At 41.8% G+C, this 72089-nt stretch overlaps 4 protein-coding genes and 1 pseudogene across 4 annotated transcripts in view; all 5 read left to right on the forward strand.

Moving 5' to 3' along the window:
* The first annotated feature begins 1164 nt into the window (after positions 1–1164).
* LOC131353877 (uncharacterized) lies at positions 1165–13181 on the forward strand. Its single transcript, XM_058390948.1, has 13 exons — positions 1165–1818; positions 2209–2304; positions 2473–2700; positions 2839–3010; positions 3258–3317; positions 3489–4034; positions 6148–6242; positions 8702–9514; positions 10792–10887; positions 11126–11359; positions 11492–11663; positions 11902–11961; positions 12218–13181. Exons 1-13 carry the CDS (start codon positions 1219–1221, stop codon positions 12748–12750), a joined length of 3705 nt encoding a protein of 1234 aa, XP_058246931.1. The 5' UTR covers positions 1165–1218; the 3' UTR covers positions 12751–13181.
* A 5239-nt stretch (positions 13182–18420) lies between these two features.
* Positions 18421–21514, forward strand: LOC131353878 (E3 ubiquitin-protein ligase TRIM16-like; annotated as a pseudogene).
* Positions 21515–40390: 18876 nt separating this feature from the next.
* On the forward strand, positions 40391–52608 carry LOC131354201 (E3 ubiquitin-protein ligase TRIM16-like). Its single transcript, XM_058391569.1, has 6 exons — positions 40391–41136; positions 42653–42748; positions 42907–43140; positions 44701–44872; positions 45111–45170; positions 45460–52608. The coding sequence occupies exons 1-6, from the start codon at positions 40546–40548 to the stop codon at positions 45990–45992; spliced, it is 1686 nt and encodes a 561-aa protein (XP_058247552.1). The 5' UTR covers positions 40391–40545; the 3' UTR covers positions 45993–52608.
* Positions 52609–63016: 10408 nt separating this feature from the next.
* Positions 63017–64253, forward strand: LOC131353879 (cytolytic toxin-alpha-like; the record flags this gene model as incomplete). The annotated part of the gene is made up of 1 exon (XM_058390949.1): positions 63017–64253. A coding segment is annotated over one exon (552 nt), but the record flags the coding sequence as incomplete, so codon positions are not given.
* Positions 64254–71241: 6988 nt separating this feature from the next.
* The window catches only part of LOC131354202 (E3 ubiquitin/ISG15 ligase TRIM25-like), a 6455-nt gene continuing 5607 nt past the window's right edge, over positions 71242–72089 (forward strand). Inside the window, exon 1 of the mRNA XM_058391570.1 lies at positions 71242–71879. Within this exon, the coding sequence (XP_058247553.1) occupies positions 71289–71879 (591 nt within the window). The 5' untranslated portion in view covers positions 71242–71288. The remainder of the gene's footprint in view (positions 71880–72089) is intronic.

Below are 72089 nucleotides of genomic sequence, written 5' to 3' on the forward strand. Positions count from 1 at the left end.
TCCAATTTTGCTAATGTGACACACTCTTGTCGGTTTCTTCGGTACAACATCAGAAGGATTAGACCATTCCTATCCACAAAGGCTACTCAGGTGCTTGTTCAGTCTTTGGTCATTTCGAGACTGGACTTCTGCAACTCATTACTGGCAGGTCTTCCTCTGAATGCAATTCGTCCACTGCAAATGATCCAAAATGCTGCTGCATGACTTGTGTTCAACCTGCCTCACACACCACCCCACTGCTGCGTTCCCTCCACTGGCTTCTGGTAGCTGCACGCATCAGATTAAAAGCACTGATGCTTGCCTTCAAAGCCAAGAATGGACCAGCACCATCTTACCTCAAAGATCTTATTACTCTTCACACTGCACCTCGGGGCAGAAGCTAGGTATTCATCTAGAATCTTCTCTGTTCTGGCACCGAGGTGGAATGAACTTCTCCTAGATGTTCTCCTAGACTGAAGACCTAACTTCTCCTAGATCTTCTCCTAGACTGAAGACCTATCTCTTCCTGAAGCACTTAAACTAGCTCTTATTTTTTCCCCTGTTTTATGTATTGTTATTTAAAAACAAACAAACAAAAAAAACACCTCAGTTTTTTAGGCTAATAGTATCCTAAGTCTGTGACCTTTTAAAACAGTGTTAATGTATTCACTAATAGAGACTAAGCACTTTTGAATGTCGCTCTGGATAAAAGCATTTGCCAAATGCCAGAAATCTAAATGTAAATGTGATGTAAAAAGTTTACACACCCCTGTTAAAATGCAGGTTTTTGGGATGTAAAAAATGCAACCAAGAAAAATCACGTAATAATTTTTCCAGCTTTATTGTGAAATTACAATGTATGAAACTGATCAATGATCATTTGATTACAGATGCCTGGCAGGTTACAATCACTGAGTTTTCAGAACATTTTAAAAATAATTTGAAAGAAATCACATGGAATAAAGTGTACAATTGAAATCATTGGAATTTATCAATGAGGCTAAAAGTTTTGCTGGAGGAGCAGCTACGTGGTTATATTTATGCATTGAAGGGAGATGAAATGGTTAACAGAGGAGTGTTCAAAACTTCTCTGTGTTTGTGCTCCTCCTCCTCTCTCTCTCTCTCTCTCTCTCTCTCTCACACACACACACACACACACACACGCGCCACACACACACAGAAAAAGGAAGTTAATAGAAAACGAAACTGATCTCTCTCTCCGCATGTGAGTTCAGGAAAATGGCTGAAGCCAGTATTTCAGTAGATCAGCTTTCAGTGGATCAGTTCAGCTGTCCAGTGTGTCTGGATCTCCTGAAGGATCCAGTGACTATCCCCTGTGGTCACAGTTTCTGTAAGGTGTGTATTAACAGTCACTGGGGTCAGGAGGATCAGAAGGCCATCTACAGCTGTCCTCAGTGCAGAGACACTTTCACTCCAAGGCCTGTTCTACGCAGAAACAACATGCTGGCTGAAGTGGTGGAGAAACTGAAGAAGATTGAAGTCCAAGCTGCTTCTCCTGCTCACTGTTACGCTGGACCTGGAGATGTGGAGTGTGATTTCTGCACCGGGAGAAAACACAAAGCCGTCAAGTCCTGTCTGATGTGTCTGGCTTCTTACTGTGACACTCATCTGAAACCTCATCTTGAACGTCCTGCTTTAAAAAAACACACATTAACTGATGCCTCTGGAAATCTACAAGAGAAGATCTGCTCTGAACATGATGAAGTGTTGAAGATCTACTGTCGTACTGATCAAAGGTGTATTTGCCCTTTGTGCATTTTGGATAAACATAAAGGCCATGACGCTGTATCAGTTACAGCAGGAAGAGCTGAGAAACAGGTGAGAACTCATCCCAATGATATTTCTCATTTAGATTTAGCAGCTTTGGTCAGTTACAAGATTGAACTTGTGATTGAAGAGTTAAGTAAAGTAAATGTATTAAGTAAACGTATCTTTCAGTATTTAACATGAGTTTGAATGGGATTGGTTGATTCTGAACACTGACATATTCCTAATTATAAAATGGTGTGCACAATTATCCAAAAAATGATTCTAGTTTGTTTCCACTTTAATATATTGGTTGCAGTTTCACATAAAAGTTGGAAAAGACTCTGACAGGATTTATCTTGGTTTCATTTTTTTACACAACAAAAACCTGCCATTTTAACAGGGGTGTAGACTTTTTATATCCACTGTATAACCTTATGGATATAACTGATGTGTCCTCAGAGAGAGTTAAAGGAGGAGCAGATGAAATTCCAGCAGAGAATCCAGGAGAAGCAGAAGAAGGTGCAGGAGCTGAAACAGACTGTGAACACTATAAAGGTGAGCAGTGAGCAGAGACAGAGCTGCTCCTAGAAACACACACAACATGGACAACCAGTCATTTAGAGTCCCAGTAAGAGAGGGAATGATAGATGAGATTTATATCTTCTGTGTGTGTGTGTGTGTGTGTGTGTTTGTGTGTGTGTGTGTGTGTGTGTGTCCTAACAGCTCAGTGCACAGACAGCAGTAGATGACAGTGAGAGGATCTTTACTGAGATGATCAGCTCCATGGAGAAAAAGCGCTCGGAGGTGACGGAGCTGATCAGAGCTCAGGAGAAGGCTGAACTGAGTCCAGCTGAACGACTCCTGGAGCAACTGGAGCAGGAGATTGCTGATCTTCAGAGGAGAGTCACTGAGCTGGAGCAGCTTTCACACACACATGATCACATCCATTTCCTCCAGGTAACACTCACTATCTGATCTACAGAGCCAGCTGTTCCTCACACACTCTCTAAAACACCTCTCATTAAAGCAGCAATAAATGTCCCTGTCTGACATCACAAGTGTGTCTTTCATTTCATTTGTTCTCTGTAGGCTTTAGCTTCTGGACATCAGTCTCCTACATTATTCAGAACAGAGTTTGACACGTCCAGCATCACTGTCCCTCAACATCTGTCATTTGATGGAGTGAGGAATTCTCTCTCAGATCTGAAGAAGAGACTGGAGGAATTCTGTGAGGAGGAATTCAACAAAATCCCTCCACATGGTAAGAGGAGCTGCTCCTGCTGGAGAAACACAATGATGGACGTCTTTACTCGCTCTGTGAAGTGTTATTTCTTAGCCATGCTCCTGCTTACTTTTCTGCAGCCAGTTTGTTCACCTGACACTTTGAAGTAAAATACTGATTTCAAATGAATAAACTGACTGTATCACTTTCAACTGTTTCCATCTTTTACACAACCTGATGATGCTTTTTGATGATGCTTTTTTCATTTCCATTTTTCTCTCCACAGCTGCAGCAGTTCAGATCATTTCACCACCAGAGCCACAGAGCAGAGAAGAGTTTCTGAAATGTATGTCTAACACACACACACACACACAGACAAACACACACACAGACACACACACACACAGAAGTGTAAATCACACACACACACACACACTCTTCACATGAATATACAGTATTGTGTGAATTAATCCCAACATGTTCACATTGTTCAGTTTGTTTTTCTCTTTTATTTTAGATTTCTGTTATCTGTCTCTGGATCCCAACACGACACATCGTAACCTCATTCTGTCTGAGAAGAACAGAGTGGTGAGATACAGTAAGAGAGAGCAGAAGTACTCTGATCATCCAGAGAGATTTGACTCCTGGCCTCAGATGTTGTGTAAGGAGAGTGTGTGTGGACGCTGTTACTGGGAGGTGGAGTGGAGTGGTGATGTTGGTGTGTCCATATCAGTCTCATATAAAGACATCAGCAGGAAAAGACTGAGTTATGAGTGTGTGTTTGGACGCAACAATCAGTCCTGGAGTCTGCAATGTTTTTCTTCTTCTCTCTCTTTCTATCACAACAACATTAAGACTGATCTCAGAGTTCCATCACCATCCAGAATAGGAGTTCATGTGGATCACAGTGCAGGAACTCTGTCCTTCTACAGCGTCTCTGACACCATGAAGCTCCTCCACAGAGTCCACACCACATTCACTCAGCCTCTATATGCTGGGTTTGGGTTTAGGTTTGGCCTCTTTGTTGATTCAAGATCAGAAGCGAGGTTGTGTGATCCAGAATAAGATGTATCTGGTGTTTTATGGTCAGTAACAAGTAGAAATTGTATCACAAATGATCTTATAGAAAAGTGTTTCATTTCAACAAGATTCCACATTATAGAGAGATCGTTCCTGAGCACCAAAGCACTAAAATGTAAATCTAAAACACACACACAGAATATTCATTCTTTGTAATGTGGTAATCATTTTATTATCCACAGACACTTACAGAAGTGAGGTTTATAGGTTTTTAACAATTAAGAAACTTATTTTAATGAAACATTTATAAAATTTACAATAGCTTGGATGTGTAAGTATGTACAGCTTTATAATTGGGGGTGTGTCTGTGTTCAGAATAAACCAATCACATTCAATCTCATGTACAAAAGTAATTATCATCAGCTGCATCAATGAAATGATTCTGATTAACTCCAAGTAAAGAAGATTCTGTGGGATTTTCTTCAAATCTTCTTGTCTTCATCTGACCAACTAAAATAACAGAATCAGCTTTGATTTACTGATATATTTAACTTTATAAACTCCTGACACAAATATGATATGAAACACAGAGAGAGAGAGAGAGAGAGAGAGAGAGAAAACAGCACATGGTTCAAACTGTGAAGGGTATTGAATTATTAATACTGTGAATTATTCCTGAAAAGATGATACACCAGAAGCTGACCACATGGTTTAAAATGTTAAAACTTTACTCCTGATAGTGATAACACCACACACCCTTCTGGTCACCCTGTGCTTAGTGTGACGGTCTTAGATGTTTTTCTACTGGCTGTAACATTTTGTGGTCTCTCTGATAAGAAGTCCAGCACCCAGTTACAGAGAGCTGAGTTGAGTCCCAGATATCTGTGTTTGTTTATTAGCTGCTGGGGGATGCCCATGTTAAACACTGAGCTAAAATCCAGAAAAAGTATTCACACGAAGGAAGTTTTTGGAGTCCAGGTGTTTAAGGACTGGATGGAGAGCAGCTGAGATGGCATCTTCTGTGGGCCTGCTGGTATTGTATGCAAACTGGAACTGGTCATGGAAGGAAGAAAGAATGGATTTTATGACTAGTTGCTTGGAGCACTTCATAATGAAGGGGGTCAGTGCAATGGTCCTGCAGTCATTGTAGCTGGATGGGTGCGGCTTCTTTGGGACTGGAATTCTGGTGGTGGACTTGAAATACTTGGGGATGACTGCCTGACTCAGCGAGATGTTTAAGATGTCAGTTAGTACATCCTTGAGTTCTTCAGCACAGTTCGTTAGAACCCGACCAGGTACGTTGTCTGGTCTGGCTGCCTTGCGTGGGTTGATCCTCAGGTGGGTCTTTTTCACTCTGACTGGGGTCAAATACACAACCTGCTTGTGTGGGAAAAGCAGGATCATCTGTGCCTGTATGTTGGTATGGGTCTCAAATCGGCCAAAGTATTTCTTGAGGCTGTAAAGCAGAGATATGTCACTGTCACAGGCCCATAGTAGGGGTTTATAGTTTGTTAGAGTTTGGATGCCTCGCTAGTGTGTCTCTAGTGTTGCTGAAATGTCCAGATATTTTATTGCTGTATTGTTGTTTTGTTTCCCTGTATTCACGGGACAAGTTGGCTCTTGCTGTTGTTAGGCCTGCAGTGTCACTGGCTCTAAAAGCTGCATCCCATGCCCTCAGAAGATTGTGCACTTCTCCTGTCAGCCATGGTCCTGGTTAGCCCAAATAGTGATGGTTTTGCTGTGTGTGACATCGTCGGTGCACTTTGAGATCTAAGCAGTAACAGCCTCGGTATATTCCTCTATGTTGGTGTGGTTGTTGTAAGTTACTGCTTCTTAGAAGATGTCCCAGTCTGTTGTGTCAAAGCAGTCTTTAAGGGCTGACTGAGCCCTCTCTGGCCACACACATACCTCCTTCTTGGTTGGTCTGATGACTTTCACCTTCTGTCTGCAGGTCTAAGCATAATGGTGATGCGGTCAGAGAGTCTAAGGTGGTGGAGGGGGGATGCTTTGTATGCTCCTTTGCTGTTTGTGTATGCTAAGTCCAATGTATTATTGCCCTTTGTGGAAAAGTCTCATCTTCTCTGTTTCTTGTGGAATGTGTGGAGGAAACATGGTACTGAGGAGAAACACTTCTGTGTGTCTGTCTATTTGTGCAGGTTTCAAGAGTAAAGTCTTTATTAGCCGTTTTGTTTCCCTGTGTGTGCTGGAGCTCCCCAATACATTGCTCATAGAGACGATGCAAGATGAACTGGTGTGGTTGAAAATACTTCAGCTTGCTGGATGAGTCTCGTTATCTCTCTGCTCCAGTTACACCTTTCACAACAGTCCACACAGACTAGCGTTAGCATTTCTGAATGACTTTGTGCTGGATCCTGTAGCTAGTGAGCTCACAGCCATCAGAGGAGATCTACATGCATAGAATATTATATCAGCAGAAAGGGACTTAAGATGTGCAAATACCTTACCTCTCTTAATCTGGTGTCCCATACCTCTAATGTTCCATGTAACAAATGTGACATGATTCCCCCCAACAGAACTATATGCATCAACCTTTGTCATTGATGTTGAATGCTAGCTTTTATGGATCAAAGAAGGCAAAAAAACGGTAATGTAAATAGGCTGGCACACCCCATTGAATGCCACCCCCCCACCCACGGCCATTCCCCCAACTTAAACAGGAAAACTCACCCATCAAAAGGAAAGTAGCAAAGCAAGGGAAATAAAAACAAAAAGAATCTCTCAACAGACTGAGGAAAAAAACAAGTCTCAGTTACGCTCCCTGCTGACACTATACAAAACATACAGAAATACCGTCAAACTGTCTAACTCTCAGTCTTGCAGGAAAGAGAAGAGAGCAAGGCACCCCCGCCTCCCTCAAAACTTTCACCACTGATCCGAATGCACGTTGTTTAATAGCCACTTCTGCTGTATAATCCGGGAAGATATGCACCTGCTTCCCCATGTAGTATAACGGGGCATTATCGCAACTCAGCCGGAGGATAAGGTCCTTGTCACGGTCATGATGCATCTTCACAATAATCGGACACGGTCTCTCACTCTCTGTAGGCCTCGTTTGCAGTGACCTATGGGCACGGTCCACTTTGACGGGTTTAGAAAACTTGTCTCTGCCGAACAGCGTAGAGATGAGCCCACTAACAAACTCCGTAGGCTGACCCTGCTCTGCACCATCTTTTATCCCTATGAGTTTCAGATTAAGCCTACGCGAACGGCCCTCCAGGTCATTTACTTTAGTGCAAAGAAATTTGTTTTCAGAGCGCAGCTCCTCACAAACTCTCTCCACTTCGTTTAGGCGTGTCACAACCAGTCATAGCTAATTCCAAATCCTCCACTTTTTTCTTTACACCTGACTGTTCGGACTGAACATTTGCCAGCACAGCATCCAGTGCATCAAGGTGATTTTTAATAGACAACTTAATGCCCTCAATCAGTTGTTTCAAATCATTACCTTGTGTCTCGATTGCATTAAGTATAGTACTGGCAGTAGATGGGGAGAGGGAAGCACTCTTAGCGTTGCCATCTTTACTCTGCTGCGCGGCCTTCAATGGCTTCTTAGAAGTCATTTTTATGTCAAATGTAAAGAAAGTAAGAACTTAGTACCGACTACTGAAATCAGCATCAATTAATAAACACTGACATCAAACTTGGGCGAACTCATATATTGACGGTAATATTAAACAAAAATCTGAGCCAATTTAGAGGAGACTTAAAAAGTGCATCTACCCATTAGCCCCCCCTACCCCATGGTGAGGTGTAATTGGTGTTAATGATTATTTTAAACCAGTGTGTCGGGCACTTTATAAACCACCATTAACCAAAAAAGCTGCCGACCTCCAGTGGAGGATTTCATCCCTGTGAGCTCTTTTATCTCTATTTTCAACCCTTATATTTTGCATGATTGTCCATTTTCTTAACAAAAAGGAACAGTTTATTATGCTTTTATTCACTGCTCCATACTGCAGTCATTGTTTGTTTGACTTGAATATGTTTGAATCTGAATGGTGTTGTAAGGATGCTCTGTGCTCTGGTACAGATGAAAAAGCTTTGCACCAGAGATAAATAAATAATCTCTCTTGTTTATCCAAACTTTTTTAAAAATTTTAATATCTACTATTTATTTATTGATAAATAAATTTGATAAATGATTTTTATTATATGTGATTTTATTTATGTGAGACTTGTACAAATAAAGGATTGTAAAAGTCAAAAGGCTGTGTGTGTGTGTGTTCAGCAAAATGGCTGAGGCCGGTATTTTAGAAGATTTGATTTTAATTTAACTTTAATTTCATCCAGAAGGATTTTGTTGAAGCTTATTAAATTAGAAGAATTAAATTTATCCTCAGTTACAGTTGTAATCTGCTCAGAGTAATTAGTGAACATTCCAGTGACAAGGAAAAATGTTGGAACACACACACACACACACACACTCTTCACATAAATGTACTTGTAGTGACCGCTAGAGGTGCGGAAAGTCTTCCACTCATCACCCTTACAGATTCCTGCCAGGTTACCATGACTGTGTTTTTCAGAATTTTCAGAACGTTTTAAAAAAATATTTAAAAGAAATCACATAAAGTGTTAAATTGTAATAAATGGAATTTATCAGGCTAAAAGTTTTCCTGGAGGAGTCAGTATGCAGAAAAGAACAGAAATTCAGACCCATTCTGTATTTCATGAAATGAATCCTAATAGCAGCTACATGGATATATTTCTGTACTGAAGGGAGATGAAATGGTTAACAGAGGAGTGTTCATAACCTGTACGTGTTTGTGCTCCTCCTCCTCCTCTCTCTCTCTCTCTCTCTCACTCATACACACACACACACACACACACACACACACACAGAACCAGGAAGTTTCAGAGAAAACGAAACTGATCTCTCTCTCCGTGTGTGAGTTCAGGAAAATGGCTAAGGCCTGTATTTCAGTAGATCAGCTTTCAGTGGATCAGTTCATCTGTCCAGTGTGTCTGGATCTCCTGAAGGATCCGGTGGCTATCCCCTGTGGTCACAGTTTCTGTAAGGTGTGTATTAATGGCTGCTGGGATCAGGAGGATCAGAAGGGCGTCTACAGCTGTCCTCAGTGCAGAGACACTTTCACTCCAAGGCCTGTTCTACGCAGAAACAACATGCTGGCTGAAGTGGTGGAGAAACTGAAGAAGACTGAAGTCCAAGCTGCTTCTCCTGCTCACTGTTACGCTGGACCTGGAGATGTGGAGTGTGATTTCTGCACCGGGAGAAAACATAAAGCCGTCAAGTCCTGTCTGATGTGTCTGGCCTCCTTTTGTGAAACTCATCTGGAACCTCATCTTGAACGTCCTGCTTTAAAAAAACACACATTAACTGAAGCCTCAGCAAATCTACAAGAGAAGATCTGCTCTGAACATGATAAAGTGCTGGAGATCTACTGTCGTACTGATCAAAGGTGTATTTGCTCTTTGGGTGTGTTGGATAAACATAAAGGCCATGACGCTGTATCAGTTACAGAAGGAAGAGCTGAGAAACAGGTGAGAACTCATCCCAATGATATTTCTCATTTAGATTTAGCAGCTTTGGTCAGTTACAAGATTGAACTTGTGATTGAAGAGTTAAGTAAAATAAATGTATTAAGTAAACGTATCTTTACTCAGCGTTCATCATAATCAGATCAGATGAGTGAACCTTCCCTCGGCAAACAGCCATTTTACAACTTAAACTAGTCCAAACAAGACAGAAAACAGGAGGGAACTTTAACTCTTTATCTGTCTGATATAAAAAGTCTACACACCCTGTTAAAATGACATGTTTCTGTAATTTAAAAAATTAAACCAAGATACATCCCAAAAGGGGGTTGATCAGTTTGGCACATCTAGAGTTCTCAATATTCTGCCATTCATCCCTCCAAAAGCATGTTAACTCTGTACATTAAAGTTTTGCACCACAATTGACTAGTATCTGGAGCTATTCATTATTCCCTCCACCCTGATTAAAGCTCCAGTCCCAGCTGAAGTAAAGCAGCCTGAAAGCTTGATGCTGCCACCTCCATGCTTCACTGTGGGGATGGTGTTCTTTTAATGATCTGCTGTGGTTTTATGGAAAAAACATTCAACTTTGGTTTCATCAGACCACAAAACATGGTTTAGGGAGATTGGATGGACATTAGCCAGACTTGGCAGCCTCCCTGTCCAGTTTTCTCCTGGTCTTCTCATTAATTTTAGGGGGATGTCCTGTTCTTAGTAATCTCACTGTTGTGCCATATTTTCTCCAGGTGTTGATTATTGTCTTTACAGTGTTCCATGATATATTCAATGTCCTGTATGTTTTTTGTAACTCTCTCCTAATTGATATTTTTCTACAGTGAGATCCTGTACTGCTTTGTAAGATCTTTGTGGCTTTTCCAGCCAGATGTTACCAAGAAGATATCAGAAAAATCCTACAGGAACAGCTGTACTTTATTTGTGTTTAATCAGTGACTTTAACTGATAGAATGTTTATACTAATTAGTATTTAACATGAGTTTGAATGGGATTGGTTGATTCTGAACACTGACACATTCCTAATTATAAAATGGAGTGCACAATTATGTAACCAGGTTTTTATTTTTCATTTTTTTTTCTGCTAAAATGATTCTAGTTTGTTTCCACTTTAATATATTGGTTGCAATTTCACATAAAATTTGGAAAAGACTCTGACAGGATTTATCTTGGTTTCATTTTTTTACACATAAAAACCTGCTATTTTAACAGGGGTGTAGACTTTTTATATCCACTGTATAACCTTATGGATATAACTGATGTGTCCTCAGAGTGAGTTAAAGGAGGATCAGATGAAATTCCAGCAGAGAATCCAGGAGAAGCAGAAGAAGGTGCAGGAGCTGAAACAGGCTGTGAACACTATAAAGGTGAGCAGTGAGCAGAGACAGAGCTGCTCCTAGAAACACACACAACATGGACAACCAGTCATTTAGAGTCCCAGTAAGAGAGGGAATGATAGATGAGATTTATATCTTCTGTGTGTGTATGTGTGTATGTGTGTGTGTGTGTGTGTGTGTGTGTGTCTGTGTGTGTGTGTGTGTGTGTATGTGTATGTGTATGTGTATGTGTGTGTGTGTGTGTGTATGTGTGTGTGTGTCCTAACAGCTCAGTGCACAGACAGCAGTAGATGACAGTGAGAGGATCTTTGCTGAGATGATCAGCTCCATGGAGAAAAAGCGCTCGGAGGTGACGGAGCTGATCAGAGCTCAGGAGAAGGCTGAACTGAGTCGAGCTGAACGACTCCTGGAGCAACTGGAGCAGGAGATTGCTGATCTTCAGAGGAGAGTCACTGAGCTGGAGCAGCTTTCACACACACACGATCACATCCATTTCCTCCAGGTAACACTCACTGTCTGATCTACAGAGCCAGCTGTTCCTCACACACTCTCTAAAACACCTCTCATTAAAGCAGCAATAAATGTCCCTGTCTGACATCACAAGTGTGTCTTTCATTTCATTTCTTCTCTGTAGGCTTTAGCTTCTGGACGTCAGTCTCCTACATTAAATAGACCAGATTTTGAGCCGTACAGCATCACTGTCCCTCAATATCTGTCATTTAATGGAGTGAGGAATTCTCTCTCAGATCTGAAGAAGAGACTGGAGGAATTCTGTGAGGAGGAATTCAACAAAATCCCTCCACATGGTAAGAGGAGCTGCTCCTGCTGGAGAAACACAATGATGGACGTCTTTACTCGCTCTGTGAAGTGTTATTTCTTAGCCATGCTCCTGCTTACTTTTCTGCAGCCAGTTTGCTCACCTGACACTTTGAAGTAAAATACTGATTTCAAATGAATAAACTGACTGTATCACTTTCAACTGTTTCCATCTTTTACACAACCTGATGATGCTTTTTGTCTTCATTTCCATTTTTCTCTCCACAGCTGCAGCAGTTCAGATCATTTCACCACCAGAGCCACAGAGCAGAGAAGAGTTTCTGAAATGTACGTCACACACACACACAGACACACACACACACACACAGACAAACACACACACAGACACACACACACGCAGAAGCAAGCAGAAGTGTAAAGTACACACACTTACACACTCATACGCACACATACGCGCACACACACACACACACAGAAGTGTAAATTACACACACACACACACACTCCACATGAATATACAGTATTCTGTGAATTAATCCCAACATGTTCACATTGTTCAGTTTGTTTTTCTCTTTTATTTTAGATTTCTGTTATCTGACTCTGGATCCCAACACGACACATCCTAACCTCATTCTATCTGAGAAGAACAGAGTGGTGAGAGTCAGTGAGAGAGAGCAGCAGTACTCTGATCATCCAGAGAGATTTGACTCCTGGTGTCAGGTGTTGTGTAAGGAGAGTGTGTGTGGACGCTGTTACTGGGAGGTGGAGTGGAGCGGTGGGTTTGGTGGTGTGTCCATTTCAGTCTCATATAAAGACATCAGCAGGAAAGGACGGGGTAATGAGTGTGGGTTTGGATTCAACAATCAATCCTGGAGTCTGTGGTGTTCTTGTTCTTCTCTCTCTTTCTATCACAACAACATTAAGACTGATCTCAGAGTTCCATCACCCTCCAGAATAGGAGTTTATGTGGATCACAGTGCAGGAACTCTGTCCTTCTACAGCGTCTCTGACACCATGAAGCTCCTCCACAGAGTCCACACCACATTCACTCAGCCTCTATATGCTGGGTTTGGATTTGTTTTACTATCATACGTGAGGTTGTGTGATCCAGAATAAGATGTATCTGGTGTTTTGTGGTCAGTAACAAGTAGAAATTGTATCACAAATGATCTTATAGAAAAGTGTTTAATTTCAACAAGATTCCACATTATAGAGAGATCATTCCTGAGCACCAAAGCACTAAAATGTAAATCTAAAACACACACACAGAATATTCATTCTTTGTAATGTGGTAATCATTTTATTATCCACAGACACTTACAGAAGTGAGGTTTATAGGTTTTTAACAATTAAGAACCTTATTTTAATGAAACATTTATAAAGTTTACAATATCCTGGTTGTGTAAGTATGTACAGCTTTATAATTGGGGGTGTGTCTGTGTTCAGAATAAACCAATCACATTCAATCTCATGTACAAAAGTAATTATCATCAGCTGAATCAATGAAATGATTCTGATTAACTCCAAATAAAGAAGATTCTGTGGGATTTTCTTCATATCTTCTTGTCTTCATCTGACCGACTAAAATAACAGAAGCAGCTTTGATTTACTGATATATTTAACTTTATAAACTCCTGACACAAATATGATATGAAACAGAGAGAGAGAGAGAGAGAGAGAGAGAGAGGAAACAGCACATGGTTCAAACTGTGAAGGGATTTCAGTCAGAAGTTTTGGAGATCTGCAGGATGGACAAAATTATTCCTGAAAAGATGATACACCAGAAGCTGACCACATGGTTTAAAATGTTAAAACTTTACTCCTGATTGTGAAACAGAAATGTTTTCAGGTCAGAATGTTAATGTGGGAAGGGATTTTGAGTTTAGTTTGGAGTGTTTATATCAGACAGTCTGTTTATATACAGTCTGTAAATCTACCCTTTCAGACGTCCTTCTCATCTCGGGACAGTTTGATATTTTCTTTTCAAGTTGTATTTATTAGCGTTAAACAGCGGGATTTTATCCTTCATCAGCACTCTCTGTAACAGACATCATGGACATTTCCTCCTCACACCACCAGATGGCACTGTCGCTTAATTATTTTAAAACATCTTTTGTGTTTAGTTGGTATGGTTTCAAATGTGTTGTGCTATATTCTGTTTTCACAGAGAGCAGGCGTTTGTTTTTAAGGTTCTTTATTTGTCAACACCACCATATGTGCAGACCTACAGAGGAATGGAAATACCGTTTCTCTTCTTTCTCATCAAGTGTTTACATTGTCAGTGCAGTCAGTGCAATATAGAACAAATTTGTATGAAGATAACATCCGTGTACTTATAATAAATAGATACACATGAATATATCTTGTAAACATCTGAATGAATTTACATCTAAATTCAAAATTTAAACTAGTAAAAATTTTACTAGTAAAAACGAGTAAAATTTAAACAGTGAATTCTGATAAATGTACAGATATCCTTCCAAAGGTCCATTATATGTAAGGTGCACATATACATCTAATAAAAGTAAACGTTTAGTAGTTTTGAGTATAAAGGCATTTGTAAGGTGCAGGACAGATAGCAGCAGTATGACAGTAGTGCAAAAAAACCTGTAAAGTGTAAAAGTGCAAACAGTGTCAGATTTAAATAATTTGTCCATGTAACCTTTTGAATAGGTGTTCAGGACAAGGTGGGAAAGGAGGGAGATAATAGGCAGAGTTCATCATCCTGACAGCCTGAAAGATGAAGCTGTTGGAAAGCCTTCTGGAGCGAGCTCCAGTACCTTCTCCCTGAAGACAGGAGGCTGAAGTGGAGGTTTGACGAGTGTGAACCATCTGTAGCGATGCTGATGGCTCTGCTAGTGAGGCGGCTGTGGAAGATGTCCACAAGGGAGGGCAGATCTTGTTGGCTGCACATGATAGGAGGTGGGACTTATGCTTTCCTCAGTTTGTGAAGGAACAAGAGGCATGACTGAGCTTTCATGGCCAGCAATGTGGTGTTTGTCGTCCAGTAGAGGTCCTCAGAGATATGCACCCCTAGGAACCTGGTGCTGTTCACCCTCCCCATTTGGCACCGTTGATGGTTAGTAGGGGGTACAGTGGAGGTCCTCTTCTGAAGTTGATGACAATTTCTTTGGTCTTCCCCACGTTGAGGAAGAGATTGTTGTCTTTACACCATTGGACCAGTCAGCTCACCTCGTTCCTGTAGTTGGCCTTGTTGTTGTTGGTGATGAGGCCCACTACAGTCATGTCGTCTACAAACTTGATGATGGGGTTGGTACTGTAACTGGGTACACAATCATGGGTCAACAGGTTGAAGAGCAGCAGGCTGAGCATGCAGACTTGTAGTGACCCTGTGCTTAGTGTGACAGTCTTAGATGTTTTTCCACCGACCTGTACATTTTGTCATCTCTCTGATAAGAAGTCCAGCACCCAGTTACAGAGAGGGGAGTTGAATCCCAGGTTTCTTAGTTTGTTTATTAGCTGCTGGGGGATGATCGTGTTAAACACTGAGCTAAAATCCAGAAAAAGCATTCGCACATAGGAGTCTTTGAAGTGCAGTTGTGTAAAGTGTTTATATCAGACAGTCTGTATATATACAGTCTGTAAATCTACCCTTTCAGACGTCCTTCTCATCTAGGGACAGTTTGATATTTTCTCATCAAGTTGTATTTATTAGCGTTAAACAGCGGGATCTGATCCTTCATCAGCACCTGATCACATCTGTAACGGACATCATGGACATTTCCTCCTCATACCACCAGAGCTCAATTATTTTAAAACATTTTCATTTTGTTTACTTGGTATGGCTTCCAGTGTGTTGTATTATATTAGATTCTCACAGTTAGCAGGATTTTGTTTTTAAGCTTCAAAGTTCTTTATTTGTCAACACCACATATGTGCAGACCTACAGAGGAATCGAAATACAGTTTCTCTTCTCTGTCATCAAGTGTTTACATTATTGTGGCGTGGCAATGTAGCTTACAGCAGGTTATGGTTGCTAAACTGCTGGATGTCCAGGTTGTGCACCGAAAACAATGTGGGCTTCATAGACAATTGGAGCTCTTTTGAGGGCAAGGCTGGCCTGTTAGGACGGGACAGTGTCCATCCCACTTGGGAGGGTGCTGCTCGTCACTCAGGGTTCACAACATTGAGACTGTGTCTGTTCCCCGAGCCAAACAAAAATGTTCAGTTAGCATGGAAGGAAAGCCTTCTGAGATACAAAAATTCTCTTAGAGCTGCTAGATCAGCGTATCTCTCTGCCCTAACTGAAGATAACAAAAACAATCCTAAATTTTTATTTAGTACTGTAGCAAATCTAACTAGGAGTAAAAACACTGTAGAAAAGCGCACACCATCTACATTTAGCAGCAATGACTTCATGAATTATTTCAATGAAAAAAATTCACAATATCAGGCAAAAAATTCAGACAATTAATTTAAAACCAAATTATTTGATAAATAATTCTTTAAATAATATAGCTATTTCTGATCAGAGCTTAGAATGCTTCACTCCACTTCCAGAGAATGATCTAATTTCACTAATTTCATCTTCAAAACCTGCATTCTAGATCCTTTTCCCAGGTCTTTCCTTAAACAGATATTACCAGTAGCTACCGAACCCCTTCTAAAAATCATAAATTTTTCCCTTAGCACTGGCTATGTCCCTAAATCTTTTAAGCTAGCAGTTATCAAACTCTTGATTAAAAAAACGCACCTCGCCCCCTGTCAGCTGTCTAACTATAGACCAATATCAAACCTGCCCTTTATCTCCAAGATCCTAGAAAAGGCTGTAGCACAGCAGTTCTGTTCAGACCTGCATAGAAATAACATTTATGAAATGTATCAGTCAGGATTTAGGCCTCATCATAGCACAGAGACAGCACTGGTTAAAGTGGTCAATGACCTGTTACTGGCTTCTGATCAGGGTTGTGATGTTGCTCGATCCCATGTTTGGGGGGCATCCTCCTTTTTATCGGACCCCGTAGGGAGCGTTGTTCCACCACCTTCCCAGCCAGGAACATTGCCCCACGATGCAGGTTTCCGTAGAGGGGGTCGCTCGACACCATGGGTGGAAGACGCTTCCTTTATGTCTCTGCCAGGACCAGATGTCAACTTTCCACTGGAACCGGGGGCATCGCCACAGACTGCATTCAGGAATTACATCTAGCCTTGCATCAAACCCAGGACCTTCTTGCTGTGAAGCAACAGTGCTAACCACTAAGCCACCGTGCTGCCCTTAGTCAAGTTCATGTTTAGTTAAGTCTTGATTTTGTTTTGGCCAACCATGCTATGTCGCGAGTTAAGTTTTGTCGTTCCCATGTCTTGTGTTCGTGTTTAAATAAAAGCAGCGCTTTGCTGTATCCTGCGTATGGGTCTGTCTGTCTAGAAAATAATAGAGATGAATGAACTTCAACAAGGGCTGAAAATATATATAAATATAACATTATTACAAATGACTTTCCAGTGCATCAGTCAGTGAATATTAGTAAACTTGGTTCCCTAAACATTCACAGAACTAGAGACTGAGATTAGAAGACTGAGGAAAGGATCTGCTGAAGTGTCATATTCAGTAAAGCTGCACTATTTAAACCTTTACTCACAGTGCACAAAGGCGACACCTGCTGGTGAGGAGGATGTCCTGCATGCATCTTTTCAATAAATGATGCACCATAAATAAACCACTGATTTACAGCATGAACAGCTAAAAGAATAATAATGATTAACTATTTGTGTATAAAAATAAATTATTCATCCAATTTAGTAACAGCATTGTTTTTGACTATTTTAAATACAATGTGACTCGCTCATTAGTTACATTCATGTGAAATATAAATAGCAGAGCAGTTTCAGTATGAAAGGTTTGTTCCAGGACACTGCAGGACAGGATGGTCATGAGGAATCTGATAAACATTGTGATACACTCAGGATTCTAATGCTTCTTGTGTGAGAGACTGGAGAGGTAGGTGTTACACTCTGGACTGTTTTAGTGTGACACTGCTAACTATCCTTTGGATTTGTGTGTGTGTGTGTGTAAAAAAAGTTTTTTATGATGTAGATATTCATAAACAACAGTTATATACAGTTGATATAAAATATTTACACATCCCTGTTAAAATGCAGGTTTTTGTGAAAAATGCAACCAAGATAAATCGTCATAATTTTTCCAGCTTTAATGTGAAATTTTAAAGTATAAAAATGATCAATGATAATCATCAATGTATGCCACCGGAAAGACAGCATGTCCCTCAGTATGTAATTTATTAAAGTTACATCGAGGTGGAACTAGAGAGCCCTTATGGCATGATGCAGTACTCGTAGTGACTGCTAGAGGTGCTGAAAGCGGTCTTCCACTCATCACCCTTACAGATTCCTATCAGGTTACAAGCACTGCAGTTTTCAGAACATTTTAAAAAATGATTTTAAAGAAGTCAGTAAAGGAGTAAAGTGTTAAATTGTGACAATTTGGAATTCATTAAGCAGGCTGAAAGTTCTGCTGGAGGAGTCAGTAGGCAAAAAAGAACAGAAAATTAAGACCCATTCTGTATTTCATGAAATGAATCCTAATAAGTGTAGCAGCTACATGGTTATATTTATGCACTGAAGGGAGATTAGTTAACAGAGGAGTGTTCATAACCTGTTTGTGTTTGTGCTCCTCCTCCCTCTCTCTTTCTCTCTCTATCTCTCTCTCTCTCTCTCTCTCTCACATACACACACACACACACACACACAAAACCAGGAAGTTTGATTGAAAACAAAATCAGAAAACTGATCTCTTTCTCCGTGTGTGACTTAAGAAAAATGTCTGAGGCCAATATTACAGTAGATCAGGATCAGTTCATCTGTCCAGTGTGTCTGGATCTCCTGAAGGATCCGGTGACTATCCCCTGTGGTCACAGTTTCTGTAAGGTGTGTATTAATGGCTGCTGGGATCAGGAGGATCAGAAGGGCGTCTACAGCTGTCCTCAGTGCAGAGACACTTTCACTCCAAGGCCTGTTCTATGCAGAAACAACATGCTGGCTGAAGTGGTGGAGAAACTGAAGAAGACTGAAGTCCAAGCTGCTTCTCCTGCTCACTGTTACACTGGACCTGGAGATGTGGAGTGTGATTTCTGCACCGGGAGAAAACACAAAGCCATCAAGTCCTGTCTGATCTGTGTGGCTTCGCTTTGTGAAACTCATCTGTAACCTCACTTAGAAATTCCTGCTTTGAAAAAACACACATTAACTGAAGCCTCTAGAAATCTACAAGAGAAGATCTGCTCTGAACATGATGAAGTGTTGAAGATCTACTGTCGTACTGACCAAAGATGTATTTGCTCTTTGTGCACGTTGGATAAACATAAAGGCCATGATGTTGTATCAGTTGCAGCAGTTAGAGCTGAGAAACAGGTGAGAACTCATCCCAATGATATTTCTCATTTAGATTTAGCAGCTTTGGTCAGTTACAAGATTGAACTTGTGATTGAAGAGTTAAGTAAAGTAAATGTATTAAGTAAACGTATCTTTAATCATAATCAGATTGCCAACAGCCATTTTACAACAGTGAAACTACGTGAAATGAAACACAACTAGTCCAAACAAGACAGGAAACAGGAGGGAACTTTAACTCTTTACCTGTCTGATATAAAAAGTTTACAGACCCCTGTTAAAATGGTCGGTTTCTGTGATGTTAAAAAAATTAAATTAAGACAAATCCTGACAGAAACTTTTCCACATATATTGTGAAATTGCCAGCTGTGTTGTTATTCTTTTGACTACTCCCTGTTTTTGGGGTCACCACAGTGGATCACTTGGTCCACATGTTTGGATTTGGTACAGGTTTTATGCCGCAACCCTCCCATTTAATACAGGCTTAGGACTGGCACAGAGAGTTAGCTCTTCAGTGGCTGTGTTAGTACCCTGCCCAGGAATCGAACCCGGGCCGTGGCAATAGGAGCTAGGGATCCTGCCGCTGGACCACCAGGAGGCAAATTGCAAGCTATATATTAAAGTAAATAACAATAAGAATAATTTTAGGGTGAAAAGGATAATAAGAAAAATGTACAATAAACTGGTGCATAAGTGTGCACACCAGTGGTAATGGTTATTAGCAAGCTAGGGGTAAAAATTATTTCAGGGGTACAAACAAACTTAAAATAAAACTGTTAGTAATGCAGGACTATAAATAGCCATTTATCAGGTGATTATGTATCATTACTGCTAAGATAAAATATTGAAAATGTTACTGTCAAAGTCAACTGTTAAAGCATGCAATAAATCTACTATGAATCACTGTGGGGATGGTGTTCTTTTAATGATCTGCTGTGGTTTTATAGGCAAAACATTCAACTTTGGTTTCATCAGACCACAAAATATTATTCCACATGGTTTTGGGAGATTGAATGGATATTTTATTTTGGCAAACTTTAGCCAGACTTGTCAGCTTGTCATGTCCAGATTTCTCCTGGTCTGAAAAACAAAAAGAGTAATTTTAGGGGGGAAATGATTAAAATAAAATAAAAAGTTACAATAAACTGGTTGCTGTTATTGTCTTTACAGTCTTCCATGGTATATTCAATGTCCTTCATGTTTTTTGTAACTAATTGATATATTTCTACAATGAGATCCCATAGTGCTTTGTAAGCTTTTTGTGGTTTTTCCAGTCATCATCACAAATGTGTCTTTCATTTCATTTGTTCTCTGTAGGCTTTAGCTTCTGGACGTTGGACTCCTCTATTTAAAAGACCAAATTTTGACACATCCAGCATCACTGTCCCTCAACATCTGTCATTTGATGGAGTGAGGAATTCTCTCTCAGATCTGAAGAAGAGACTGGAGGAATTCTGTGAGGAAGAATTCAACAAAATCCCTCCACATGGTAAGAGGAGCTGCTCCTGCTGGAGAAACACAATGATGGACGTCTTTACTCGCTCTGTGAAGTGTTATTTCTTAGCCATGCTCCTGCTTACTTTTCTGCAGCCAGTTTGCTCACCTGACACTTTGAAGTAAAATACTGATTTCAAATGAATAAACTGACTGTATCACTTTCAACTGTTTCCATCTTTTACACAACCTGATGATGCTTTTTGTCTTCATTTCCATTTTTCTCTCCACAGCTGCAGCAGTTCAGATCATTTCACCACCAGAGCCACAGAGCAGAGAAGAATTTCTGAAAAGTACGCCACACACACACACACACACACAAAGAAGACGTGTTAATTACACATACAAACACCCACAAACCAGTACAAGTCTAAATCACACACACACACACACAAACACACACACACTCTTCACATGAATATACAGTATTCTGTGAATTAAACCCAACATGTTCACATTGTTCAGTTTGTTTTTCTCTTTTATTTTAGATTTCTGTGATCTGACTCTGGATCCCAACACGACACATCCTAACCTCATTCTGTCTGAGAAGAACAGAGTGGTGAGATACAGTAAGAGAAAGCAGCAGTACTCTGATCATCCAGAGAGATTTGACTCCTGGCCTCAGGTGTTGTGTAAGGAGAGAGTGTGTGGACGCTGTTACTGGGAGGTGGAGTGGAGCGGTGGTGTGTTCATTTCAGTCTCATATAAAGACATCAGCAGGAAAGGACCGGGCTTTGATTGTGGCTTTGGACGCAATGATCAGTCCTGGAGTCTGAAGTGTTCTTCTTCTTTTCTCTCTTTCTATCACAACCACATTAAGGCTGATCTCAGAGTTCCATCACCGTCCAGAATAGGAGTTTATGTGGATCACAGTACAGGAACTCTGTCCTTCTACAGCGTCTCTGACACCATGAAGCTCCTCCACAGAGTCCACACCACATTCACTCATCCTCTATATGCTGGGTTCGGGTTTTGGCTTGGTTTACGATCAGAAGTGAGGTTGTGTGATCCAGAATAAGATGTATCTGGTGTTTTGTGGTCAGTAACAAGTAGAAATTGTATCACAAATGATCTTATAGAAAAGTATTTAAATTCAACAAGATTCCACATTATAGAGAGATTGTTTCTGAGCACCAAAGCACTAAAATGTAAATCTAAAACACACACACAGAATATTCATTCTTTGTAATGTGGTAATCATTTTATTATCCACAGACACTTACAGAAGTGAATTTTATAGATTTTTAACAATTAAGAACCTTATTTTAATGAAACATTTTAAAAATGTACAATAGCCTGGTTGTGTAAGTATGTACAGCTTTATAATTGGGGGTGTGTCTGTGTTCAGAATAAACCAATCACATGTGGGGTGAGCTGTAAATTTATAGAGTTCAGGAGTAGGTGGGAGAGGGGGGAGATAATGGGCAGAGTTCAGCATCCTGACACCCTGATGGATGAAGCTGTTGGAAAGTCTTGTAGAACGAGCCTGGAGGCTCCAGTACTTTCTCCCTAAAGGCAGGAGGATGAAGTGGAGGTTTGATAAGTGTGAACCATCTGTAGCGATGCTGATTGCTCTGCTAGTGAGGCAGGCATGGAAAATGTCCACAAGGGAGGTCAGAGAGACACCGATGATCTTGCTGGCTGCATTCACTGTGTTGCAGAGTCTTTCGACAGGAGACAGTGCAGCCACCATACCACACAGTGATGCAGCTGTTGAGACTGCTCTCAATGGTGCCCTGGTAGAAGGAGCACATGACAGGAGGTGGGACTCGAGCTTTCCTCAGTTTGCAATGGAAGTAGCAGAAAAGGAAGTAGAGGCATGACTGAGCTTTCTTGGCCAGTGATGTGTTTTTTGTCATACAGGAGAGGTCCTCAGAGATATGCACCCCTAGGAACTTGGTGCTGTTTTCCCTCTCCACTGTGGCACCATTGTTGGTAAAGGGGGTGGGGTTTGGGGCGTTTGTGAAGGTCCTTTTCTGAAGTTGATGACAATTTCTTTGGTCTTTCCCACGTTGAAGAAGAGATTGTTGTCGTTACACCACTGGACCAGTCAGCTCACCTCGCTCCTGTAGTTGGCCTCGTTGTTGTTGGTGATGAGGCCCACTACAGCTGTGTCATCTGCAAACTTGACGATGTGGTTGGTACTGTAACTGGGTACACAATCATGGGTCAACAGGGTAAACAGCAGTGGGCTGAGCATGCACCCTTATGGTGACCCTGTGCCAACCCTTACATTTTGTGGTGTCTCTGATAAGAAGACCAGCACCCAGTTACAGAAAGGGGAGTTGAGTCCCAGGTGTCTTAGTTTGTTTATTTGCTGCTGGGGGATGATCATATTAACGTCTGAGCTAAAATCCAACAAAACCATTCGCACATACGAGTCTTTGTAAGGGCTGGATGGAGAGTGGCTGAGATGGCATCTTCTGTGGACCTGTTGGATTTATATGCAAACTGGAATGGGCTGTGTGAGGGAGGAAGAATGGATTTTATGTGCTGCATGACCAGTCACTCAAAGCAGTTCATAATGATAGGGGATTTTTGCACAATACATGTTGTTAGGCTGCTATACATACATACACTATATATATATATATATGTATGTTACAATCATATGTTATTAGTTACCTGGTTTCTCTACAGTTTCTCAAAGTTGTACATCATTATTTCATTTTACATTTTTATCTTGTCTTTGCTCCGTTTGCACCTAGTTGCACATGTTGGCCTTTATATGGCTAGGACAAACTTCTGTCTTAGCTCCATGTTTTTGTTGTTTTTTTGTGTTTAAACTTTATGTTGTATGTTTATGTAGCACCAGGGTCCTGGAGAAACATTTCACTATGTATTACGTCAGCTATACGTGGTTGAAATAACAATAAAGTCTTCTTAAATCTTGAATCTTGTTTGTGTATGCTAAGTCCAATGTATTATTGCCTCTTATATGAAAGTCTCATCTTTTCTGTTTCCTGTGGAATGTGTGAAGGAAACATGGTACTGAGGAGAAACACTTCAGTCTGTTTGTCTGTCTCAGGGTTTCAAGGTGCTTTATGCCTTCGAGCAATTCGAGCTTGGACATTCTGCTCAGTCACTGCAGTACAGCAAGACCTTAGATGCAGAAGTCTTCCGATGTCCTTTACATGCTGATTCCAACTTGATAAGCATACTCAGGACGGTAAATGAAACCAGGCTTATTTGTGAAATTTGTGCAGCTTTTAGGAGTAAAGTCTTCATCAGCAATTTCCTTTCCCTGTGTGTGCTGCAGCTCGCCAATACCCTGCTCGTGGAGATGATGCAAGATGAACTGGATTGGCTGAGAAAACTTCGGCAGCTGGGTGAGTCTCAGGATTTCGCTCTGCTCCAGTTCCACCTTTCACAACACAATAGGTTACAGTCCACTCAGACTCCCCATTGGTGGTCACTGTTGGTGGACTATAACATAAGCTCAGCTTTCAGCACATCCTCTTCACACACAGGCGTGCTGTGATGTCATCGCTCTCAAACCCACGCCTCATTCACAGTAGACACCATGGGTCCTTTTTCACTTATTTTTATTGAACTGAACTACTGTGTGTGTGTGTGTGTGTGTAACAGGTGAATTTGATTCATGTTACACGACGAAAGAGCTGCTAGGGGAAGGTGGATATGGCGCCTTCTATGCTGGAGTCCATTAAGAAAACGGAAAACTGGTAGATTGTGTGTGTTTGTGTGTGTGTGCGTGTGTAGCTACCCTCTGGAGGTGGTTTTATTGGTAATAATGTCCAAGCCTTGGTTTAAAACGTCCAAGCTCTTCATCCTGGTGATGGTGCGACCTGACCTCAGTAAGGACCATTATAATTTCTGTAAACTGTCCTACGATCAACTATCTGAAGACATGTTTCAGACCATCATGGAGCAGGTGGTTCAGGCTGCCCATCACTGCTGTGATCATGGAGTTCCTTACGGTGACATCAAGCCTGAGAACATTCTCATCAATCAGCAGACTCTGTTGATGGTTATTGGGGGTGCTGTGGATGTCCACTTCTGAAGTCAATGACAATTTCTTTGGTCTTCCTAATGGTTAGTAAGAAATTGTTGTTGTTACACCACTGGACCAGTCAGTTTACCTCACTCCTGTAGTTGTTGGTGGTGATTAGGCCCAACACAGTCGTGTCATCTGCAAATGTGAAGGTGAGGCTGATACTGTAACTGGGAACACAAACATGGGTCAACAGGGTGAAGAGCAGCAGGCTGAGTATGCACCATTGTGGTGACCCTTTGCTTAGTGTGACAGTCTTAGACGTTTTTTCGCTGAACCATACATTTTGTGGTCTCTCTGATAAGAAGTCCAGCACCCAGTTACAGAGACAGGAGTTGAGTTCCAGGTGTTTTGGTTTCAAGATTCAAGATTCAAGAAGCTTTTATTGTCATTTCAACCACATACAGCTGGCGCAGTACATAGTGAAATGAAACAACGTTTCTCCAGGACCTGGTGCTACATAAACATACAACTACAAGTTCAATACTAAACAACAAACAACACCACAGAGCTAGGACAGAAGTTTGTCTTAGCCACGTAAAGTGCACAGTGTGCAGCTAGGTGCAAACAGAGCATAGACAAGACAGTGCAAAAAAGACAATAAATACAATAAAGACAACACAGGACACTTAGCGCTGAAAAGAAATAAAAGAACGTGTACTGGAATGTAAGTGAAATAAAATAGTCAAAGTGAAATGTAAAAAAATAAAAAAAAAGTATTGTGCAAAAATACACAGCAGCGGTTGAGGTAGTGCAAATAGAATAAACATAAATATAACTATAGCAGCGGATGACAGGTAGAGGTAGTGCAGTAAGTAATGAACAGTATAAATTATGTGTGTGTGTGTGTTTGTGTCCACACAGTCAAGAGAGAGTGTGTGTATCTGTGTGTGAGAGAGACAGAGAGTTAATATACAGTTCAGTCCTGAGTGAGAGTGTGTGTGTGTGTGAGAGAGTGTAGAACAGTTCAGTCCTGAGTGAGAGTGTGTGTGTGTGTGAGAGTGTAGAACAGTTCAGTCCTGAGTGAGAGTGTGTGTGTGTGAGAGAGTGTAGAACAGTTCAGTCCTGAGTGAGAGTGTGTGTGAGAGTGTAGAACAGTTCAGTCCCGGGTGTTGAGGAGCCTAATGGCTTGAGGAAAGAAACTGTTACACAGTCTGGTTGTGAGGGCCCGAATGCTCTGGTACCTCTTTCCAGATGGCAGGAGGGTGAAGAGTGTGTGTGAGGGGTGTGTGGGGTGTGTGGGGTGTGTAAGAGTGTGTGTGAGGGGTGTGTGGGGTGTGTAAGAGTGTGTGTGAGGGGTGTGTGGGGTCAGCCACAATGCTGATAGCTTTGCGGATGCAGCGTGCGGTGTAAATGTCTGTGATAGAGGGGAGAGAGACTCCGATGATCTTCTCAGCTGTCCTCACTATCCGCTGAAGGGTCTTGCGATCTGAGACGGTGCAGTTCCCAAATCAGGCAGTGATGCAGCTGCTCAGGACGCTCTCGATGGTCCCTCTGTAGAACCCTCTGTGTGGTTTGTTTATTAACTGCTGGGGGATGATCGTGGTAAAGGCTGAGCTAAAATCCAGAAAAGGCCTGGATGGAGAGCTTGACTTGATGGGTGTGGCTTCTTTGGGACTGGAATTATTGTGGTGGCCTTGAAACATCTGGGGACGACTGCTTGACTCAGCGAGATGTTAAAGATGTCAGTTCGTACATTCTTGAGTTCTTCACCACAGTTCTTTAGAAACCGACCAGGTATGTTTTCTGGTCCAGCTGCCTTGTGTGGGTTGATCCTCAGGAGGATCTTTTTTATGCTGACTGGGGTCAGACACACAGCCTGCTCATGTGGGAAAGGTGGGATCTTCTGTGCCTGTGTGTTGTAATGGGTCTCAATTCGGCCAAAGAATTGGTTGAGGCTGTAAAGCAGAGATATGTCACTGTCACAGGTTTATAGTTTGTTAGAGTTTGGATGTCTTGCCAGAGACTCTGTGTGTCTCTGGTGTTTCTGAAATGTCCAGATATTTTATTGATATATTGTTGTTTTTCTTCCCTGATTCCATGGGACATGTTGGCTCTTGCTGTTGACCTGCAGTGTCACCAGCTCTAAAGGCTGCATCCCATGCCCTCAGAAGCTTGTACACTTCTCCTGTCAGCCATGGTTTCTGGTGAGCCCAAATACTGATGTTTTCTGTGTGACATCATCGGTGTACTTTGAGATGTAAGCAGTAACAGCCTCAGCATATTCCTCTATGTCAGTGTGGTTGTTGTAAGTTGTCAGTTGCCCTCTGGCCACACACATACCTCCTTCTGGCTTGGTCTGGTGACTCTCACCTTGAGTCTGTACACAGGTTTGAGCATAATGGTGATGATGTCAGAGAGTCCAAAGTGGGGGAGGCTTTGTATGCTCTTTTGATGTTTTTGTATTTGCGGAATTTACGTGCCGAATTATGTTCCGATATCATTTACGTGTCGATTCTGACTTTATAACCACGCTCAGGATGGTAAATAAAACCAAGCTTATTCATGAAATTTGTGCAGGTTTCAAGAGTAAAGATTTCATCAGCTCCTTTCCCTTTGTGTGCTGCAGCTCACTGATACAATTCTCATAGAGACGACGCAAGACGAACTGGAGTGGCTGAAAAAATTTTGACAGCTGGAAGAGTACTGGGATTTCGCTCTGCTCCAGCTGAAGACATGTCTCAGACCATCATGGAGCAGGTGGTTCAGGCTGCTCGTCACTGCTGTGATCATGGAGTACTTAACTGTGACATCAAACCTGAGAACATTCTCATCAATTAGCAGACTCTGGAGGTGAAGCTGATTGACTTTGGCTAAGGCAACCTTTTTACGGACAAGGTCAACACCCAACACAGAGGTCAGTTCACTGCAGATACAGAGACCTTCCGGTTCAGGATCTGCTGGAGAATGGTTTTCTGTGATGCGTTCTGCTATTTCTTGTTTTTCTCATTTAGGCTCTCCATATTACAATCCTCCTGAGTGGATTCTCTACCAGGAGTATTTTGGAGTTTGTGCTACAGTCTGGAGTCTGGGGGTACTCCTGTATGACCTGGTCTGTGGGCGCCTGCCCTTTAATACCAGAGAGAAGATTGTCCTGGGGATGCTGAAATTCCCTGGTCATCTATCTGAAAGTGACAAAGTGCACGAGCATGCTTTTTTCCAGGATTTCTTCTTGTTGATGACCTCTGGACCTCTGTCTCATAGCTCTGCTCACACAAAGTGCTGCATGCTGATCACATGGTGCCTGGAACACTACCCTGAAAAGCGACCAATATTCCAGGAGATCCTGAACAAGTGGTTTACAGGGGAGCTTCAGGACATGGAACAGGTGAGAGGTGGAATACAACAGAACCAATGACACAGATCTGGAAGTGTGTAAATAGTCTAGAGCTCAGCACATGTACTGAATCACTACTGGCTTCTGGAAAGCAGATGAGTTTACTGATAGAATGATATAAAATACATAAAGAACAAATAGTTTTGATAAAATAGTTTGGTGTAGTTACAGGTGAAAAATAAAAGAAAAATAGTTTCTCCTTTTAACAAAAACACCATAAGGGCAAGAACCCTTCTGTAAACCTGCTAATAAAATCATTACAAGGATATTTTCTATGCATTATTTTAAAATGACTTTATTGGGAATTGCATATTTGTTCATATCTGACCATGGATTCTAAAAAAAAATAAGTGAAAGATAATCGTGTCTCTACATCATCATCTCCTTGGGAAGAACACTTTTTTCTTTGGTTATATTTCTCTAATATAAAAGTTATTGAATCTTTTTATCCCTGATAGAAATACCCCTAACAGGAAAACCTGGAAGAGGAGCAGTTACAGGCTAATTAATCTTTTCATTTTTAATAAGGTAAAGTACTTTTTTGGAAAGTTTTACATATTCACTTGAAGATACATTTAGTCCAGAATAATTAACAAATCATGCCCCTCCCTGAACCCCCACCTTATTGGGGTGGGGGGTTTGAGTACCCGAATGAGCCTAGGAGCCATGTTGTTGGGGGCCAAGTGCTCCTGGTAGGGTCTCCCAACGCAAATGGGTCCTAGGCGGGTGCTATGTGATTTGGGTAGCAGTCATGAGCGGGGGCCCCAACGCCCCAAACCCTGGTTGAAGTATCTTGCTCTTGGGACATGGAATGTCACCTCACTGGGGGGGAAGGAGCCTGAGCTGGTGGGGGAGGCTGAACGGTACCGGCTAGAGATAGTCGGGCTTGCCTCCACGCACAGCCTTGGAACCCAACTCCTTGAGAGAGGTTGGACCCTCTAATACTCTGGAGTGCCTCATGGTGAGAGGTGGCAGGCTGGGGTGGGCTTGCTTATAGCCCCCCAGCATAGTCGCCATGTGTTGGAGTTTTCCCCAGGTAAATGAGAGGGTGGTTTCCTGGTGCCTTCGGGTTGGGGATAGGTGTTTCACTGATGTTTCGGCTTATGGGCCAAACAGCAGTGTGGAGTACCCAACCTTCTTGGAGACCCTGTGAGGGGTGCTGAAAGGTGCCCCAGCTGGGGACTCCATAGTTGTACAGGGGGACTTCAACATCCATGCAGGCAACACTAGTGTTACCTGGAGGTGCGTGATTGGGAGGAACCCCCCCTATCTGAACTTGAATGGTGTTCTGTTATTGGACTTCTGTGCTAGCCATGGTTTGTCCATAACAAACACCATGTTCAAGCATAAGGGTGCCCATCAGTACACGTGGTACCAGGACACCCTAGGCCGGAGGTCAATGACCTTGTGGTCCTTGTGGTCATGTCATCTGACCTTCGGCCATATGTCTTGGACACTGAGGTGAAGAGAGGGGCTGAACTGTCAACTGATCACCACCTGGTGGTGAGTTGGATCCGCTTGCGGAGGAGGATGCTGAACAGACTTGGCAGACCCAAACATATTGTGGGGGTCTGTTGGGAATGTCTTTCAGAACCCTCTGTTAGGGAGGTCTTCAACTCCCAACTCCGGAAGAGTTTCGACAAGATTCCATTGGAGGTTGGGGACATTGAGTCCTTGTGGACCATGTTCTCCTCCTCTATTGTTGACGCAGCTATCCAGAGCTGTGGCCGTAAGGTCTCTGGTGCCTGTCGCGGCAGCAATCCCCGAACCCAGTGGTGGACACTGGAAGTAAGGGATGCAGTCAAACTGAAGAAAGAGTCCTAGCGAGCCTGGTTGGCTCATGGGACCCCGGAGGCAGCTGATGTGTACTGGCAGGCCCTGAGTACCTTAAATCTCTGGATGTTGTGGGGCTGTTTTGGCTGAAACGTCTCTAACATAGCGTGGCAGTTAGGGAAAGTGCCTCTGGACTGGGTGACTGGGGTGGTGGCTCCTCTTTTTAAGAAAAGGGGATCGGAGGGTGTATTCCAACTATATGGGGATCACACTCCTCAGCCTCCCAGGGAAAGTCTATTCCAGGGTACTGAAGAGGAGAGTCCAACCTTTAGTCGAACCTCAGATTCATGAGGAACAATGCAGTGAGGGAAAGATGGAGTGTGAGATTGACAGAATAAGGTCTATGTACCTGTCTGTTGTGGTAAAGGAGCTGAACCAAAAGGCGAATTTACCAAGATTCAAGATTCAAGAAGCTTTTCAACCACATATAGCTGCCGCAGTACAAAGTGAAATGAAACAACGTTTCTCCAGGATCTGGTGCTACATAAACATACAACATAAAGTTCAAACACACACAAAAAAACACCACAGAGCTAGGACCAAGGTTTGTCCAAGCCACATAAAGTGCACAGTGTGAAGCTAGATGCAAACAGAGCAAAGACAAGACAGTGCAAAAAAAAATAAGTACAAAAAAGACAACACAAAAACACAGGACACTTAGCACTGGAAAAAGAAAATATGTAAAAATATCTATGTGCAATGAAATGTAATGAAATGAAATAAAAAGAGATGTACAACTTTGAGACCTGACAACATGCATTGTGCAAAAATACAATAGAAGTGGTTGAGGTAGTGCAAAATAGAAATAAACAAATATAAATATAAATATAGCAGCAGATGTAATGAACACAGTGGGTTGAGGTAGTATTTGAACAATATAAGTTATGTGTGTGTGTCCACACAGGTGAGAGAGTGTGTGTGTGAGAGACAGAGAGTTTTGTACAGTTCAGTCCTGAGTGTGTGTGTGTGTGTGTGTGTGAGAGAGAGAGAGAGTTTTGTACAGTTCAGTCCTGGGTGTTGAGGAGCCTGATGGCTTGAGGAAAGAAACTGTTACACAGTCTGGTTGTGAGGCCCGAATGCTCCGGTACCTCTTTCCAGATAGCAGAAGGGTGAAGAGTGTGTGTGAGGGGTGTGTGGGGTGTGTAAGAGTGTGTGTGAGGGGTGTGTGGGGTCATCCCCAATGCTGTTAGCTTTGCGGATGCAGCGTGCAGTGTAAATGTCCGTAACAGAAGGGAGAGAGACTCCGACCAGTCAATCTATGTTCCTACTCTCACTTATGGTCATGAGCTTTGGGTCATGACCGAAAGGACAACATCCCAGATACAGGCAGCTGAAATGAGTTTCCTTCATAAGGTGGCGGGGCGTTCCCATAGAGATAGAGTGAGGAGCTCTGTCACCCGGGAAGAGTTTGGAGTAGAGCCACTGCTCCTCCAAATCAAAAGGGGCCAGTTGAGGTGGCTCGGGCATCTGTTTCGGATGCCTAATGGATGTCTCCCAGGGGAGGTGTTCCAGACATGCCCCACCAGGAAGAGACCCTGGGGTAGACCCAGGATACGCTGGAGGGACTATGTCTCTTGGCTGACCTTGGAATGCCTTGAAATTCCCCCAGAAGTGTTGAAGGAAGTGTCTAGGGAGAGGGAAGTCTGGGCATCCCTACGTAGACTGCTGCCCCCGCTACCCGGCTCCGGATAAGCGGGAGGCAATGACATGACACGACATGATTAACAAATTCAACGACAATTATACAGATCACCTGAATGATTTAATAAAAATTTAATGTTTGTTAAACCAATCACTCCAAAAAATGCTCTTGTTTTTGAATAATGTACATTAGATTCCTAAAAGTTTTGGGACACCCCTCTAAAACATGAAATGCAGGTGTTACAATCACTTCTATGGCCACAGGTGTATACAATCAAACCCCTAGGTATGCAGACTGCTTCTACAAACATTTGTAAGAGAAGGGGTCGCTCTCAGGAGCTCAGTGAACCGTGGTACCTTGATAGGTTGCCAACTGTGCAATAAGTCCATTTTGTTCCATTTTAAGTGGTATTAAAACAAAGTGGAAGCAATTGGGAACAAAAGCAACTCGACCACATAAAATCACAGAGCGGGGTCAGTGCATGCTGAGGAGCACAGTGAACAGAAGTCACCAAATTTCTGTAGAGTTGTAACAAAATTAGCTCAAAATTTGAATATTAAGTGTAATTATAACTGGTTATAATTAATTATAAATATTCAAATGGGGGTTTTAGAACTAACTGAGAATCAATAACACAATTATTTGATTTGTTTGTCCACCGAACAGACAGCATAATTATGTATTAATTCCAGGGAAAGTTATCTTCCTGACCAAGAAAGAATAAGTACTTTATAAAGTACTAGCTGTAATTTAGCACGTAGCAACATCAATGTTCAGGGACCCTGAAATTGTGAGCAAAGCACAAAGACAATTACTTGTGAATAAAATGCATTTAATAAAACAGGAACACACAACACATACTAACTACGACACACATACATAAAAGACAGGATAAGGATTATAGAGAGGGGATAAGTAGGCAAAGAGAGATAGAGAGTAAGGAAGGGAATACGGAGGAAATCAGAACGAGAGAGAGAGAGAGAGAGAGAGAGAGAGAGAGAGAGAAGAGACCAAATATGGCAAGTTTCAAATTGAGTTTAGATTACAACCGTGTGAGAACCGTCAGGGTAATTAGGATTCGCCTTAATAAAGGGGCTTCAGCTTAAAATTGTGGATCTAAAATAATTAGTAACTTTTACATGCATTGGTTCGTTGATAAGAGTCTTGATGTAGTGGATCAAGGAGGTTCGGAGATTTGAAGTCCTCGGACTAAGCACGAGATTCCGCTGGAGACGAAAAAGGTTTCGGTGGTGCAAACAAAAGTTCTTCGATTGAAGCTGCTGGCAAAGTCTCAGAAGAAAGTGAAAGTCTTGTCCCAGAGAAAGATTGGAGTTGAGTCGGGCGACAATAGAAGAGGTCGTGCCAGGAATAAAAGGCGCACAGGGCCCCCCCGACCGCAGAGCGGAGAGGGGGTTGGCCCCCGCGAGGCCGAGCCGAGCCGAACCGAGCTGAGCAGAGCAAAAAGCTGAGCAACGATAGATGGGTGCTTAGGGTTTTTATTGATCCCTTGGTTGCGCCCAGTTTTTCAGAGTGACCAATCCAACACCTGAAACTTTTGGAGGGAAAGAGTTTCTTTGTCTCCGCTCGGTCACTCATTTGGAAAAATGGATAAAGTTTCAATTAAAGTATAGTAGGCTCATGTTATGTACTTGAATGACCATATGGCATACACTATTGCTTATAAAAGTAAAAGAGGATCATTTTGATAGTAGACTGGATAGAGACAGTATGAGAGAAGAGGAAACTGGATATAGGCAATTAAACATATAATCTTATCTTATAAAACATGTTCTGTTTCATGCAAAACACAGAACAACAGGTCATGAGTGGTAATACAATAATAAAAATATAAAAGGCAAAAAGGGAATACATATACACAGGTGTGTTAGGCATGGGTCAGGTAGGGTTTTACTATTGTTTTATTGAAACTTGAATAAAGGAACTTTCCTTATGTGTGTGCTTGTGGGGGTCAGGATGAGCGTTTCCAGACGCTTTGGGAGTGTGTGTGTGTGTGTCTTCAATCAGAACTTTGGGGGGTGTCATCCCCAGTCCAGGCATTGATTCAGTTTAGATTAGGGAATGCTTGTTGACTTTTAATGGCAGTAAAACTGCTAGGCACAGGGTGATTTGCATGTTAAGGTCACAAATTGATGGGGAGTTCCAGGGGTGTGAGGCTGGGCTATCAGTACTGATGGTCTGCAGAACTCCATCATTCATGGAGGCAGGATTCCTCCTTTGTCTCCAGTCTCATTGGGGGGGTCATTGGCCATCAGACATCCCGGAGCCTGGCTCCCATGAGTTACAGCATGTCGGTTGAGTCAAAATGAAATAACTATAAGCAAAATAGGTCAGTTGTGAGCTGCGTAATGGTTAATTGAGTTTTTGAGAAGGATGCAACTGACCCCATGAGCAAGTGATCCGACCCGGAGACGCTACAAGTCAATAGTTACAGACCTCCAAACTTCATGTGGCCCTCAGATTAGCTCAAGAACAGTGTGTAGAGAGCTTCAGGGAATGGGTTTTCATAGGCAAGCAGCTGCATCCAAGCCTTTCATCACCAAGTGCAATGCAAAGCGATATATGGAGTGGTGTAAAGCACTTTGCCACTGGACTCTAGAACATTGGATAAGTGTTTTCTGAATTGACCAATCATTCTTCTCTGTCTGGCAATCTAATGGATGAATCTGGGTTTGGCGGTTGCCAGGAGAATGGTACTTGCCAGACTGCATTGTGCCAAGTGTAATAAATACATTTTTGTCAGATGTGGAACATGTTTTAGATTCTATATAAAGGGATAATGCAGGGTATACAAGTCTGGAAATCCCTTCAGCCTTGGACATCAACACTCCACCTTGAAGAGATAAGTTTCTTTGGAGACAACAATTCAAAATATTTCTTGTCTTTTCTAATTTTTGTGAGCAATTTTCTGTAATTCTCTCTGAAGCTGATTTACTAAATAAAACAGCCAAGTATCTACCTACCTGTATCCCAGATATACACAAGTGGTGTAGTGCCATCATTTCTCTTTTCAAGTGTTTGTCTGATAAACCTGAAGCATCTGAGAACAACTAAAGAGCCTCCAAAATAAAAGGGACCTGATATTTATTCTTCAGAAATAAAAGTTAATGTCAAATCTTCCATCTCCATACCTTTCATTTTGAAGCGATGTACAGTATAAAGATTTAAGTTTCTGCTACTAAAAATATTTTAAAAAAAATAAAAATAAAGAGAAAATAGGGCACCCCTGTGTCTAATTCCTCTTTGGAAAATAAAACAACATAAAAGAAACACTACTTGAAATATTATAAAATGTATATAAAAATATCATGTTTTTAAAGGTTGGGCCAAAACCAAAAAAAAATGAAGGGTCTAAAATAGATTAAATTGTGCTGAATAGTGTGAAAAGACTTGTAAATATCTAAAAACAAAATTCCTCATTTACTAAAACTGAATAATCTAAATGCTCTAACAGCATTCTGATAGTTTGATATATTTCTCCCCTTCATAAATCCAGACTGGGTGAAAGATATCATTTCCTCCTAACATGCTTTTAATCTGTTGGCATTGTTATGACCCCGAAGTAGGCCTAGGGGAGACTCAGGGTCAGCAACGAGTGGTTTACCAGGCTGACAGTGGGTGAAAAAGACCAACCGGGTCTAAACAATGATAAATAGTGTAAACTGATACAAAAAAAAAAAGTTTCTCGACACAAGGCGTAGTGCTTAGTTCATTTTATTGTGCTGTACAACAGAAACCACACATAGTTACAATATTTACAAATTTCAGAAAAACAGACCAAATGCAGGGCTGGACAACGGCGGTGCTAAAGAATAAAAAACAAGTAAAACAAAATGTTACTTCCCTAAGGCCGCTTTTTTAATACATGCTAGTCTAGAAACAAAAGTGAAACCAAAAACTGCCTACACTGCTCTTCCCTCACAAACTTAAATACAGGAGGTGGCACCCACCGCTTACCTAAGGCGTCTAGACAAAATGATGTTCCTATGTGTTACACAGTGTATGAGCGGGCTCTTTCTTACCTGTCCGAGCCCGTCAGCACAATACTACACAAACACACAGCCATAAATCTCAATACATCATGTACTCAAATACAAAAAATGGCACACAAAAGTAGAAAAAAACGTGTCCCATGTAGCGTCAGTGTCTCGCTTTTATTGTCTGACTCTTCTTCCGGTTAATCCTACGGGGCGCAATGCGGCTCCTCCCATCAGCAGCAGGTACTGCGCAAGTGGCCAATTGCATCACGTTCCCACAATCGGTTACACTGTAAAAACAAAGCCATCATAACAGGCAAAATAGGTGCTGTGGCATGTAACAGGCATATAAACACACTGAAAATTTGTAATCCCACTTAAGCAGCATGATCGGGCACCAGTTATCAGAGTGCAAAATGTTGTAAGAAAAATAAAAAGATGAGGGCATTGAAGATCTGAATGAAGAAGTGTATTGCAGTGTAGCATTGACAAAATACATAAAGTACTTTGGGTTCATCTGAGTCAAAAAAGATCGCAAGACAAATTCTGCTCAAACATTTTATACAGTATTTACTTTTTGTAATTTAAATGAGTTTCACTTTAAATGTGAAGTGTCAGAACTGAGTATCACCCAAATGGCCGGGTGATACTCTTGTCTAGCTGGATGTCTTTAAATGGTAATCACGATCACATATACCTTGGACTGAGGGTGTTATAGGTGTTATCACAATACTAAATGGTAATCATGGTCACCTATATCCTTTGTTCAGTGATGGTCCTTGATTTCTTGCTACCACTCCCATACTAATAATTGATTGGATTATGTGTTCTAAATATTAGGTAAGACTGCTTTATGTAAACATTCTATAAATACTATAAAAGTAATTCTATAAAAACTGACTCAGAAAGGTGTTGTGGTCAATAATGAACTTAGACTGGTAGACTGGTTGGTTGCTCAAAAAAAGGTCATGCTGTCAAAAGTCCCTCCCTTTATTTCAGATGAAGCATTTAGTAAAGAGCTGTCTCGGTACGAGCGAATGGTCTCCCCCATTATAAAAAAAAAAATCCCCCTTGGTTGCAAGTCTCCACTGGTTAAACACTTGGTGTCTTTTAGGAGAATGGTTTTCATCATTTTTAAAGAAATGTCATGTCAGACTCTGTGATAAATTTTGATTTTCAGGAGGAACAGCTAAATGTCATTTACAGTGCAGAGGATATTAAACATTTTTTAAGAACAACCAAATCCAAAAGAATGTTGCAATAGACGAGTTTTTCCCTGACCGCAAACAGTTTGTACATGATGTGAAATATTTTAGAAGAGAAGGAGCTTTTATTGAAGTGGAAATCTTTCACCTGAAAAAACTGATGATGACCAGTAAAATGTGTGGTGTTTATGATGGAGATGATGGAGGCCCACAAGTTAAGCCCACAAGAATTTTTAATAAGAAAACAGGGGATGGAGAATGGACGGGCATCAGAAATAGACGGTCTCCCTCTTGAGTTCTACAAGGCTTTCTGAGCAGTTATAGGACAGGACATGCTAGATGTCCTACAGGACAGCGTGAACATTGGTCAGCTCCCGTTGAGCTGCAGGAGGGTTTGAGCATGAATATTCTTGGAAGGTGCTGGAAACCTTTGGGTTCAACTCAGGTTTTATAGCCATGATCAAGGTGTTGTACAGTGAAATTGAGAGTGTACTGAAGGTTAACAGAAGATGGGTTCAGTTTGTAAAGCTGCTTTGAGACAATGTCCATTGTAAAAGGCGCTATACAAAATAAATTGAATTGAATTGAAAACGTTTATGTGCTCCTCTGTTAGAGTGTACAGAGGTATAAGGCAAGGCTATTCCACATCATGCATGCTGTACTCTCTAGTGATTGAACCTCTTTTAAATAAACTAAGAAGTCATCTCTCTGGTTTAAATATTGCACATGCTAATGTTTCACTATGCAGATGATCTAGTAGTAATAATACACAGAAAGAAGTGAATGTTTTAAATGATATTTTAAATGACTTTCAGATTTTATCTTCTGCTAAGGTCAATTGGGCAAAAAGTGAAGCCATTTTATTTGGAGAGTGGGAAGGTGGGCAACCTACATTACGGGGACAGACCTGTTGAGGCCAGAGGACCTGGCAGCGTGTATGGGACTGAGGAACTAACATCAGAGGAACATGTTCAGCTGATGGACTACCAGCACACTGAGACTGGTCCTGCAAAGGACGGACCTTTTCCCCAGATGAACATCGCTCCCGACTAGGGCGGGTGTGCAGGCCCCCTCCTGGAGTGCCGGGGTGAAAGGGAGATGGTGTCGGGGAAGCTGCTCTACAGGGCCTGTACTTGGACTTAATGATGATTTTAAACCAGAGAGGAGTGCACTGTACAAACCACAATTAACCAAAAAACTTCCAATGGAGGATTTAACATGGTGAACTCTTTTATCTCCATTTTAAACCCTAAAGTGAGAAGACCTGTTCATGTGAGAAAGGAAGCTTCCAGGTTCGATACGAAGGAACCTTTCAAAATTAAATGGGAAAATGTGGTGTTTTGTAGTTTAACCACAAGGTGGCAGCATATTGCTTTAGTGTTGAAGTGGTGCTTAGTCTTCTCTAAGTTGCAATATTTCTGTGGAAGAGAATGTATGTGCTGAATGAAGCATCGACAGGATCTACTTGTCCAGTTACTGATTACTAGAGAACACAACGGTGATGCTACAAGAATTTTCAACACGCTGATTAGACTAAGAATTTTAATATATTTTAATTCTTACAAAAATATAAATGACTTGAATATGTTTGAATCTGTGTGGTGTTGTGAGGATGCTCTGTGTCTGTTAGAGATGGAAAACTCAGATTTTCACCAGAGCTAAATCAATAATCTCTCATGTTTATCTACATTTATTGAAATAATTTTAATTTGAGTCACTCTGATTTTTATTATGTGTGACTTGTGCAAATAAAAGATGGTAAAATGCAAAAGTCTCTCTCTCTCTCTCTCTCTCTCTCTCTCTCTGTGAGATCAGAAAAAAATGGCTGAGGCCAGTATTTCAGTAGATTGCACCCTGTTCAGCTGTCCAGTATGTCTGGATCTCCTGAAGGACCCTGCGACTATCCCCTGTGGTCACAGTTTCTGTACTGTGTGTATAATGTGTTAATGGTATAGAAACTGAAGAAGACTGAAGTCCAAGCTGCTTCTCCTGCTCACTGTTAGACTGGACCTGGAGATGTGGAGTGTGATTTCTGCGCAGGGAGAAAACTCAAAGCCGTCAAGTCCTGTCTGATCTGTGCAGCTTCTTACTGTGACGTTGATCTGAAACCTCATCTTGAAATTTCTTCTATGAAAAAACACACATTCACTGAAGACTCTGGAATTCTACCAGAGAAGATCTGTTTTGAACATGACAAGCTGAGATTTACTGCTGTACTGATCAAACCTGCTTATGTCTGTACGATGGATAAACACAAAGGACATGACACTGTCATCCAGGTGTTTATCAGTTCTATGAATTGAACTTAAATTTCATTCAGAAGGATATTGTTGAAGCTTATTGCATTATATCTGTTCTGTTTAACAGAGAGTTAAATTTATCCCCAGTGATAGTTGTAATCTGGTCAGAGAAGAAAGTGAACATTCCAGTGATGAGGAAAAAAGGTGGAACACACACACACACACACACACACATACACACACACACACACACACACACACACACATACACAGTCAGATTCAGAATTTTACTTTTGTCCCTCAACTGTAAGCAGCTCAAGGCTATTTCTAGCTAGTAACCAAAGTGAAATTCCTCAGCACTGTGCTGCCAGGTGATTAGACATTCTGCTGTAGAAAATAATAGAGATGAATGAACTTTAACAAGGGCTGAAAATATATATAAATATAACATTATTTCAAATGACTTTCCAGTGCATCAGTCAGTGAATATTAGTAAACTTGGTTTCTTAAACATTCTCAGAACTAGACACTGAGATTAGAAGACTGAGGAAAGGATCTGCTGAAGTGTCGTTTTCAGTAAAGCTGCACTATTTAAAGCTTTAATCACAGCGTACAAAAGCGACACCTGCTGGTGAGGAGGATGTCCTGCCTGCATCTTTTCAATAAATGATGCACCATAAATAAACCACTGATTTACAGCATGAACAGCTAAAATAATAATAATGATTAACTATTTGTGTATAAAAATAAATTATTCAGACAATTTAGTAACAGCATTGTTTTTGACTGTTTTAAATACAATGTGACTCGCTCATTAGTTACATTCATGTGAAATATAAATAGCAGAGCAGTTTCAGTATGAAAGGTTTGTTCCAGGACACTGCAGGACAGGATGGTCATGAGGAATCTGATAAACATTGTGATACACTCAGGATTCTAATGCTTCTTGTGTGAGAGACTGGAGAGGTAGGTGTTACACTCTGGACTGTTTTAGTGTGACACACTGCTAACTATCCTTTGGATTTGTGTGTGTGTGTGTGTGTGTGTAAAAATTTATATGTTTTTGTTTTGATGTGGATATTCATAGACAACACCACTGGCATAAAAAGTTTACACACCCCCTGTTAAAATGCAGGTTTTTGAGATGTAAAAATGCAAATAAGTAAATCATGTCATAATTTTTCCATCTTTAATGTGAAATTACAACGTATAAAAATGATCAATGATAATCATCAATGTATGACACCAGAAAGACAGCATGTCCCTCAGCACATCATTTATTAAGCACAGGAACATCAAGGGGACACTAGAGAGCCCATAGGGCATGATGCAGTACTCATAGTGACCACTAGAGGTGCTGAAAGCGGTCATCCACTCATCACCCTTACGGATTCCTGTCAGGTTACAAGCACTGCGCTTTTCAGAGTTTTCAGAATATTTTAAAAATAATTTAAAGAAATCACATGGAATAAAGTGTTAAATTGTAATCATTAATCATTTTGCTGGAGGAGTCAGTAGGCAAAAAAGAGCAGAAAATTAAGACCCATACAGTATTTCATGAAATGAATCCTAATAGGTGTAGCAGCTACATGGTTATATATTTATCTACTGAAGGGAGATGAAATGGTTAACAGAGGAGTGTTCATAACTTCTCTGTGCTTGTCCTCCTCCTCCTCCTCCATCTCTCTCTCTCTCTCTCTCTCTCTCACACACAGACACACAGAACCAGGAAGTTTCAGAGAAAACGAAACTGATCTCTCTCTCTCCGTGTGTGAGTTTAGGAAAATGGCTGAAGCCAATATTTCAGTAGATCAGGATCAGTTCAGCTGTCCAGTGTGTCTGGATCTCCTGAAGGATCCGGTGACTATCCCCTGTGGTCACAGTTTCTGTAAGGTGTGTATTAATGGCTGCTGGGATCAGGAGGATCAGAAGGCCATCTACAGCTGTCCTCAGTGCAGAGACACTTTCACTCCAAGGCCTGTTCTATGCAGAAACAACATGCTGGCTGAAGTGGTGGAGAAACTGAAGAAGATTGAAGTCCAAGCTGCTTCTCCTGCTCACTGTTACACTGGACCTGGAGATGTGGAGTGTGATTTCTGCACCGGGAGAAAACACAAAGCCGTCAAGTCCTGTCTGATCTGTGTGGCTTCGCTTTGTGAAACTCATCTGAAACCTCATTTAGAAATTCCTGCTTTGAAAAAACACACATTAACTGAAGCCTCTGGAAATCTACAAGAGAAGATCTGCTCTGAACATGATGAAGTGTTGAAGATCTACTGTCGTACTGACCAAAGGTGTATTTGCTCTTTGTGCATGTTGGATAAACATAAAGGCCATGACGCTGTATCAGTTGCAGCAGGAAGAGCTGAGAAACAGGTGAGGACTCATCCCAATGATATTTCTCATTTAGATTTAGCAGCTTTGGTCAGTTACAAGATTGAACTTGTGATTGAAGATTTAAGTAAAGCGAATGTATTAAGTAAACGTATCTTTGCTATCTGTTCATCATAATCAGATCAGATGAGTGAACCTTCACTCGGCCAAGATCCATTTAATAACTTAAACAAGATACGAAACAGGAGTGAACTTCAACTCTTTACCTGTCTGATATAAAAAGTCTACACTCCTTTGTTAAAATGGTAGGTTTCTGTGATGTAAAAAAAATTAAACTAAGACAAATCCTTACAGAAACTTTTGAACCTTTATTGTGAAATTGCGAGCTATATATTAAAGTGAAAAACAAAAAAAAAGAATTCATGGGGGAAAGGATCAATCGATAAATGTACAATAAACTGGTGTATAAGTGTGCACATCCCTAAACTAATACTCAGTCCAAGCACCAATCTTTTATATTTTTGGGTTAAAAATCGATCAGTTTAGCACGTCTTGAATTATCAGTTCTTCCCTCCAAAAGCATGTTAACACTGAACCTTTCCAAAACCTTGATCTTGTTTTAGTGAAGACATTCCTGGGAACTTATTGTCATGCGGGAAGGTGAAATTCCTCTTCATCTTAAGTGTTTTAGCAGAAGCCTTAAGGTTTTGCACCACAATTGACTAGTATCTGGAGCTATTCATTATTCCCTCCACCCTGATTAAAGCCCCAGTTCCAGCTGAAGTAAAGCTGAAAGCTTGATGCTGCCACCTCCATGCTTCACTGTGGGGATGGTGTTCTTTTAATGATCTGCTGTGGTTTTATGGAAAAAACATTCAACTTTGGTTTCATCAGACCACAAAACATGGTTTAGGGAGATTGGATGGACATTAGCTAGACTTGGCAGCCTCCCTGTCCAGTTTTCTCCTGGTCTTCTCATTAATTTTAGGGGGATGTCCTGTTCTTAGTAATCTCACTGTTGTGCCATATTTTCTCCAGGTGTTGATTATTGTCTTTACAGTGTTCCATGGTATATTCAATGTCCTGTATGTATTTTGTAATCCTCTCCTAATTGATATTTTTCTACAGTGAGATCCTGTACTGCTTTCTGGCTTTTCCAGTCAGATGTTCCCATAAAGATATCAGAAAAATCCTACAGGAACAGCTGGACGTGATTTGTGTTTAATCTCACTTTAATTGATAGAAGAAATACATTGATTAGTGTTTAACAGGAGTTTAAATGTGATTGGTTGATTCTGAACACTGCCACATTCCTAATTGTAAAATGGAGTGCACAATTATGTAACCAGGTTTTTATTTTTTTTCTGCTAAAATGATTCTAGTTTGTTTCCACTTTAATATATTGGTTACAATTTCACATAAAATTTAGAAAAGACTCTGACAGGATTTATCTCAGTTTAATTCTTTTTTTTTTACACAAAAACCTGCCATTTTAACAGGGGTGTAGACTTTTTATATCCACTGTATAACCTTATGGATATAACTGATGTGTCCTCAGAGTGAGTTAAAGGAGGAGCAGATGAAATTCCAGCAGAGAATCCAGGAGAAGCAGAAGAAGGTGCAGGAGCTGAAACAGACTGTGAACACTATAAAGGTGAGCAGTGAGCAGAGACAGAGCTGCTCCTAGAAACACACACAACATGGACAACCAGTCATTTAGAGTCCCAGTAAGAGAGGGAATGATAGATGAGATTTATATCTTCTGTGTGTGTGTGTGTGTGTGTGTGTGTGTGTGTGTGTGTGTCCTAACAGCTCAGTGCACAGACAGCAGTAGATGACAGTGAGATGATCTTTACTGAGATGATCAGCTCCATGGAGAAAAAGCGCTCGGAGGTGACGGAGCTGATCAGAGCTCAGGAGAAGGCTGAACTGAGTCGAGCTGAACGACTCCTGGAGCAACTGGAGCAGGAGATTGCTGATCTTCAGAGGAGAGTCACTGAGCTGGAGCAGCTTTCACACACACACGATCACATCCATTTCCTCCAGGTAACACTCACTGTCTGATCTACAGAGCCAGCTGTTCCTCACACACTCTCTAAAACTGGGGTTCTCAAACTTTTCAGCCCACGACCCCCTAAAATAACAGTGCCAGTGACTCACAACCCCCACTATCCTCGGAGATGGTTAAAATATACAAACGTTGTGCGCAATGGCACACACGCACCAATTATCCTATCCAAACACGAGACAACACTAAAGAGCACAACAGTCTAACAACCATATCATTTTTATTTGTAATATTTTTGTAATTTACTCGTTAAATTTCAACATTTAACCTCACCGTCTGTACACTCACTCCAAGACAGTCCATCTTCTTTCAGTTTGTTGTCAAGTTTTGAGAAATAGTCCTCGCCTGTGCATGTTCCCTCCAGCGGGGTGCGAAACAGAATGTCCTTGTTAAGTCTTCCGGTTAAAATCTGATGAATACAAGCAGCTGGGCAGAGTTTGATACATCTGTGGATTCATCTAACTGTAAAGCGTATTTCTCTTTCTTCACTCTCTCCACCAGCTGACACTTTATGTCCTGGGCCATGTCGGAGATACACAGGGAGACAGTGGCACCCGTTAGACAGCGGCACCAATTCTAGCTCGCGGGCCAGTTTATGTCCATGCATAGTCTGACTTATATCTATATGCCACCTCATATGATACGTGTTGAGCTTTGGTGGGGATTGGTGTTTGTTTAATTAGGACTTTCTTTTGGCCTTGTAACTCTCACTCCTTTTGCCTGAAAAAACTACTACTGGTTTAGCAGCAAGAGAGGGGGGCTTGGTTTTCAAGTGTGGTAGCATTTTTACAGGCTTTAGGCTTTCATGTGCAAGCACCTCAGTGCACTATACACTGGGGATGTTGTACTTCGTTGACGATGATGCATGTGAATCCATACTAAATTCTAAATAAATACTAAATAAATTCCTCTCGATACTTTCGACACTTAGAGTAAGGCTGACCCAACTGCTTATGGATGTCCTCTTCATGCACACGCCGGTCTCTTTCCGTACCTGAGGTCGATGGCCTTTCTGACGGTGGTGCTTCTCCGCTGGCCTCTCTGTGTTGTCTTTGGTCGATATTAACCAGCATTTCATTTTAACAAAAATCTCCTAAACCTAAAAAAGATGGTGCTGTAAATTGATCTGAAATTAAGATGGTGCTGTAAAGTGATCTGCTGCAACTGACACTATTGCTGTGCCATTAACCTGTCGTAATCACCTCAGGGGTCGCGATTGAACGGAAAAAAAATCGAAAGGCTAATGGCTATTTTTATTTGCATGTTTGTTTTTTTTAAATGTTACTATTAACTACAATTTTTGTATCTTTTGTTAGTTATGGATAAAATATGCTATTTCTAATAGTTTAAAAAGGTTTTTTGATTTCTGGAAATCATCTCACGACCCCCCCTCACTGTCTTGCAACCCCCCCAAGGGGTCGCAACCCCCACTTGCAACCACTGGGAACCACTGCTCTAAAACACCTCTCATTAAAGCAGTAATAAATGTCCCTGTCTGACATCACAAGTGTGTCTTTCATTTCATTTGTTCTCTGTAGGCTTTAGCTTCTGGATGTTGGTATCCTCCATTAAATAGACCAGAGTTTGACATGTCCAGCATCACTGTCCCTCAGCATCTGTCATTTGATGGAGTGAGGAATTCTCTCTCAGATCTGAAGAAGAGACTGGAGGAATTCTGTGAGGAGGAATTCAACAAAATCCCTCCACATGGTAAGAGGAGCTGCTCCTGCTGGAGAAACACAATGATGGACGTCTTTACTCACTCTGTGAAGTGTTATTTCTTAGCCATGCTCCTGCTTACTTTTCTGCAGCCAGTTTGCTCACCTGACACTTTGAAGTAAAATACTGATTTCAAATGAATAAACTGACTGTATCACTTTCAACTGTTTCCATCTTTTACACAACCTGATGATGCTTTTTGTCTTCATTTCCATTTTTCTCTCCACAGCTGCAGCAGTTCAGATCATTTCACCACCAGAGCCACAGAGCAGAGAAGAGTTTCTGAAATGTACGTCTCACACACACACACACACACACATATACACACACACAGACACACACACACACACACAAGCACACAGACACACACACACACACACAAACAAGCAGAGTAAATTTCACACACACACTCAAACACACACAGACACACGGAGACACATACACACACACACACACACACAAACAATTAGAAGTGTAAATATCACACACACACAAACACACACACACACACAAACAAGATGTGTTAATTACACACACACACAATAAAAATTAAAAAAACTTTTTCTCTTTTATTTTAGATTTCTGTTATCTGACTCTGGATCCCAACACGACACATCCTAACCTCATTCTGTCTGAGAAGAACAGAGTGGTGAGAGTCAATGAGAGAGAGCAGCAGTACTCTGATCATCCAGAGAGATTTGACTACTACAGACAGGTGTTGTGTAAGGAGAGTGTGTGTGGACGCTGTTACTGGGAGGTGGAGTGGAGAGGTGTTGATGTGTTCATATCAGTCTCATATAAAGACATCAGCAGGAAAGGACTGGGTGATGAGTGTGGGTTTGGACGCAACAATCAGTCCTGGCCTCTGCAATGTTCTTCTTTTTCTTCTTCTCTCTCTTTCTATCACAACAACATTGAGACTGATCTCAGAGTTCCATCACCGTCCAGAATAGGAGTTTATGTGGATCAAAGTGCAGGAACTCTGTCCTTCTACAGCGTCTCTGACACCATGAAGCTCCTCCACAGAGTCCACACCACATTCACTCAGCCTCTATATGCTGGGTTCTTCATTGGTTTACTATCATACGTGAGGTTGTGTGATCCAGAATAAGATGTATCTGGTGTTTTGTGGTCAGTAACAAGTAGAAATTGTATCACAAATGATCTTATCGAAAAGTGTTTAATTTCAACAAGATTCCACATTATAGAGAGATCGTTCCTGAGCACCAAAGCACTAAAATGTAAATCTAAAACACACACACAGAATATTCATTCTTTGTAATGTGGTAATCATTTTATTATCCACAGACACTTACAGAAGTGAGGTTTATAGGTTTTTAACAATTAAGAACCTTATTTTAATGAAACATTTATAAAGTTTATAATATCCTGGTTGTGTAAGTATGTACAGCTTTATATTTGGGGGTGTGTCTGTGTTCAGAATAAACCAATCACATTCAATCTCATGTACAAAAGTAATTATCATCAGCTGCATCAATGAAATGATTCTGATTAACTCCAAATAAAGAAGCTTCTGTGGGATTTTCTTCAAATCTTCTTGTCCAGGAGGCTGAAGTGGAGGTTTGTCGAGTGTGAACCATCTGTAGCGATGCTGATGGCTCTTCTAGTGAGGCGGGTGTGGAAGATATCCACAAGGGAGGGCAGAGAGACACCAATGATCTTGCTGGCATCACATGATATGAGGTGGGACTTGTGCTTTCCTCAGTTTGTGAAGGAAGTAGAGGCGTGACTGAGATTTCTTGGCCTGCAATGTGGTATTCGTCATCCAGGAGAGGTCCTCAGAGATATGCACCCCTAGGAACCTGGTGCTGTTCACCCTCCTCATTTGGCACCATTGATGGTTAGTGGGGGGTGCAGTGGAGGTCCTCTTCTGAAATCGATGACAATTCCTTTGGTCTTCCCCACGTTGAGGAAGAGATTGTAGTCATTACACCACTTGACCAGTCAGCTCACCTTGTTCCTGTAGTTGGCCTTGTTGTTGTTTTTGATAAGGCCCACTACAGTTGTGTTGTCTGGAAACTTGATAATGTGGTTGGTACTGTAACTGGGTACACAATCATGGGTCAGCAGGGTGAAGAGCAGGGGGCTGTGTGCACACCCTTCTGGTCATCCTGTGCTTAGTGTGACAGTCTTAGATGTTTTTTCGCTGACCCGTACATTTTGTGGTCTCCCTGATAAGAAATCTAGCACCCAGTTACAGACAGGTGAGTTGAGTTCCAGGTGTCTAAGTTTGTTTATTAGCTGCTGGGGGATGATCATGTTAAAGGCTGAGCTAAAATCCAGGAAAAGCATTCGCGCATAGGAGTCTTTGGAGTCCAGGTATGTAAGGGCTGGATGGAGAGTGGCTGAAATGACATGTTCCGTGGACCTCTTAGTTCTGTATACAAACTGGAACGGACTGTGCGAGGGAGGAAAAATGGATTTTATCTATTGCGTGGCCACTTGCTCAAAGCACGGTAGTCATTGTGGCTGTATGGGTGCGGCTTTTTTGGGACTGGAATTATTGTGGTGGCCTTGAAACACTTGGGGACGACTGCTTGACTCAGCGAGATGTTAAAGATGTCAGTTAGTATATCCTTGAGTTCTTCAGCACAGTTCTTTAGAACCTGACCAGGATCCTGAACCACAAGTGGTTTACAAGAGAACTTCAGGACATGGACCATGTGAAACAAGTGGAATAAAACTGATCCAATGACACACAGCTGAAAGTGTGTAAATAGTCTAGAGCTCAGCATGCATACTGAATCACTACTGACTTCTGGAAAACATATGACTTTACTGATAGAATGATAAAAAATACATGAAGAAAAAGTCTCAGATTGTGACGCTTCGCGCCGGATAGCCGAGGGGAAAAAAAGAGCTCAAAGACAAAAATAGCGTTCAGCGCAAAACCTTTATGATCGGCCTCTTTCAGCATCACAAAATTATAATACAAAACAAAGTAAAAGTAAAGAAAAGGGTAAAAGACTAGAGCATTTTGGGGGGGAGCAGCACACCTGAGCTCCTACCCTGTTCTCTCCCCCTCACACACACACCTCCACAGCACACACACTGGGGGGGATGGGCAGCAACTCTTAAAGGGCAACATACATACATAATGTGGTATATAACACAGTAGTGGCCGTTACAGACTACCCCCTACAGAGAAAAGGCTGTCCCCAGCTGTACACAACATAAGGACAACATCTGTAAGTTCAACTCCATACATGGAAACATTGAATTACAAAAACCCGTTCTGTCATACACACAAGGGCATATACTAACGCACACATCAGTGAAAAACCACACATTACTTTGTATGCTGATGAAACAAAAGAAATACAGAACACAAAAATTCTTGTACCTTACAAGGGTGTGCAACGAACATTTTCTGCCAACACACGAACATTAGTAACAACTCAGAAATAACAGCAATGTACAATGAAACCTAGGCAAGCATATACACTCATAACACCCTAGACTCTTAAGTCACAATAACCTCTACCACTTAAAGTCAAGTCTGCCGGTATAGTAGTCATTAGTCCATTTCTTTTGTGACCAACCCGTGGTAACTCTCGGAGCATGTCTAGGTCTGAGGTCATAGTGATGATTTTGTCTAGCGTTATCAAAGGCATGGTCATGAAGATCATGTGTAGAAGTGTCAAAGTCAACAACAGGGGCAAAATTACTTCTGTCACCTATGGACACATTGTAAATAATGTCAGTCAAAGAATCCCAATCAACATTTGATGCATCAGGCAAACAAGAGTTTACACTTTGAGATGGAAACACACTTTCATCAAGTTCTTCATCAAGTATGTCAGTCATGTAAAAGCCCATCTGGCCCATGTACCATACTCTCAGGTCTGGAATGGAAAGGTTGCATGTTTACAACATGAAAAACACCTGCATCTTCCCCCGTATCCATTTTTTTTTAGCCACATCAGACAAAACCTGAACAACACAGTAAGGACCAGAGTAAAGTGATGCCAACTCAGCTGTGAAATTCGCAAAAGCGTCAGACTTTGGGTGTGTTTTTACTCTGACAAGATCACCAATTGAATAATAAACACAACGTCTTTTCTTATCGTAGTGTTTCTTTCTCTTTGCATGATTAAACTCCAAGCTCGCTTTCGCATGTTCATGAGCTTCCTGTAATGAAGACTGCAACTGTTCCAGGTAAGGAATGTCAATTTCAAGCTCTTCACCTCCAGTGGGTTGAGTCACCAAGTCTAAAGGAGTGTTCAACTCACGTCCGTACAACAACATTGACGGTGATTGTCCCGTATTCTCATGAGGAGCAGTACGTAAGGCAAAACAAATCTGGGGAATGTATCTGTCCCACAGGGTGTGTTTGTCATCAATATATGCTCTAATTGCCGTTTTCAACGTTCTGTTCACCCGTTCCGTCGCATTCGTCTGCGGGTGATACGCAGTAGTCAGACGGTGTTCAGTTCCCAGGAAGGTAAGTAGTTTTTCAAACAGGTCACTCACAAAGGGGGAACCGCTGTCCGAAATAAGGTAAGTTGGTGCTCTGTGACGTGAGAACACTTCACTCAACAGTCTACTCACTGCCACTTGTGCTGTTGCTTCTCTCACTGCCACAATCTCTACCCATTTCAAAAAATAGTCTACAAAGACCAAGATGTAAGCATTTCCATTGGATGTACGAGGTAAAGGGCCAACAAAGTCAACTCCGACGTACTCCCAAGGCTTTTGAGGACGGATTGGGACCATAAGACCAGCTGGCTTATGCTGACTCAGCTTAGTCAATTGGCAGACTTTACAAGAAGACACATACATTTTCATTTCTGATGATATTTTAGGCCAGAAAAATCAGTGTTTCAGACGTGCCAAGGTCTTCGTCATTCCAAGATGACCAGCGGTTGGATGATCATGGAAGTATTGCAGTACAGTGTTTTTAAGAGATGCAGGAACATACAGCTTTAAACATTTCAGAGGATGGATACTACATGCAGATGTAGGATCATTAAAATACAGTAGCCCATCATGAATTGAAAATTGAGAACATTCTTTTGCCTTTTCACTTGACCGGGGTGCCGTTTCCATCATTCGTAGATGATCACCAATGATAGGGTCATCAAGTTGCAGTTGTTTCACTAGAGATCGGTCAGGAAGAGGTAAGGTTGTCGATGAGCGAAGTTCAAGTCCACCGATTATAGCATACTCAGGTAGTATGTCCATGGGAGACTCATCACTCTGCAGAGGATTCCTTGACAGTGCGTCAGGTACCTTGTTACGCGTACCAGGCTTATGGACAACGTCAAAGTCTTGAAGACGAAGCGACCATCGAGCAAGTCTACCAGTAGGATTTGGACGTGACATCAGCCATTTCAATCCACTGTGGTCGGTAAAAATTGTGACGTGTAGACCTTCAACATACGGTCGGAAGTGTTCAAGTGCCCAAATGACTGCTAGACACTCTTCTTCAGGAGTGGAATAGGGTTTTTCCGATTTATGTAGGGCTCTACTTGCAAATGCCACCGCAACTTCTCTACCTTGCACATCTTTCTGCATTAATGCGGCCCCAAGACCAACGTCACATGCATCAGCATGAAGAAAGAAAGGTAAGGTGAAGTCAGCAAAACTCAATACAGGCTCTGTTGTCAATTTTTGCTTCAGAAGCTCAAATGACTCTTGACATGCACTGTCCCAGACAAAAGGGTTATCTTTTTTTGTGAGTGTGAACAAAGGCTCAGCATGCATAATCCTGTATGAATCTTCTGTAATACCCTCAAAATGATCAAAATGATCAGAAAAGTTTTCAAGCACTTCTGTCATTTGTTCCCTTTCTGTAGAACTTAAGCAAGCTTCATCCATTTTTTGAGAAAGCACAGAAGATGGGACATCCATGAGGAACAGACTACTTCCTGAATCATTTATGTCGCTGCCCTCCATTACATCAGCAATCAAGGGATTGTTCCCAACAACAACCGTTCTTGAAGGAATGTGAATAATGACTGAAGCACGCTGCATGAAATCCATACCAAGGACCAAGATAGATGGCAGATGTGTAACAACAGCAAAACGCTGATAGAAGCGCTCTCCCATGAATCCAAAATTCAACCAGGTAATGCCAACAGGATCACAAGTACTACCATCAGCCAGTAAAATTGGTGAAGTAGTCCATGGTTTAATGTTAGCATTTAATTTAGGGTGACTTTGAACAATATCAGCTTGAATAGCCGAAAGAGATGCACCAGTGTCTAAAGTAGCATTGAACACTTGGCCATTAAGATTAATTTTCACTCTGAATGGAGTGTTCCAAAAAGAAGGAGACGCAGTATCTTCAACATGACTCAGAACATGTAAAAGGGATTCATCTTTATCAGAAAGGAGAGGCGAAGTCATTTCTTGGAGAGAGGATTGCCTCTGCGAATCGTCTTCCCTCCTCTGGAGTTTCCCGAGTGCCTGCCAGAGGAGTTTCCATCACTTGCGGCACCTTGTTCAGGTAAGTTTAAACTTCCAGAAAGAGTAGTTGTTGTCTGACCATCCATAGGTTCAACATATTGTGAGTCTGTCTCAAAAAATGAATTACATTTTGGACAAGTGCGTAAAGTGAAGCCAGGAAGTAAGCATTTGAAGCAGTGAATTTCCCTGTTCATCTTTGTTTTGTCTTTTACTGTGGCAGGAAGACATGCACCTGAGCCCAAACAGCATGAAGCTCATGAGCTCTAAGAAGGAGATCCATTCCAGAGGAAACGGATGTACCATAGAGAGAAATTCTGTACTTTTTAAGTGAGTGCTTACAAATTAAGTCTACTTGCTCACATTCAGGTGGCGGAGTTTTCAATTTTTTGAACTCACTTAACATGTGAGCCACAAAAGTAGGGAAAGGCTCGTCAGGAGTTTGAAATTGGTCCAAGATACCTCTCATGATCTGTTCTTGGTTATCAGATGGAAGAAAAACCGTTTGGAATAACTCACAGAATCGTGTCCATGAAGTAACATGTGAACTGAGAACAGAAAACCACGTCTTTGGTTCCTTCCCCAAAAACTGAGGTAGGTCCAAGAGAACTTGTGCGTCATTTAAGTCAAGCGAAGTTCTGTACACATTGACAGACTGTAACCAATCTTCAGGATGTACACGTACATCACCCGTAAACACAGGTGGCTCCAGTCTTGACTGATGCCAGAATTCTACTGGTATTGGTCACATCAGAAGAGTTCAATTGTGGAGAGAAAGTCACATTCGTTGGGCAAGCATCAACAGTATTCATACCTTGATATGGCACACGGTCCGAAGGAATGTGTGGCGTGGAGCTGGCCATTGGAGATAACTGTGCTCTTTGCCCCGCCATTGCGTCAACATCACGAGGTCCAAGACGTCTCAATACTTTCTGCTGCAACTCAAGAGAATCACTTAGACATTTTTGTAAAACTGACACTTCAGCTGTCAGGACTTCAACTTGAGCACACCTGAGCTCCTACCCTGTTCTCTCCCCCTCACACACACACACCTCCACAGCGCACACACTGGGGGGGATGGGCAGCAACTCTTAAAGGGCAACATACATACATAATGTGATATATAACATAGTAGTGGCCGTTACAACATGATGAAATACTGCTTCTGCATCCACTTTAATGTCCTGCTGTACATTTCTTTATTTTACACACACTTTCTGATGACTCGGAGATTCGGACAAAACACTCACAAGCATATAAACAAACAAACAAACAAACAAACAAACAAACAAATAAATAAATAAATAAATAAATAAATAAATAAATAAAACATCTTTTTTTACAATAAAAATATTTGAAATGAAACACTCTCTCTGTAATGATTACATTTTATTTGTCCTTTATCTGGCTGCTCTACACACTCTTTTGTCTTTTTTTTTATGGTAAATGTTTTACAAATGGAAATGAGCAGGACCTTCAGGGAAAAAGAAAATAAACAATCCAGACATGACATATCACACCTCCGGATATCACTGCAGAACCAAGGTGAACTTTTTTTTTCTTACAGAGCTCCATTCTGCTTTATTTATTTATTTATTTATTTATTTATTTATTTATTTATTTATTTATTTATTTATTTATTTATAGTTTATTATCTCGGTGCCAGTGTGAAGACATGTAATTTCTATTTTATTGTCATGTCATTTTTATTTTATTATTTACCTATTTTATTTTTATTTCTATTTTTATTGTCATGTCATTTTTTTTTTTTTTTACAGAACTCCATTCTGCTTTGTTTGTTTATTTATTTATTTATTTATTTATTTATTTATTTATTTATTTATTTATAGTTTATCTCAGTGCCAGTGTGAAGACATGTCATTTCTATTTTATTGTCATTTTTATTTTATTATTTACCTATTTTATTTTTATTTCTATTTTTATTGTCATGTCATTTTTATTTATTTTTCTTACAGAGCTCCATTCTACTTCATTTATTTATTTATTTATAGTTTATTATCTCGGTGCCAGTGTGAAGACATGTCATTTTTATTTTACACAGAAAACAAATAGCATGAAGAGGAGACTTTTCTTTCTTTTTTTTTTCTTCTTTCTTTCATATTTTTCATTAATTCATATTGTTAATGATATTTCTTCTTCTTCTTCTTCTTCTTCTTCTTCTTCTTCTTCTTCTTCTTCTTCTTCTTCTTCTTCTTCTTCTTGTTTGGACGTCATTAAGCGTTTTTCTCAATTCCGCCATCAGTGTGATGTCGCCACCTTGCTGCCTCACTCTGTAGGAATTTCCGGTGACGTCAGCACATCTGGACTCCATTAGAAGTTGCAGCTGTTTTGGAGAGAAACAACAACAGAAAAAGAAAGGTGACGCGTTTCTTTCTCTCTCTATCTCTCTTTCTCTCTCTCTCTCTCTCTCTCTCTCTCTCTGTCTCTCTCCCCACCACCATCCACTACAGACACAGTGGAGTCCTGAACCTGCACCGTTGCCCCTTTTTTCCTTTTCTACCACCCCCCTCCCACCTCCCCGGGAGCTGACCGTCTCCTGTCACCGTATCCCTCGCGGAACATCGCAGGCTTCTCACCATGGCCGCTCTCGGTGAGGGAACTCTGGCCTCCGCTTCCTCCTCCTCTGACTCGGAGACTGGCGGAGCATCGGCGCCCCTGTGAAAGAAGGGCTGAGCCTCGGTGGCGGAGCTCAGGTTGACTCAGCTGCCAAAACAATAATGCACAGAACCTAGAGAATGGAGAGAACGGAGAGTGCTCCAGCGGCAGGGGGGAAACGGCGCACTCTAACGGGCTCCTCTCTGGACCCGGTACCGGGAACAGCTCAAACCGGTACCACAGCACCCGTATCCACCGGAACCGGCTCCTTAAAGAAGCAAAAACGCCTTTCACAGTCTGAAGAAGATGTGATCTGGGTCATAGGACAACATCTGCACAGATTAGGGCTGAAGTAAGTGTTTATGTACCTTCAGGAGGAGTTTGTTTACTGTTTACTGATTCATCACCAATAATAAACAACAACACAGAGAGAGGAGAGTTTGACACAAACTTGGGGGATGGGGAGAAAAGAGAAACAGGGTCCATTTTGCACAACACACACACACACAAACACACACACACACTGCAGTGTTATTAATCTCTCCTTACAGAATTGTAGTTGGGTAAAAACAAGGAGATCATCATCATCATCACTCTCTGTTCATTCAGACCCATGACATCACTGTGGGAGATCCAGGCAAACGTGTGTGTGTGTGTGTGTGATCCTCATCAACAGAGCTGGAGCTCGAGCTGTTCGTTTTCTTTTCTTTTTTTCCCCCCCAGGATTGCGTAAATGAGAAGAGCAGGTTCTGCAGGTTAAAACCCCCGAACATACTCAGAAACACACCTGAGACTTTTTTTTTTAATATTGATCACAACATGGCTTCGGATCCTGTATTCACTCCTGCGGTTGTATATACTGGTTATGCTAACTGTTTTCCGGGTACACACCGAATCAAGGAGCGTTTTGCGAGAAAGAAAGCTGTTCTGAAATAAATCAGTAAAAACAGCAAAGTATAGACTAGACGCTTTCTTCTGGACAAGAGTATTGGGACCCAGGAAAAGGAGGAGGAAGAGGTGCCTCAGTGGCTGAGCTGCATTACAGTTACACATTGTGGAGTTTTGTGGGCGTGGCTAAAGGGAAACATGTACACAGCAGCGTAAGGAAAATCAGCAAGATGTTTGTCAACATTTAGGAAAGTTGTTGTTATTCATCTTCGTCATCATCACTGGAGCGCCTGGTCACTCTGGCTTGGGCCAAGTGAAACAGCTGCAGCTGAACACACAGGAGTCAGGACAGACTTCTGACCTCATTACACACAGCAGCCAATCAGGGCTCTGTATGAGCATCAACTTACACACACACACACACCGAGTGAACATGGTGTGCATAGATAAAGCAAAGATGTATAGTGACAAACCTCTTATTTAACAAACTGTGTGTGTGTGTGTGTGTGTGTGTGTGTGCAGTCAGACAGTGGATCTGTTGATGCAGGAGTCGGGCTGCAGGCTGGAACACCCCGCTGCTACCAAGTTCAGAAACCACATTATGGAGGGAGAGTGGGATAAGGTGTGTGTGAGTGTGTGTGTGTGTGTGTTTTCAGTGTATAATGTCCCATTAAGAGAAGGGATGATAGATGAGATTTATATCTTCTGTGTGTGTGTGTGTGTGTGTATGTGTGTGTCCTAACAGCTCAGTGCACAGACAGCAGTAGATGACAGTGAGAGGATCTTTACTGAGATGATCAGCTCCATGGAGAAAAAGCGCCCGGAGGTGACGGAGCTGATCCGAGCTCAGGAGAAGGCTGAACTGAGTCCAGCTGGACGACTCCTGGAGCAACTGGAGCAGGAGATTGCTGATCTTCAGAGGAGAGTCACTGAGCTGGAGCAGCTTTCACACACACACGATCACATCCATTTCCTCCAGGTAACACTCACTGTCTGATCTACAGAGCCAGCTGTTCCTCACACACTCTCTAAAACACCTCTCATTAAAGCAGCAATAAATGTCCCTGTCTGACATCACAAGTGTGTCTTTCATTTCATTTGTTCTCTGTAGGCTTTAGCTTCTGGATGTCAGTCTCCTCAATATCTTAGACCAGAGTTTGACATGTCCAGCATCACTGTTCAGGATCTGTCATTTGATGGAATGAAGAATTCTCTCTCAGACCTGAAGAAGAGACTGGAGGAATTCTGTGCGGAGGAATTCAACAAAATCCCTCCACATGGTAAGAGGAGCTGCTCCTGCTGGAGAAACACAATGATGGACGTCTTTACTCGCTCTGTGAAGTGTTATTTCTTAGCCATGCTCCTGCTTACTTTTCTGCAGCCAGTTTGCTCACCTGACACTTTGAAGTAAAATACTGATTTCAAATGAATAAACTGACTGTATCACTTTCAACTGTTTCCTGTCACATCCCAGCAGGAGTCTGCACTTCAAAGAGAACCCTCCTCTGATTTCTAATTAGTCACGTGACTTACTTCTGGTTCCCACAGACATTTAAACCACACGCACACCATGGTCTGACGCGAAGTATCATCCTCCCATGACATACCGAGCGTTCGTTACTGCCATTGTTGATTTGGTGTATGATTCTTGCCTGTTTCTGACCTCTGATCTTGCCTTACCTGTGCTAGCTATTTCATGTATCACCTTACCTTTTTTCTCGACTCCGCTTCTTGGTTTTGCGCTTTGGTTTTGTTTACCTCGGTCTGGTGTTTTTCTGGTTTTGACTCACGTTTGTTTTTTGACCACGTTCTGCCTATCATTGTTTCCAATAAACCGCTTATGGATTCCACACCTGATGCCTCCTGTGATTCATTACAGAATACTTTGCCTGATGAGAATCCAGTGGATTTGCACGCAACCATTGTTCACCAAGGCAACATTTTCACGACCTGAAAGCACTTTTCAAGACCTGGTCGCGGAGCTACAAGCCGCCAACGCTCAGTTGTAACAACAACAACCTTCACGCCTAGGTACAGGACTCTGCTTCCACTGTTTCTGACCCTCCCATTTCCACTCTGCACAGATTAAATCCCCAAATGGAGCTGCCAGAGAAATTCAATGGATCAGCTGATAGCTGCCGAGGTTTTGTTTGCCAGTGTGGGAATTTTTTCGTGCATCAGCCCAAACTGTACCGCAATGATTCTACCAAGTGCACGTTTATGCTTTCTCTTCTCACGGGAAGAGCACTGGACTGGGCATTGGCCATGTGGGATTCGGATCCACAGATAAAAACTTCTGCGGATTACTTCGCGGGGCAAATTCTCGAGGTCTTTGGGTATGCTGCGGGGGGCAAGGATATATCAGTCCAGCTAATGGAATTACGCCAGGGCACTGACTGCACAGCAGATTACGCTATCAAGTTTTGCACGCTAGCTGCTCAATCTGGTGGAACAATGCTGCTCTGTTGGCCGTATTTTGAGAGGGCTTAAATGCAGCACTAAAAGAATGGCATGCCGCGAAACCAACACCATGCTGTCACTCTATATCAGGATGGCCATTCATTTAGACAACCTGAGACGCCAACACCATGCTAATGCACCATCTCGTCTCCAGCCTCGCCGCTATGCCAAGTTTCAAGCCTCCACGGAGGACACCCCCGAACCTATGCAACTGGGACAAGCCCACGTGTCGGACAGAGAGCGCCAACACTGCACAGACATGCGGTTGTGCTATTACTGCTGCCAACCCGGCCACCAAGTGTACCGCTGTCCCAAGAAGCCATCGTCATCTCAGGTGGGATGAGTTAAACTGTCTTCCAAAGTCTCCTTGCCTGCCATGTTATATTATGCTGACCAATCCGTTTCCGTCTCAGCACTGATAGATTCCGGAGCAGCCGTCAACATCATTGACAGCAGTCTTGTAGAGGAACTACACCTCCCCACGAATCCATGCATACTTCCTCTGCAAGTGACGGCTATCAATAATCAGCCGATTGGGGAGGGATAACTTTACCACCAGACTAAATCTCTAGATCTTGAAATCAGACTGTTTCACCATGAGAAAGCTACATTGTTTGTTATCACATCTCCTGCGAACCCCATCGTTTTGGGCCTGCCCTGGCTTCAGCTGCATGAATCTCACATCTCCTGGAGGGAAGGGGATCTCACACACTGGTCTTGTCACTGCCAGCACCACTGCTTCACCCACGCCAAGCCTCGTTCCTGCCTCATCACTTCAGTGGAAAGTCCCGAACTCTGCCATGCTGTCAAGCTACCCAAGGACTATGAGAACCTGCCTAACGTGTTCAGCAAGGAGAAAGCTTCTCATCTTCCACCACATTGTCCTTGGGACTGCGCCATTGAGCTACTACCTAATGCAATGCCACCAAAGAGCCGTGTGTACCCTCTTTCACTGCCTGAGAACAAGGCCATGGATGAATACATTGAGGAGGCCCTAGCCTCTGGATTTATACGCCCGTCAACATGCCCTGCTGCAGTCGGTTTTTTCTTTGTAGAGAAGAAGGATGGGAGCCTTCGTCCTTGGATCAACTACAGAGACCTGAACGCTATCACCGTCCGCTATCCACACCCTCTACCTCTGGTGCCCGCAGCATTAGAACAACTCCAGGGAACCATGATCTTCACCAAGCTGGAATTTCAGAGCACGTACAATCTCATTAGGATTAAAGAGAGGGATGAATGGAAGACGGCATTCCACACTACAAGTATTTAGTCATGACCTATGGTCTCATCAATGCGCCAGCTGTTTTCCAATCACTCGTTAATGAGATTTTCAAGGACATTTTAAATCAGTTCATCATAGCTTATATTGATGACATCTTTATCTACTCTGCCTCCCTTGAAGACCACATCACCCATGTCTGCATTGTGCTAACCCGCCTGCTACAAAACCACCTCTATTTCAAACTTAAGAAGTGTGAATTCCACGGTACCACTCTCAAGTTTCTGGGTTATGTACTCTCACTGGGGAGAGTAGAGGTAGATCAGTCAAAGGTTCAGGCCATCACCAACTGGCCTGAACCGGCCTCAGTAAAGGACTTACAATGTTTCTTATGATTCGCTAATTTCTATCACTGTTTCATTAGGAACTACATAATTGCTGGTCTTTTAACCTTTCTCTTGAGGGGAAAGCCCAATAGATTATCCTGGATGGATCAGGCATGGGAGGCATTCGTCAAGCTAAAAAACAGCTTTACCACTGCATCGAATTTCCATCATCCTGACCCTGACAGCCCCTTTATTGTCAAAGTTGATGCCTCCAGCTGCGGGATTGGGGCAGTCCTGTCCCAACACCAGCATGACTGAGGAAAAATGCATCCATGCGCCTACTTCTCGAGAAAGCTCACTACAGCAGAGGCTAACTACAATGTAGGCAACCATTAACTTCTTTCTGTAAAGGCAGCCTAAGAGGAATGGCATCACTGGCTGGAGGGAGCGCATCACCCATTCCTGGTTACCTTGAGTATCTGTGGGGAGCTAGGCATCTCAACCCTCGTCAAGCTCACTGGGCCCGCTTCTTCACACGGTTTCATTTCTCTGTTACCTACCATCCAGGATCCAAGAACAGCAAGGCTCCCATTCTGATCCCTGATCCTGATCTGATCCCGTTCTGCCATCCTCTCTTATCTTAGCTCCCATCCAGTGGAACTTGATGAATGAGATCCAGAGAGCCCATGCCATGGAAGCTCTGCCAGCCTCCTGCCCACCTGCCAAGCTTTATGTGCCCGTTGCTCTCTGCCTGTGAGTATTACAGTGGGTTCATGAATCGCCCAGTAGTGGTCACCTTGGGATTCATCGCACCACCAAACTGACACAACAAAGTTCCTGGTGGCCCTTGCTGTGTAACAATGTGGTGGATTTTGTCAGGTCTTGTACCGTTTGTGACCGGTCCCGCACCAGTCATCAGCTACTCAAGGGTCTACTCGAACCACTGCCTATCCCACATCATCCCTGGTCACACATTGCTGTAGACTTTCTGATGGATCTCCCTGAATCTAATGGATTTACTATGGTCCTAGTTGTGATAGACCATTTTTCCAAAGCATGCAAGCTTGTTCCCCTCAAGGGATTGCCCACCACCATGGAAATGGCTACCACACTGTTCCACCAAGTTTTGAGTACTATTGGATTACCAGAGGACATTGTATCTGACCGGGGGCCTCAGTTCATGTCCCACGTCTGGAGGGCCTTCTGTACTCAGTTAGTCATTAATGTGAATTTGAGTTCGGGATATCACCCGCAATCAAATGGTCAAGCAGAGAGACTCGATCAGGAAATAGGGAGGTTTCTTAATTCATATTGCAACTGTGACCAACACCGCTGGAGCAAATTCCTCCCCTGGGCTGAGTATGCCCAGAATTCGCTCATGCATTGCTCTATGGGGCTCACATTGTTCCAATGTGTCCTGGGCTATCAACCACCACTGTTTCCCTAGTCCGGGAAGCCCTCCACCATCCCCGCTGTAGATGACTGCTCTACATACAGCCAGGAAGTTCAGAAGAGGGCTCATGTTCGTCTACTTTGGGCTATTAGGAGACAAAGAGGCTATGGCTGATCGTCGCCACCATCCACACTCCATGTACAGGGTGGGGCAGCAAGTCTCGTTATCTAAATGGAACTTAAAGCTCCAGCGCCCATGCCGCAAGTTGAGCCCGAGATTTAATGGCCCTTTCACTATCATCCACCGTGTTAACCCTTTTCTTATCACCTCCGGCTCCCATCCACATACTGCATCTCACCCACATTTCACATCTCCCTCCTTAAACCTGCCCATGATCCTCCATCAAACACCTCCACTCCAGACAAACCCCCGCCCCTGCTGAACATAGACTGGGCTCTGGCTTATATGGTGCTCACCCTTCTGTACTCTCAGCAGATCCAGAACCACCTCCAGTACCTTGTTGACTTGGAGGGCTACGGCCCAGAGGAACGCTTTTGGGTCGACTCGGCTGACATCCTTGACCCCTCCTTAACTGAGGAGTTCCACCTAGCGCATCCCAACAGGCCCACCCCGGGGCAGGCCATGGCGTAGAACACCGGGAGATGTTCCTAGAGAGGGGGTTCTGTCACATCCCAGCAGGAGTCTGCATTTCAAAGAGAACCCTCCCCCGAATTCTAATTAGTCACATGACTTACTTTTTTACTCGAAAAAAGTTAAGGATATTTAGCTTTTGGGTTCACGCTACAGTGATATTATATCATGAAAGTAAGGCATTAAAGTAAAAGCATGCAATGATGATTTCCTCATCTCAAACAATTTATTGAAACAAAAGCCAACAACAGTGGTGGGTATACCACAACAAAAAATGTCAATGTCTCAATAATTTGTCATGTGCCCTTGACCATCAATTACAGCTTGACAATGACGTCTCATGCTGTTCACGAGTCAACTTATTGTCTGCTGAGGCATGACATTCCACTCTTCTTGAAGGGCGGCCCTCAGGTCATTGAGGTTCTGGGGTGCAGGGTTACAAGCCTCTACATTGCAACTCAGCTGATCCCATAGATTTTCTATGGGATTCAGGTCTGGAGAAAGTGCAGGCCACTCCATTTGAGGTACCTCAGCCTCCAGCAGCCGTTCCCTAATGATGCGACCTCAATGAGCTGGAGCATTGTCACCCATGAAGATGAAATTAGGCCTGTGTTGTTCATGCAGGGGCACAGTGACTGGATTAATGAAGTTATTCAGGTAGTATTGGCTTGACACTGTACCATTCACAAGATGTAGGGTAGTTCTGTATTGAGTGGACACACCTGCCCAGACTGTAACACCACCACAACAGTGGCTGATGCATAGCGCTCTCCTTGACGTTTCCAACATCATTGGCGGCCATCATTTCTGCTCAACGTGAATCAACTTTCATCAGAGAACAGCACTGAGGCCCACTGGTCCCTCGTCCAGTGTAAATGCTCCCTGGCCCGATGCCTGTGCCTGGTGGTGTGGTCAGGTACCCTTGCAGGTCGTCTAGCACACAGACCACGCTGATGTAAATGGTTTCGAATGGTCTGACGTGACACTTGGGTGCCTCTCACCTCCCTTAATTGTGCCTGGAGTTCAGTGGCATTCATCATCCGGTTCTGCAGGGCACTGTTCACAACGAAGCGGTCATCAACGTGGGATGTGGCCAAAGGATGTCCACTTCTATGCTTTTCTGTGATTCTTCCAGTCTCTCTGTATCTGCAACCTGCTGATGACACTCTGTGACACTCTAAGCTCAGTGGTCACTTCCCTCTGAGAACATCCTGCTTGAAGCCTTACAATGGCGAGGTACTGTTGATCAATTGTTAGGTGTCGTCTTGGTCTCATGATGTCAAAATGTGAATAGCATAAAGAGGACTATTTAAATAACAATTCTAATTGAACCATAAAATTTATTGGTTGATTCACGTATCAAACATCAGTTGTGAATTTTGCCGTTAAGCACCTTGTTAGAGAACAGCAAGTTATGAAAAAACTACTGAAACACTGAACGGTTAGACATTTGCATTCAAAAGTGTAGAGAAGGTCAAATTAGGTTCACCTGTAAAGGTTATAGTGCATTTTAGGTGCATCCTAAAATTTCACCCAAAAGCCAAATATGCTTAACTTTTTGTGAGTAGTGTACTTCCGGTTCCCACGGACATTTAAACCGCACACACACCATGGTCCAACGTGAAGTATCATCCTCCCATGACATACCAAGGGTTTGTTACTGCCATTGTTGATTTGGTGTATGATTCTTGCCTGTTTCTGACCTCTGATCTTGCCTTACGTGTGCTAGCTATAGCTTGGTTTTGCGCTTGTTTACCTCGGTCTAGTGTTTTTCCGGTTCTGACTCGCATTTGTTTTTGACCACGTTTCTGCCTATTGTTGTTTCCAATAAATCGCTTGTGGATTACACACCTGACACCTCCGGTGATTCATTACATTTCCATCTTTTACACAACCTGATGATGCTTTTTGTCTTCATTTCCATTTTTCTCTCCACAGCTGCAGCAGTTCAGATCATTTCACCACCAGAGCCGCAGAGAAGAGTTTCTGAAATGTATGTCTAACACACACACACATATACACACACACATATACACACACACATATACACACACACACACACTCACTTCACATGAAAATACAGTATTCTGTAAATTAAATGCAACATGTATACATTGTTCAGTTTGTTTTTCTCTTTTATTTTAGATTTCTGTTATCTGACTCTGGATCCCAACACGACACATCCTAACCTCATTCTGTCTGAGAAGAACAGAGTGGTGAGATTCAGTGAGAGAAAGCAGCAGTACTCTGATCATCCAGAGAGATTTGACTCCTGGTGTCAGGTGTTGTGTGAGGAGAGTGTGTGTGGACACTGTTACTGGGAGGTGGAGTGGAGGGGTGTTGGTGTGTTCATATCAGTCTCATATAAAGACATCAGCAGGAAAGGACATGGTGATGAGTGTTGGTTTGGACACAACAATCAGTCCTTGTGTCTGTTGTGTTCTTCTTCTTCTTCTTCTTCTTCTTCTTCTTCTTCTTCTTCTCTCTCTTTCTATCACAACAACATTCAGACTGATCTCAGAGTTCCATCACCCTCCAGAATAGGAGTTTATGTGGATCACTGTGCAGGAACTCTGTCCTTCTACAGCATCTCTGACACCATGAAGCTCCTCCACAGAGTCCACACCACATTCACTCAGCCTCTATATGCTGGGTTCTTTGTTGGTTATCTATCAGAAGTGAGGTTGTGTGATCCAGAATAAGATGTATCTGGTGTTTTGTGGTCAGTAACAAGTAGAAATTGTATCACAAATGATCTTATAGAAAAGTGTTTCATTTCAACAAGATTCCACATTATAGAGAGATTGTTCCTGAGCACCAAAGCACTAAAATGTAAATCTAAAACACACACACAGAATATTCATTCTTTATAATGACATAATCATTTTATTATCCACAGACACTTACAGAAATGAGTTTTATAGGTTTTTAACAATTAAGAACATTATTTTAACGAAACATTTATAAAAGTTTACAATAGCCTGGTTGTGTGAGTATGAACAGCTTTATAATTGGGGGTGTGTCTGTGTTCAGAATAAACCAATCACGTTCAGTCTCATGTACAAAAGTAATTATCATCAGCTGCATCAATGAAATGATTCTGATTAACTCCAATTAAAGAAGCTTCTGTGGGATTTTCTTCAAATCTTCTTGTCTTAATCTGATCGACTAAAATAACAGAAGAAGCTTTGATATACTGCTATATTTTACTTTATAAACTCCTGACACACAGCAAGGTTATTTGGCATAAAACCTGTGCCAAATAGAAATATGCGGACCAAATGATCCACTGTGGTGACCCCAAACAGGGAGATGCCGAAAGAACAACAACAACATAAACTCCTGACACAAATATGATATGAAACCTGTGTGTGAGTGTGTGTTTTATTTAACTGGCTACATTATGCTCCGTATCAGTGACCATGAGTCTGACATATAGCAGCGTGATGGTGAAGTCCCACACCCACTCCTTCATGTGAAAACCAGTCCTCCCACCACGTACATCACCTCCATGGAGATCACGCTTACTGCACAGGAAACAGACAGACAGTCGCTAAACTGAGGATCACAGAGTTTAAAAATCCTCAGCCTAAGTGAGAGACTGTGTTTATATCAGACAAATCCTGCAGCTTTAATCAACAGTTTTCTGACTTTTAGTCTCTAAATCTACCCTTTCAGACATCCTTCTCATCTAGGGACAGTTTGATATTTTCTCATCAAATTGTATTTATTAGTGTTAAACAGCGGGATCAGATCCTTCATTAGCACTTGCTGTAACGAACATCACAGACATTTCCTTCTCTCACCACGAGAGGGCACTGTCGCTCAATTATTTAAAAATATCTTTTGTGTTTGCTCCATTTCCTGCTTTGATTGTGTTTACTTGTTTGTATTTCCCTAATTCCCTTGCTGTGTTTTTCCTCCTGAGTGGTAGTGCAGTGTATGTTTGTGTTTAGGTGGTATGGTTTCCAATGTGTTGTGTTATATTAAATTTTCACCTTGAGCAGATTTTTGTTTTTAAAGGAGAATTCCACTTTTAGAACAACAATTTACAAATAATTTACTCACCCTCTTGTCATCCAAGATTTTTGTGTCTTTGTTTCTAAATGTTTATTTAGGAACACATTTCAGGATTTTTCTACATATAGTGGACTTCAACAGTGACCTCGAGTTTAAACTTCCAAAATGCAGTTTAAATGCAGCTTCAGAGGTCTTCATTCTTATATAGTGAAACGATTGATGATTTTCTTGAAAAAATAAAATTTTTTATATTTAACCACAAAAGCTCATCTAGCGCTAGCTCCGGGATGTGCATCCACGACACTGCATACTACGTAATCACATCGAAAGGTCACACGTAACGTAGGCGGATATACAGACCCAGTGTTTACAAATTGAACATGCAAAGACAAAGGAAGTGCAAACAAGTCAAATGCTCTTTATTAACAAAAAGAGACAATGATGTTAGATGAATGTTAAGTTATAGGAGAAGGTGAGATGGATTTTTTCACCATACTCTTTTGAGCCGGAATACACAGAAGATAAGCTCAGACAGAGAGAGGAGACACAAGCCTCTCAAGCTGCGGGCAAGCCACGTTCAAACGAGACGTGGTGGTGCACATGTGGAAAATGCCGACCATTGCCAATGGAGCAGGAATCTCAATGTTGTCACGAATGGGGCATATCTATTCCATCGTTGGAAAGAATATGCGAGTCAGGTGGTGAGACTGCCTCAGGATTTAGCTGCATTACAGAACATAGTGGTTTTCCACCGTTACTGAGCACCAGTGTCTTGGAGGTGGTGTTCAGTTTGCCCTGAATTAACTGGAGACAGCATCCAAGACCACAAGGACCTGCTGCTACCCTAACAGTAGAGTAAGTATCCCGTTTAGTGTAACTACATATAATACAACTATATATTTTTTAAACAAATTATTTACTGCACATATCTTTGAATTTACAGTCAATACAGGCTGGTGGCATACAGGCTGGTCCTTGGATTCTGAAAGGAGAGAGACTAGGCATAAGAAACAGGAGTGTTCTTCCATCTAGCTATATTAGAAATTACGCTAACAGATTTATCAGAGAAACAACTTCACACTATCTGACTACGCCACCTTAGGAATTTCAACCAAGGAATTAACAAAGCACAGGTTCAAATCATCGATATTGGTCAGAGACATTGGCCACAATTCAACAATAGATTGTTTATTGACAATTCTTTGATAAAACAGCATTAAATAAATACAATTGCATTCATTTCTTCATAAGTAGACCACAAAGGGTCAACAAAAGTCAAAGCAGGGAACTGGAGCCAACAACAGAGGCAGAGGGTTAGGCTAACCTCTCCGCAAACATACCTTCCTTGCACACATACACACACACTCGTGAAGAAGATCACAGCACAAGGTGAGGAAAACACCACCAACAAGGAAGGACCAGTCCTCTACCCCAAATGCCCAGGCACTCCTAAGACAAAGAAGATACACATCAACAGATAGAACAATGAAATAACCTTTATCTCAAATGCTCTACGAAAACCTGAGCATAAAACAAAAATGCAAAAGAAAACAATTAAAAAAACAAAAGGTTTCCAACATCGAAAAAATTCAATAAATCAAAATATGTTCAACCAAACGGAAACAAAATTAACAAAAATACAGAAATATATAAAAGTAAACTAAAAGGTTAGCTGAAGCTGCATACTGGAAACAGAACAGCACAGCCAACCAGAGCGGACTAGATTACAATTACAGGCCTTCCTGTGAAACCTATAAGAAATGAGGCAATTAGTGTTACCTTAAGGAATTAGGCCGCCCAATCCAAAATATACAACCATATTAAAATTCACCTACCATTCTTCAAATATGTTAAAATGAAGCCTTCCTTAGCGAATTAAAGCAGGAAAATCCCAACCTGGTGGCTGCATCAGGCTCTCATGACTAAAACATAAAAAAGGAAATCCACAGGGTTCTAAAATATACACCCGAGCTTCGGAAACACATGACTCCTTGTAATTACAACCTGTTAAGAAGCATTTACCCACATATGTCCCTTACCTGCTCTGATGTCCACATCCAGTTCATACAATAATGACAACAACCCCGTAAACGAAGGATAAGGCCGGCAGTAGCAATCGAAAGTGAGAGCACACTCGGAAATTGCAGTCTCTAAAACATACATTGAACGTTGTATTAAGGATGCACATCTTGTAACTGAAAATACATACTTGTACGAAACAAGCATTGCTTTTACCTTACTGACACAGGTATCCACGTTCGGTTCCTACGACAACAGCGTGTTAACAACACAACGGTCTACTACAAATAACGTATACCAGGTGGTACACATGCTTCCAGTTTTTTTATATGCTACCAAGTGCAGCTGATTGGCTGAAGCGCCAAACAATTAACCATAGAGGCAACTGCCTCTCCTGCCATATCAGCACCATTAGAAGTTTATGTCCATCTCCTTCAGGATATTATGTGGGCTTCAGAGAAGCAGAAGATGCTTTTGGTCTGTTGTAATAATATAAATAACAGAAGTTTTGTGAATAACATTCAGTATAATTTATTTTTGTATCAACATAGTCAACTTCTTTTGCTCTTGTCTCAAATGTATGTTTGTATAAAGGATTTAAAAAATTTGCGCTAACTCAGTAATGACCAAATATTCACAGTAACACAAGTACATTTTTAAACTAATGTTGTATTCTGTATTTCCCTAAATATCACTAAAGTAGTAAAACTGTAACAAAAAGTAAAATTAAAATTAATATATAATATTTTACATTTCGCTCTTGGTAATTTTAAAGTAAATTATTTTACAAATCTTGATAAGCACTTTGAAATGGCCTTGTGCTTGTCAGGCCTTAGTTGTAGGGCAATGTTCTGTGACAATGGTGGATGGGTCACATGAGAGGAACTGTCCATGAAAACCACACCGGTGTCCAGGCGCTGCTGCAGAACTTCCTCAACCAGAGTGTCTTAAAGGCTTAAATGTAAATGAGGTTGTATTACCAACAACCTCCAATCAAGTTCAATGTAGATAAAGCTAAACATAAAGCTAAAAACCAACCTTGAATTTCCAACTATGCCACTTGCCGCTTTTGAGAAGCCTAGTGCAGGCAGTGTTTGACCCTTCTCTACCCATAATAGTATCGACGGATGCATCCGGCTATGTACTGGGAGGTGTCTTGACACAACTACACTCAGACAATGTTGAGAGAACTGAAGCATTCACTTCGAGGACCCTTACAGCAGCCGACAGGCAATACTCTACAGTCAAGAAGGAAGCGTTGACTTGTGTCTGGGCCATAGAAAAGTGGTGTATTTGTAGGGTCAACACTTTACACTCAGGACTGATCATTTGCACTCACTACACTACTAACAACCAAGGGTATTGACTGGGCTGGTATGCTTGTTGCCCAGTGGTCAGCACGCTTGCTTTGCTACACATATGATGGAGTATACTGACCTGCAAGCCTTAACTGTGCTGCAGATTGTTCATCCAGGCTGCCACTGCCAAAAGAATCAGATGGTGCTGTGGAAACAGACATGGCTGCTTTTGTTACTTGATGGCCTACTTTGTCTGTGGAGGATTTCATTTCTGCTTTGGAATCCTGGCCAGAGTTAGCCATGCTGCGTTTACGAATCTGGCAGGGCTGGGTGAAAAATGGCCGTGAGCTGGATCCTGTTCTGGTACCTTTCTTTCACATCTGTGATGAACTGTGTGTTGATGGTGTGCTGGTGATGAGAGGTGAACATCCTGTTATTGTTCCTTCTGTGTTACGCAGTCAGCTGGTAAACCTGGTACATTAGATAAACCAAGGAATTATTCAAACCAAATGGAGGCTGCATGAATTATTTTGGTGGCCTCAGATGGATGCTCAAGTGCAGTCCACAGTTTCTTCTTGCTTGACCATCCAAATGAATGATAAATCCGCATAAACAGCACCTGCCCCACTTCAGCCTATCAGCCTGCCATCTGACCCATGGCAGAAACTAGGGATCAACATAGTTGGACTATTTGAGAGTGGACCATTTAACTGCCGTTTTGCCATCTCCCTAGTGGATTATCACAGTAAGTGGCCTGAAGTGTTACTGCACCAAATGTTACTGCAGAGGTGGTCACATTCAATCAGTCTTCAGTAGGGAGGGAAATTCAAGAACAGAATTCCTGAAGGAATGCATCCTATCTGCAGAACAAATGGGGAAATCATGTAAACATGCTGTGTTCTTGCAAAATTATAGAGCTTCTCCACTACTACAGGTGTTTCTCCTTCTGAACTTCTACACCATCACAAAATGTGTACAAAGTTGAACATCTTTCCTGTGGACCCCAAAAGCGACAAATGTGCTCAGGTTAAGGACACTGTGGGTAACACACCGCGTAAGAGTAAAATGTACACTGACAAAAGATGTGGAGCCAGGTGCCACACTTTCAAACCAGGAGACCAGGTGAAAGTGAGAAGACTTGTTCATGTGAGAAAGGGAGCTTCCAGGTTCCCTTCAACCCTAAACACTGAGCAACAAATCGAAAAAAAATACTTTCATGCTGATTGACAAAAAGAAATGGAATGCATCCAACCTAACACATTGCACAGGTGCTGTTGCTACTCAACATGAGGACTGGCAGTCACAAGTGAAAGTTATTCCTAGGAGGAGTAGTAAAGTGTGGCTGAAGGAATACAGCAAAGTTTACCCATTGAAACATTATACATGCTTGGGGAAAAAATGCATCTTGTTTTGGTGTTACACTGTAGGTTTAACTGTTATAATTGCCTGAAGTGTTTGAAAATGTGCATCAGATATAAGATCATTTTATTACGGTGTTAAATGATTGTTGTAGGGTTAATCTTAGTAACAGCACACAGTAATACTTATCTGTTATTTTGGTTACATAAGTTCTTACTGGGGTTGTAATTTGTTGTATCCTTAAATTCCTCAGCACTGTGCTGCCAAGTGATTAGACATTCTGCTGTAGAAAATAATAGAGATGAATGAACTTCATCAAGGGCTGAAAATATATATAAATATCACTTTGTTTCAAATGACTTTCCAGTGCATCAGTCAGTGAATATTAGTAAACTTGGTTTCTTAAACATTTTCAGAACTTGACACTGAGATTAGAAGACTGCAGAAAGGATCTGCTGAAGCGTCATATTCAGTAAAACTGCACTATTTAAAGCTTTAATCACAGCGTACAAAAGCGACACCTGCTGGTGAAGAGGATGTCCTGCATGCATCTTTTCTATAAATGATGCACCATAAATAAACCACTGATTTACAACATGAACAGGTAAAATAATAATGATTAACTATTTGTGTATAAAAATAAATAATTCAGACAATTTAGTAACAGCATTGTTTTTGACTGTTTTAAACACAATGTGACTCGCTCATTAGTTACATTCATGTGAAATATAAATAGCAGAGCAGTTTCAGTATGAAAGGTTTGTTCCAGGACACTGCAGGACAGGATGGTCATGAGGAATCTGATAAACATTGTGATACACTCAGGATTCTAATGCTTCATGTGTGAGAGACTGGAGAGGTAGGTGTTACACTCTGGACTGTTTTAGTGTCACACACTGCTAACTATCCTTTGGATTTGTGTGTGTGTGTGTGTGTAAAAATTTATATGTTTTTGTTTTGATGTGGATATTCATAGACAACACCACTGGCATAAAAAGTTTACACACCCCCTGTTAAAATGCAGGTTTTTGGGATGTAAAAAATGCAAACAAGATAAATCATGTCATATTTTTTCCATCTTTAATGTGAAATTACAACGTATAAAAATGATCAATGATAATCATCAATGTATGACACCAAAAAGACAGCATGTCCCTCAGCACATCATTTATTAAGCACAGGAACGTCAAGGTGGCACTAGAGAGCCCATAGGGCATGATGCAGTACTCATAGTGACCACTAGAGGTGCTGAAAGCAGTCTTCCACTCATCACCCTTACAGATTCCTGTCAGGTTACAAGCACTGTGCTTTTCAGAACATTTTAAAAATAATTTTAAAGAAATCACATGGAATAAAGTGTTAAATTGTAATCATTAATCGTTTTGCTGGAGGAGTCAGTAGGCAAAAAAGAGCAGAAAATTCAGACCCATACAGTATTTCATGAAATACTGTACCTAATAATTATAATAAATACTAATACCTAATAAGTGTAGCAGCTACATGGTTATATTTATGCACTGAAGGGAGATGAAATGGTTAACAGAGGAGTGTTCATAACCTGTCTGTGTTTGTGATCCTCCTCCTCTCTCTCTCTCTCTCTCTCTCTCTCTCTCTCTCTCTGCCCCCCCCCCCCCCCTCACACACACACACACACACACACACACAGAACCAGGAAGTTTCAGAGGAAACTAATCTGATCTCTCTTTCCACATGTGAGTTCAGGAAAATGGCTGAGGCCAGTATTTCAGTAGATCAGGATCAGTTCATCTGTCCAGTGTGTCTGGATCTCCTGAAGGATCCGGTGACTATCCCCTGTGGTCACAGTTTCTGTAAGGTGTGTATTAATGGCTGCTGGGATCAGGAGGATCAGAAGGGCGTCTACAGCTGTCCTCAGTGCAGAGACACTTTCACTCCAAGGCCTGTTCTACGCAGAAACAACATGCTGGCTGAAGTGGTGGAGAAACTGAAGAAGACTGAAGTCCAAGCTGCTTCTCCTGTTCACTGTTACACTGGACCTGGAGATGTGGAGTGTGATTTCTGCACCGGGAGAAAACACAAAGCCATCAAGTCCTGTCTGATCTGTGTGGCTTCGCTTTGTGAAACTCATCTGAAACCTCATTTAGAAATTCCTGCTTTAAAAAAACACACATTAGTTAAAGCCTCTGGAAATCTACAAGAGAAGATCTGCTCTGAACATGATGAAGTGCTGAAGATCTACTGTCGTACTGATCAAAGGTGTATTTGCTCTTTGTGCATGTTGGATAAACATAAAAGCCATGATGCTGTATCAGTTACAGCAGGAAGAGCTGAGAAACAGGTGAGAACTCATCCCAATGATATTTCTCATTTAGATTTAGCAGCTTTGGTCAGTTAACAGCTTTGGTCAGTTGAATTTGTGATTGAAGAGTTAAGTAAAGTAAATTGTATTAAGAAAAGTGTATTAAGTAAACGTATCTTTATTCAGCGTTCATCATAATCAGATCAGATGAGTGAACCTTCACTCGGCCAACACCCATTTTATAACTTA

The sequence above is a fragment of the Hemibagrus wyckioides genome, linkage group LG06, assembly GCF_019097595.1.
Source record: "Hemibagrus wyckioides isolate EC202008001 linkage group LG06, SWU_Hwy_1.0, whole genome shotgun sequence".
NCBI classification, from domain to species: Eukaryota; Metazoa; Chordata; class Actinopteri; order Siluriformes; family Bagridae; genus Hemibagrus; species Hemibagrus wyckioides.

Coding starts and splice junctions, on each gene's coding strand:
- LOC131354201 (XM_058391569.1), top strand. CDS start 40,546: ATGGCTGAAGCCAATATTTCAGTAGATCAGGATCAGTTCAGCTGTCCA. Junction 43,141..44,700: donor ATCACATCCATTTCCTCCAG/GTAACACTCACT, acceptor TGTTCTCTGTAG/GCTTTAGCTTCTGGATGTTG. Junction 44,873..45,110: donor CAACAAAATCCCTCCACATG/GTAAGAGGAGCT, acceptor TTCTCTCCACAG/CTGCAGCAGTTCAGATCATT.
- LOC131353877 (XM_058390948.1), top strand. CDS start 1,219: ATGGCTGAAGCCAGTATTTCAGTAGATCAGCTTTCAGTGGATCAGTTC. Junction 2,701..2,838: donor CACATGATCACATCCATTTC/CTCCAGGTAACA, acceptor TGTTCTCTGTAG/GCTTTAGCTTCTGGACATCA. Junction 11,962..12,217: donor CAGAGAAGAGTTTCTGAAAT/GTACGTCACACA, acceptor CTTTTATTTTAG/ATTTCTGTTATCTGACTCTG.